The sequence below is a fragment of the Coptis chinensis genome, chromosome 9 (genome assembly GCF_015680905.1).
Source record: "Coptis chinensis isolate HL-2020 chromosome 9, ASM1568090v1, whole genome shotgun sequence".
In the NCBI taxonomy this organism is placed as follows: Eukaryota; Viridiplantae; Streptophyta; class Magnoliopsida; order Ranunculales; family Ranunculaceae; genus Coptis; species Coptis chinensis.
This window is the reverse complement of record NC_141464.1, coordinates 47,240,251-47,298,346: the sequence shown is the minus strand read 5'-3', so window position 1 is coordinate 47,298,346 and position 58,096 is coordinate 47,240,251. Positions and strand designations below refer to the sequence as shown.

The 58,096-nt window shown below is 38.5% G+C and overlaps 2 protein-coding genes and 1 long non-coding RNA gene across 4 annotated transcripts in view; 1 reads left to right on the top strand and 2 right to left on the bottom strand.

Annotated features, from left to right (window-relative positions):
• Positions 1 to 10,785: 10,785 nt before the first annotated feature.
• On the bottom strand, positions 10,786 to 11,844 carry LOC147476337 (uncharacterized). Its single transcript, XM_086585701.1, has 2 exons — positions 11,697 to 11,844; positions 10,786 to 11,453 (listed from the first exon to the last, which is right to left on the bottom strand). Exons 1-2 carry the CDS (start codon positions 11,842 to 11,844, stop codon positions 10,786 to 10,788), a joined length of 816 nt encoding a protein of 271 aa, XP_086441827.1.
• A 4,264-nt stretch (positions 11,845 to 16,108) lies between these two features.
• On the top strand, positions 16,109 to 21,949 carry LOC147476336 (cytochrome P450 93A3-like). Of its 2 annotated transcripts, XM_086583951.1 has the most exons (4): positions 16,109 to 16,694; positions 20,386 to 20,795; positions 21,018 to 21,611; positions 21,709 to 21,949. In XM_086583951.1, exons 1-4 carry the CDS (start codon positions 16,193 to 16,195, stop codon positions 21,769 to 21,771), a joined length of 1,569 nt encoding a protein of 522 aa, XP_086440077.1. In that variant the 5' UTR covers positions 16,109 to 16,192; the 3' UTR covers positions 21,772 to 21,949. The 2 variants fall into 2 exon arrangements, with proteins under 2 accessions (XP_086440077.1, XP_086440078.1); XM_086583952.1 differs by having other exon boundaries at positions 21,018 to 21,949.
• Positions 21,950 to 58,074: 36,125 nt separating this feature from the next.
• Positions 58,075 to 58,096, bottom strand: part of LOC147476335 (uncharacterized) — a 1,276-nt gene continuing 1,254 nt past the window's right edge. The window contains exon 3 of the long non-coding RNA XR_015209646.1: positions 58,075 to 58,096. This exon is cut by the window's right edge and continues 396 nt beyond it. This is a non-coding gene — a long non-coding RNA (uncharacterized LOC147476335).

The window sequence follows — 58,096 nt, the reverse complement described above, 5'->3', positions numbered from 1 at the left end:
AAGATACATGTTGTCTCACTCTAAGTTACCTAGAAGTTACTGGGTAGAAGTAATGCGCACAGCTGTACATGTGATCAACCTATCGCCTTTGAAGCCTCTGAATAGTGGTTATCCAGAGACAGTAAGGTCAGGCAGAGATGTTAATTATGGATACTTGAGAGTATTTGGGTGCATGACATTTTTCATATTCCCAAGGATGAGAGATCCAAGCTTGATGACAAAGCTAAGCAGTACATTTTTCTAGTTATGGGGATGAGAAGTTTGGCTACAAACTTTATGATCCGATTAACAAGAAGGTAATCTAAAGTCGAGATGTTGTATTCTTGGAAGACCAAACCATAGTAGACTTTGAGGATGGTGAGAAGCTAGAAGCTTTCACTAATGATCTTGTTGATTCATAACCAGAAGTTCCTACTGTGGAACGTGTAGAAGGCATTGAGAATGCAGAGAACCATGAGTTTGAAGCTCATGATGATGATCCTATTGCTCATGATGGGATAGAACCTATTGATATAGAAGATGCAGATGAAGTGCATGAACCACCACCTGAGCAAGCAGAAGAATATCCTCCTGAGCCACAAGAAAATGGGGCAAGGAGGTTCTATAGATAGAGACAAGCTTTAACCAGGTATCCACCTCATACGTATGTTTTACTATCTGATGGTGGGGAACATATGTACTATCAAGAGGCTCTTAAAGGTACAGACAAGGAGAAGTGGTTGAAGGTCATGCATAATGAGATAGATTCTTTGCATAAAAATCACACTTATGACTTATTTGGGTGAGGACTCACACAAACACACCAATAATCTTGTTGGAGAGGTTGATAGAGAGTGAAAGAGATTGTACCACCAATGGCTACCTACGTATCCAAATTGTTCTCTGGAATCAAGTCTAAATAATGCACGTAGTTTTTTGTTTGAAAAATTGTTGGGTATTTATAGGAATCTTATTGCTTAAAATACCCTTTCCTTATTTGATGAGATATCTCCCTCTTTGTATGAAATCTTTCCAAAAGCTTCATATGGAAAAAATCCCTTGACATATCTCCAGACCTGCTATATATAACTTGGGTGCCATATTAGTGGGCAGTGTCATTGCTCTAATAGAGGGCATGCCCGAATGCCACACTAGTAGGCAAGCGGGACTGCCACTGTAGCGGGCAAGCAAGCCCGCCTCACTAGTAGGGGTGTAAAATGGGTCGGGCTGGCCCAGCCCCCTTATGCTATGAGGGTCGGGCCTGTAAGGGCCAACACTTGAATTATACAGCCCTTGCCCTCACCTCAGCCCCTTTTAGAAAACTATGGGCCGGGCCTGAGGGCCGGGTCTATGGGCCGGGCTGTACAACTTGTCAATTATTCAAAACTCTTGAATACAACTTGTTTAGACTTCATTAACATATTTGGTTTTTATCATATTTCATTAACTGATTAACATATTCACTACAAAAATTCTTGAAAACCTATCAAACTTCATTAACATATACAATAGAATATATGAATATATTCTATAGGATAGAGATATATCCATATAATGCAGCTGTATCCTATAGAATATATTTACATATTTTAACAATATATTCATTACAAGAGAGAGAACCTTCATTACAAGACTTCATTATATCAACTACTATACTTGAAATTTACATTTCTACCCTATGTAATAATAAGTAAAACTTAAAACCCTAAGAGTATTATACGTAATTTTGTTTAGAAAATCTAAATATCAATGAGGGGGCCTTAATCGGGCTTTGTGAGGGCTTTAGAGGGTGGGGTGAAGGCTGCCCTCATGTTTCCATATCTAGGCCCTTACCCTCCCTCAAAACATGAGGGTCGGGCCGCCCCGCCCTCAAATTGCATGTGGGCTTAAATTTGAGGGCTTTTTTTGTCTATGGGCCGGGTCGGGTTGGGCGGGCTGAGGGCTTGAGGGCCGTTTTTACACCCCTACTCACTAGTAGGCAAGTGGGACTGTCATAGTAGTGGGCAAGCAAGCACGCCTCATTAGTGGGTGGCTCTTATAGTAGTACCAAATGATGGTCGTTCGTAGAGGTACAAGTACACTGGTACATATACCGCCCCCTCTTTGCCGGATGGAATTAGTTCCTTGCGGCGAAGAATAGACATCACATTACTGCAAAAGAATGAAACAGTGTGATCGAAATTTCTGCGATGCCATGTGAATAACTTAGTTAAGGTTAACTTAACTTAGAATGATTTGTAATTGTGAGATCGACTGACCTAGCGGGTAACTCGGATCCAGTAAACTCAGTGACTTTGACCATGTGCAATTAATTACATTAGTAAGGGTAATTTAGTAAATGACAGCATATGATTGCTAATTGGACCCATGGAAATAAGGATGACGACAAATCAAATTAGGGAACATGGGCCTCACACTAATAAGCTTGATAAATGCTTGTTTAACTAAGAAGAAATTAATCTAAAAAAAAAATTGTGATCGTAAAAGAAGGTGTGTCGAGAATCGGTTGGGGTTTGCAAACATAGAGTTGAGGTGTGGGTACTTGCAAGCTTTGGCCTTTTGATATAGAAAGAGATATTCATGAAAAATAGAAAAAAGAATCTACCGACCTTTGAATTGGGAGATCGAATCGTGGTTGCCTGCCTATAAGAAGGTAATGTTATTTTGTACTTGTTGAATATTAAGTGCTACTCGTTCCAAGTATTTAAGGTTTCGTATACCTCAGGGCGATATGGTGAATGGGAAAGAAAATGGTGGTGAGATGAAGGCTAAAGCTGGTGGCAATACGCGGTGGACAATGATGAGTTTCGCTGGCGAGACGTTGCAACGTAGATGGATAGAGCGTACAACCTTACCAACAAACAAATTTGCTCGTAGTATGACCTCTGATGAACTAACAAGAATGTTCTGCTTGAAGAACTTCTGCATTGAGCAGCTTTCGGAATATGACAAAGGACACCCGGTGAAGGAGGGGGAATTAGTAGTGACTTTTGCACAGCTGGAGTATGGGTTGATGATACCTCTTGACAAGGAGGTGTCTCGAGTTCTATCTGTGTGGCGCATTCCACTGATTCAAGTGTCTATGTCGTTATGGTTGGTTTTTGCAAGGGCACGCGCTTTGGCCAAAGTATACCAGTGTCCCTTCGGGGCAGATGAATTACTGCTCTTGGTACGGCCGCAATGCTATATAGAAGAAGATGGGTCCTTAATGTTTCATGTGGAATGGGCATATCTAGAGATGAAGTTTAAAGGATTACCGAAGGGGTACCGAAACTGGGATAAGTAATGTTTCTTAGTACGTGGAAATTGGAACCCTTATGCAACCCGTGTCCCGAATAGGATTATAGGTATGGAACACGAAGGGTGCACTTGCACAATCACTATCTTGTGAATTATCTATATACTCTGGTTACTAACGTTTTTGTTTTTAGGTGATCAGCCAAGTATCATGGACTTTGACGTGAGCAGCGAAGCTTTGGAGCATCTCAGATTTTACTTTAGCATGGACAAGGACGAGAACATCTGGGACTTGTCATGGCCTAATGAAGTGGTTCGTAGCTGCCATTTTAGTGAAGAAAAATGTTGTGGACATGCCCTTGATGTTCCCAAGTGTCCATATGGGTCGCGACGACAGGCTCCCCAACAACAAGTAACCATGTTAGAAGCTCGACAAGTTGGTGATGAGCAGCGTGACAATGAGCAGAGGCCCCTTGTAACTGCGTCTCCCATTTTAGAAGCTCGCTTGAAAATGCAAAAGAGAAAAATAACAGATGAAGCTGCCAATGATGGCGTTGAAGAATTGAAAGCTCTTGAAGTACTCCCCAAATCTACTGCTTCAATGGAGAGGCGGAGTAAGCGCAAAGCAGACAAAGACTTTAACGGGACTCGCCGACTAGAAACTGTAGTTGCTAATGAGAGTGTGGAGGTTGGTGTGAAGGAAGTTACCTGGGCTTAAGGTACTCCAGATGATGGGCGTTGGCTGCCTCTTATTCCTTTGAATAATGAAGGTACAGGGAATAATATGTTTGTAATTGAAAAAGACTCTGAAATTATCCGGGGACAACCTCAGTCTATGGAGATAGAGCAAAAGTCAGCTGCCCCCAATGGTGCTATGGAAGAAAGAGCTATACGTGATACGACGAGTGTGTCCATACCTGTTGGAGATATTACCTCAGTTGAACCATCAGAACTTGTCTCGACAGTTTTTCTTGATGACGAGGTGATAGAGGCGTTAAGGCCTCATGCCGACATAGATTTTTCTGCTGAAATGGTCGAGGAGTATATGCATAACCAACTTTTATTACCAAAATTAGGATCCAATAACACGAAATAGGTAGAGGAAACTTCATAACTGTGTATCCTTGGGATACAGACGTTGCAAAAGGTAATACAATTATACATGTTGCCTCTCTATATTACTTAGCATGGCCTATTGAAATCGTATTCAACTCGTATACATATGTATATATCTTTGTTTTTGTAGGCTATGGAAAATTTCGCTAAGCTGATGGCGGTGTTAGAGAAAGGAAAACAAGCAATGCCAGGACCGCTGATGGCGGATTTAATACAGAAAGAGAAAGAGGAAGCAAAGGCTGAGAGTGCTAGAGCCCAGATGGAAACGATGGTTTTGCAAGAGAAGGTGGTAGCCTTGTTGTGCGAAAAGGAGGAGATGGTGCAGGCGATAAAAGGGAAAGATAAGGAATGTAAGAAGGCTATGAGAGAGTTGGGTGAGGAGAAGAAGACACTATCTGAACTGACTCTTAAACTCTCATTGGCACTGCTTGAGAAAGCTCAGCTTGAGGCTGTGTCAAAGAAGTGCATTGATATGATAAGTCGAGCGCGAGATGTTATGATCGAATGCCGCCTTGCAACATTATACTTCGTTGTACCAGACCTGCCCGAGGAAAGAGGTTTGCGGGATATTGCTTCCAAGTGCCTTTGAGGATGCAATTGAAGACCTTGGGCTTGAAGATGGAGTAGGCGAGGGCGCTATGGAATTGGGGGATGGTTATGATTCTTCGCCTTAAAATATGGCGATTTGGAGTAACATAAGTAGCTTTTGCGATCTTCTACTAGATATGGGTTAGATAGGTTGGAAATTTTTGCACTTCGTTTTTCTTTTTCTTTTTCTTTTTCTTTTTGTTTGGATGTAAAGGGAATGTGAGACGAATAAAATACTTATGTTGCGCCATAAATTTTGTATTCTTGTTGCAAATGATTGTACATGGACAACCCAGTGCAAAGAATTGAGAAAGATACTGGTTTGTATGAGTGGTCCATGTGGTCGATGCTTCTTCTGAGGTTAGCAATGATGTGTTGCTTGCCACTAATGATAGAAGGAGCCATAGATAGTTTTTTATGTTATGGAACTAGAACGTAGGACAAAAAATTATGACTCAGTCCATTTCGCTGCCATAGATTTTTTTTTTTTTTATGTATACTGGTGATTAGATTTATATCAGGTTAGAGAAAGTAAAAATTAAGAGTATACATAGCCAAGCTAAGATTGTAGGGACTATCGTCACTCTGGGTGGAGCCATGCTCATGACATTATATAAAGGCCCTACGATTGACATGGTGTGGTCGAGAAGCTCAGCGCATAGTGGAACCAGCAACACTTCCATAGCTCAAAATTGGGTTGTCGGGACGCTAATGCTCCTTGGCAATTGTATTGGCTGGTCTGGTTTCTTCATATTGCAAGTAAGAGTTTTGTTTTAGCCATAGGGTACAAGCCGTTGGACCGCAAACCAACTTATATTCGTGTGGTAGAAAAACATGGACATTTTATTGCAATCGAACAGCTTGATCCCTTTGCCCATTCGTTGAATTTTTACAGTAAAAAGTATACTCTTGCATACTAATATATCGTGTTCTGTACGCGTTCGTGTGTTCAGTCAATCACCTTAAAGGAATACCTAGTGTTTGACAAAACAACTTTGCTTAAAAGCCAATTAGCATCCTTTGCCAGCCTGAACTAAGAAATATTTTGCACTATGATGATGAGCTTGAATCAAATCATCTTTTTTGGAAAGACAATAGGAAATATGAAATTTAGGCCACTCCTGGTGTTTGACTACTTAAGGTTGCTCAGATGAATGTGATTTGAGGTTGCAGTGTTTAGCTTCTTTAATTTGCTAGCCAGTATGGCATGTTTGTTTATTGGAATTGGAATGCTTTGAATTAAGTGTCGGTGCCTGCACAGTCTCTTTTATAGTGAAGAACACCTAGGTGATAATGCAAAATTTGGAAAATAGAAATTCAATATTGTTGATAGACACGATAAACCATTTTGCATTTATATAGTCATTCCTGTTTGATTGCTATGTGATTTGTGATGAGTAGGGTAAGGTATTGCAAATGCCAACTCCATGACTTTCTAGTGCGTGGGGCAAGATGTTGCATATGCAAACCCCATGACTTCTTGATGCGTGGAGTAAGGTGTTGCAGACGCAAACTCCACGACTTTTTGATGCGTAGAGTAAGGTTTTGCAAATGCAAACTCCACGACTTTGTGATGCGTGGAGTAAGGTTTTGCAAACGCAACCTCCACGACTTTTTGATGCGTGGAGTAAGGTTTTGCAAACACAACTTTCACAACTTTTTGATGTGTGGAGTAAGGTTTTGCAAACGCAACCTCCACGACTTTTTGATGCGTGGAGTAAGGTTTTGCAAACGCAACCTCCACGACCTTTTGATGCATGGAGTAAGGTTTTGCAAACGCAAACTCCACGACTTTTTGATGCGTGGAGTAAGGTTTTGCAAACGCAAACTCCACGATTTTTTGATGCGTGGAGTAAGGTTTTGCAAACGCAAACTCCACGACTTTGAATTTGTGTAGGTTAAATACCAACCTCACCTAAACTAAGGTGGTGGTGACTAAACTATAGTGATTTGACATACATTGCTTTTGAGGAATTTATATACACTATGTGTGCCTTGCTGAATGGAAGTAAAGAAGTCAAATGTGGAAGAATGGAATTTTATTGATGATTTGAAATTTGAAACAACATAACTAGTTTGTCTCATGGACAAGCACTAAGGAGCTGTCAATCAAGCTACCAATTTGTACTAATTAATGGGAAACCAATTTAATGATAAAAATGCCTAAGATGGAGCGCATTCCATGGTTTCAGGAGAGGGGTTCCCGAAATTGTGCAAAGGAAATATGCTCCCTTAGAGGCAGTACGGTCAATGATAAGTGGTCCTTCCCAGTTTTTGCCTAGCTTCCCCGCATCAATGATCTTTGATTGTCTACACAAGACCCAATCGCCAGGATGAAAAACTTTCAAGCGAAGCTTCTTGTCATATTGCGGCTTGGTAATGGAGGAGACGAGCAATACTTTCCTCGCGCACTTCATCTAGATTGGCCTTTGAATGAGCTAGTAATTCGTCATTATGGCCATCATTTAAGGCAGCGGTGCGGGTCGACCTAGCAAAAAAATTCGTGGGTAATACCGCATCTGCTCCATAAGCCAGGTTAAATGGTGACATTCCTGTCGAGCGCTTTGGAGTTGTTCTATACGCCCATAAAACGGCTGGTAACTCCCTTGTCCACGTGCCTTTAGCCTGTTCGAGTCAACGTTTGAGGATTGCTAAAATGGATTTATTTGTCGCTTCGGCTTGCCCATTTGCTTGGAGGTGATAGGGTGCAGAAAAATTGTGTTGAATATAGAGACTAGCACAAAGCCTGTGTATTTCTTCTGCATCAAATTGCTTTCCATTGTCTGATATTAACTCAGTGGGGATACCGAATCGGCAAATTATATCCTTCCATAGGAACCGTTTGACGTTCGAAGCTTGTATGTGCACCAAAGGTTGTACTTCTACCCACTTGGTAAAGTAATCTGTAGCTATAAGCAGAAAACGAACATTCCCTGGAGCTCTAGGTAGGGGCCCAATGATGTCTAAACCCCATTTTGCAAATGGCCATGATGAGAAAATCGGGTGCAGCTCAGTGGCTGGAAGAGTACCCAAATGATAATGTTTCTGACAAGGAATATATGTCTGGGAAATGTTTTTCGCATCCAATTGCATATGAGGCCATCAATATCCTTGCGTCATTGCCTTATGAGCCAAACTTCGACCACCCAAATGATTTCCGCATATCCCTGCATGGATTTCTTGTAGCACGGCTGCTTCTTCCTGTGTTGTGAGACACCTTAGCATAGGAGACAATGAATTACCTTTCTTGTACAATTGCAGAGTTCCTGTGGATGAAGATACGAGTATAAACTTCCATGCGTCTCTTTTGATGCTATCTGTGATCTTGGGCTCTGAAGGGACTATGCCATTGCGTAGAAATGCAATGACCGGTGTGCGCCAATCGTCGATGTCTACCACGACGTTTGGGTAAGTGAAGTTGTCGAGCTCTTCTGCAATTTCGTCGTCACCTTGATCGTTACTTTCAGGTATGGGGCAGGATTCTGCATCATTTTTTTGAAGAGTCATGTTTCTATCTTTCTGGGAAGTGTCTTCACTGGGCTTGTCTTGTAGGGGAATATCATACTTCCTTTTCCTCGTATTGACAATATTAATGTCTGATGGTAGATGTTCCCTATTAATACTGAAAAAGCAACACGCGTTGATGTAGATGTCTACGAATTGTTCTAAGGACAAGTCAATGCTCGGGTCTTGCTGGAAATCAATGTTAACTTGTCTTGGTCCATCAATGTCTACTATTGTGGATAGATATCCTAAGGTGTCTGCATGTCGAACATCATTCTGAGGCCTTTGTATAATCTGGATGGTTTCAAACTGGTGAGCAAGTCTATGAATTAGGTCTAGGTATGCTGCCATGTTATCGTCTCGGGCTTCAAAAGAGCCGAAGAATTGCCCTGCCACCAACCGTGAGTCAGTGAAAATTTGTAATTTTTGAACTCCTAAGTCCAAAGATGTGGGCATTGCGTACATGACAGCTTCATATTCTGCTACATTATTGGAGGCCTTGAACCCAAAACGAACTGAGCGCTCAATGGATGATTTATCTGACTTGATAAAAAACACATCCTAATCCAGAGCCAGATTTGTTGTGTGAGCCATCCGTGTAAACAATTCATGAATCGGATGAAGGGTCAGTATGCTTTGGCGGGGCTTCCTCGCCCCCAACTATAGCTATTTCACTATAGATACCGTTGTCTTGGTTGACTTCAGGGACAAAATCGTCGATAGGGAAATTTGTCATTAGGGATGCAAGTGCATGACCGTTTTCTGAAATGCGAGGTTCAAAATTGATGTTATAAGCACTTAAGTAGATGTCCCATTCCGTGAGTCTACTTGATTCCTGGGCACTTCGGAAAACTTTGCGTAGAGGATATTCCGTGTATACTTTGATCAGTCTTCCTTGGAAATACGGCTTAAGGCGTCTAGCAGCATGAACCAACGCTAGAGCAATTTTTTCAATTCTCGAATATCTGCTTTCTGCCCCCATTAGTGTTTTACTAATGAAGAAGATTGGACGACTGTCTTCTCCATCAATGAACAAGACTGCACTTACTGCAGTATCTGTAGCGGCCAAGTAAGCTCCAACAGGTTGCCCTGTAGCTGGGCTGGCCAAGATTGGTGGCGAGACCAGGTAGTTCTTGATTGATTGATTGAAAGCCATTTTCACAATCATCATTCCACCTTGCTGAGTCTTTTAACGTCTGAAACAAAGGACGACACTGGTGCGAGTATTTAGAGATCAAACGATTTAGTGCTGCTAAGCACCCTGTGAGCTGTTGAATCTCCTTTTTTGTTTTTGGAGAGGGCATGGCTTGAATGGATCGGATCTGTTCTGGGTTAGCTTCGATGCCTTGACAAGTCATCAAATACCCTAGAAATTTTCCTAATATCAGTTCGAAAGCACATTTCAAAGGATTTAGCCGCATGTTGAATTCGTCAATTTTGTCAAAAATTGATTGTAAGTCAGAGATGTGATCGCCACTATGCTTGGATTTTACAACCATGTCATCAATGTAAGCCTCCATTGTTTTGCCCAACATATCTCCGAATATGGTGTTGATCATCCTCTGGTATGTAGCCCCTACATTTTTTAAACTGAAAGGCATAACTTGGTAACAAAAAATCCCTTGGTCATTGATGAATGCAGTTGCTTCTTGGTCTTTAACAACTAGCGGGATCTGGTGGTATCCTGAATACGCATCCATAAATGATAAGCGTGGGTAGCCAGACGTGGCATCTACCAATTTCGATATTCGTGGAAGAGGGTAGGGATGAATTGGCCAAGCTTTGTTAAGGTTCGTGAAATCAATGCACACTCTCATTTTACCATCTTTCTTGGGCACTGCAACCACGTTAGACAACCACTGCGGATATGAAACTAGTCGTATGAACTGAGTTGAGAGTAACCGATCAATTTCCTCTCTGACTTTGAGTTTTCTATCCGGGGCCATGCGCCTAGGCTTCTGCCGAACTGGCTTGATGGTAGGATCCATGTCAAGTGTGTGGCATGCAACTTTTGGGCTAATTCCTAGCATCTACTCGACTGACCAAGCAAAGATCTTTTTGTTCTTTTTGAGGAGTGCTACCATTTCTTTTTGTTTATTTTCCATTAGTTCTGCCGATATGAAAGTTGTTTCTCCGCCGAAATTCCCAATTTGAACTTCTAAGAGGCGGTCGATAGTCGGCGGTCCTTCATTTTATGAACTAATATTATAAATACTATGCGTGACTGATTCTAATTTAGACACTGCTTGCGAATTACTAAGAATTGTATTTCCCAGCATATCCGACTGACGATATTCCTCCAAGACTTTTTCGTGACAGCTGTGGGAAGCCATCTGGTCGCCGCGCACCTTACAAATTTTGTCAAGAGATGGGAATTTTATTGCCTGGTGAAAAGTAGAGACTATCATAGCCCATCTTTGTGGAGCGATCTTTTCCTAGGATTGCATTGTAAGGGGACTTGCAATTCATCAGGAGGAATTCAATGTTGATGGACTTGTCCATGAGCGTGACTGGTAGAGAAACTCTTCCTATTGGGGTTGTTGCGGTTCCGTCAAACCCAATGATTGGAGTATTTTCTGCAATAATTAAATTTTCTGACAGCTGCATGTTTTTGTAGTAACCTGCAAAAATGACGCTGACAAAACTTCCAGTATCTATCATGATGCGCTGAACTCGCCATAATCCAATGAAAGCTGAGATGACGACAACATCATAATGAGGATGATAGACGCTAATTAGATCTCTATCACTAAAACATAAGGGACCAGGCTCTGTGGTTTCTGAACGAATTCCTTCGACAAAGTCAATGTTATTGACGTGATAAAATTCCCGCAAGAAACCAAACTTGGCTCGTTGTTCACACTTTTTCCTTGTTCGTGAAACATCATTGATTTTAACATGACCAGCTAGTATGACATTGTGGCTAGCCATTGCTACATTTTCCTTCACAGTTTTTGAAAGCACAAACTTGTCTAATTGTCCCTTGTCGACTAGCCTCTGTATTTTTCTCTTGAGGGATCTGCACTCTCCTGTTTCATGGCCGAAATCATTGTGGAAGTGACACCAAAGATTTTTCTCACGTTTAGACTTAGTGTTTTCAGGCAAGGGTAGCGGAGGAAAAAGTAAGTTGCGTCCCTTGATCTTTTCATATATCGCATCGTACTTGGTATTTAATGGAGTGAGCTTCATTTCCTCACGAACTATGTTAACCTTGTTGTATTCTGACTTCTGTTGTGGCCCTTCCGATATGTTCTACTTCTGTTTGCCTTTACCTTCGTTTGAGTCTTTACTCCGAAAGTCTTTGTCTCTTAAGGCTTTTGATCTAACATCTTCCTCCACATTAATGAACTGCTGCGTTCGTGCAAACAAATCGGATTTTGATTGTGGGGGGTTCCCATACAAGGGAGTTGTAAATTCCATTTTTATCGAAATGGACTCCTTCCTTAACTGCATGAATGATCATTACGTCAGGAACATCGGTGACCTCTTCTTGCACTTAGCGAAAACGAATTACGAACTTTGTCAATGCTTCATCATTTTGTTGCTTGGTGTTGAGCAATATGTTGACATCCTTAGGACGTGTCCAATTATGTTTAAACCGATCTGTGAACTGGTTTGCTAATTCCTGAAATGATGAGATAGATTGAGCTGGCAAGCTGGAAAGCCAACATAAGGCTTCTCCTTTTAACATAGACGGAAAAAGTTTGCACAGGAAGGGGTCATCTTTGCGCCATAGAATTAGCCTACTTTTAAACTCCATAACATGATCGTTCGGGTCACCTCCTGCTTCGTTGAATGTAGGAAGGTCTAGCTGTTTGAATCCTTTCTGATGCTCTGCATTTTGTATCTTTAGGGAAAATCTCTTGACGGCATCTTCATTCACTGCAAGGTCTTTCCATCGTGCTTCAGTGACACCCACATTGGTCATTGTTTTCTTGATGATGTCTTTGATTTGTTGTTCCGTGAATGGTGCTCCTGTGGCTTCTAGATTTACGACTTGAAGAGTAACTTCACTACATTGCATCTCACGGTGTTGTCGCCCCCAGTTGTTACTTGCTTCTATATTTAGCTAGTTCCTTGGGCTGCAAGACCTATGCCGATAAAATGGGCTAGGCTGTCGAACTGGGGATCCATTTCTTTGGTGTCGCCATATTCTGGGCTGACCGTCGTTAACCTGTCTATATCGGTTTGCTGCATTCAAGCCATGTCTAAGGTCATGTTGCAATTCGTCTCTGAGGTCCTAATCTTGGCGTCCAGCATTGCGTCTTATGGTGGATGTTGTCTACCTTTCTGATGCGCTATGATCAACATTCAATGATCTTGTCATGTTATGACCACTTCTACACCTAGTATTGTTGGTATTTCGAGATCTGGATCGTCTTCTTGAATGGGATGAATGTCTGCTTGACCTTGAGTGATGATGCTCAGGGATATGCTCCAATAGATGGGATGTACCGTAATTAAATTGTAGTCAGTTAGATACACTCCGATTTTCACCAGATCTAGGAGCTTTTGCTGGTGTGGAAGATGCAGCATCGGTGTCATCCCTTTGTACTTGCTTCCCTTTGTCCAATTGCTTCTGCAAGTAGTTGCTATGCTCATTCTCTCTTCTGAACCTCTGACGTACTACTTCTAACGGCACGTCTTCATCTCCTATCTCCATATTTTCCGGATCTACTTTGTTTGCATTTGTAACATCTAGATCTTGAAGGTGAGTTACTGGAGCCTGAGATGGCAGACGTCTAGATCTGGGTTGTCGTGGCACTTGGAGTTGAAAAGGCTGACCTTGCAGATCTGCTGCAGCAGGTTGTTCTATCACCTCTTGATTGATTAGTACTTCCGGATTTTCGTCTTCTTGTTGTTGTTGTGTTCTTGCATTCTTGTTCGCCTGAGACCTTGTAGTTTTTGCCATTAATGGTGCTTGGAAGAAGGAACGTGGAAGAGAGCCCATCAATAAGGACCACGGACAGTGCCAATTATGTTTGGGTGAGGACTCACACAAACACACCAATGATCTTGTTGGAGAGGTTGATAGAGAGTGAAATAGACTGTACCACCAATGGCTGCCTACGTATCCAAATTGTTCTCTGTAATCAAGTCTAAAAAATGCACGTAGTTCTTTGTTTGAAAAATTGTTGGGTATTTATAGGAATCTTATTACTTAAAATACTCTTTCCTTATTTGATAAGATATTTCCCTCTTTGTATGAAATCTTTCCAAAAGCTTCATATGGAAAAAATCCCTTGACATATCTCCGACCTGCTATATATAACTTGGGTGCCATATTAGTGGGTAGTGTCATTGCTCCAATAGAGGGCATGCCAGAATGCCACACTAGTAGGCAAGCGGGACTGCCACAGTAGCGGGCAAGCAAGCCCGCCTCACTATTAGGCAAGCGGGACTGCCATAGTAGTGGGCAAGCAAGCACGCCTCATTAGTGGGCGGCTCTTATAGTAGTACCCAATGATGGTCGTTCGTAGGGGTACAAGTACACTGGTACATACATGACTTAGTTAAGAAATCGAAAGGAAGAAAAATTCTCAAGAATAAGTGGATCTATAAAGTTAAGCATGAGAAAAATAATCCACACCCAAGGCACAAAGCTCGCCTTGTTGTGAAGGGATTCGATCAAAGGAAAGGTATTGACTTTGATGAAATTTTCTCTCCTATAGTTAAGATGACTTCTATCAGGGTGATATTAGGTCTAACTGCAAGTATGAACCTAGAGGTTGAGCAACTAGATGTCAAGACATTTTTTCTTCATGGAGACCTTGAAGAAGATGTGTACATGGACCAGCCAGAGGGGTTTGAGGTCAAAGGCAAGGAGCACCTAGTATGTAAGCTGATAAAGAGTTTGTATGGGTAGAAGCAAGCACCGAGACAGTGATACATAAAGTTTGATTCCTTTATGGTGAAGCATGGCTACATGAAGTCCGCTTCAGATCATTGTGTGTTTATTCAGAAATTTCCAGATATGTATTTCATAGTGCTCTTGTTGTATGTGGATGATATGTTGATAGTTGGCCAGAACATCAACAAGATATCCAAGCTGAAGAAAGACTTAAGTAAGTCCTTTGAGATAAAGAATTTAGGTCAAGCAAAGCAGATACTTGGTATGTGGATCACTCGTGACAGAAAGAATGGGAAGTTGTGGCTTTCTTATGAAAGCTACATTGAGAAGGTGTTGAAGAGATTCAACATGGATCAAGCGAAGTCAATCAGTTGTCCGTTTGGTGGCTAGTTCCACATGACCAAAGATATGTGTCTAAAAGGTGAGCAGAGTCAAATGGAAAATATTCTTTATGCATCCGCAGTAGGCAGCTAAATGGATATTGAGATATCTCAAGGGCACTTCCAAAGCGTGTTTGTGTTTTGGTAGAAGTAAGACCTTGCTTGAAGGCTGCACTGATGCAGACATGGCAGGTGATGTTGACTCTATAAAGTCCACCTCTGGCTATCTGTTTACTTTTGCAGGGGGAGCAGTTTCTTGGCAATCTAAGTTGCAAAAGTGTGTTGCCCTCTCCACTATAAAAGCCGAGTATATTGCAACCATTGAGTGTTGCAAAGAGATGCTATGGATGAAAATGTTCTTCGATGAACTAGGGCTAAAGCATAAACAATTTGTAGTTCTATATAACAGTCAGAGCGCCATCCATTTGAGCAAGAATCTAAGTTTTCATTCTAGATCTAAATACATACATGTACGTTATCATTGGATTAGAGAAGTTTTCGAAGACAAGCATTTGTGTGTTAAAAAGATCTATACCGACAAGAACAGGTCGGATATGATGACCAAAGTCTTACCGAAAGGTAAGTTTGATGTTTGTTGTGCTACCGCCGGAATGGTAGCACACTCCTCCTGTTGATTTGGGAATGCACAGAGGTATCCACCCTCACTGTTCTAGAGGGGGAGATTGTTGGAGTTATTCATCACATGAGAATGAGGAAAAGGAGAGAAAGGTAATGTTAGGTGAATGAATAAAGTGAACGACGATTGCTTTCGATTTGGCCTGGCCGGCCAGCGCCAGCCTTTGCGTGAAAAAGAAGATAGTTTTTTTTCAGCCTCTCATGAAACAATGTTACTGAACTTTTGAAGGCGCGCACTCGAATTGGTCTTGCCGAGAGCGCGCATGCACTCATGCCTAAATTTGCAGACTTCTATTTCTACAGTAACCGCGAAATTGTGGGTTACTATAAAAACAAGAATTAAGGTTTTGGAAAATCTAAGTCTTGAATAGAAACCCAATTTTGAGAGCAACCAAAATTGAGATGAAACCCTTGCAAAGAGAAAAGCTTGTAAGGAGAGAGGAGTGATCTAGTAAGGTGGAGAGACTTGAGAGGAGTGATTGTAATCTTCTTTCCCACACTTATAAAAGGATTAGCTTTTGTGGAAGTAGACATCATTGGCCGAACCATGTTACATTTTGTGTTGTGGTATGCTTTATTTTCTTTGCATTATTATTACTTGTTTGTGATAGTTGTTGATTCCTTGGAAGGTTGGGTTTGTTGTTGTTGGTTGTAGTGAAAGTTTAGATTTTTGTCTGGAGTAGTAGTTTGTCCAATTACAAGTTATCTTAAGTGGGGATCGATTGGTATCGTTGTCCCCAACACATTGCCCGCTGATTCATAATAGCACCAATACTTTTTTTTTTTTTATTGCACCTATTTAAATCCAAACCGGCCATTCTAATAATCTTAAAGAGTCTATTTAGTCAAACTTCCAGAGCACCTCGTTCTACATAATACATCATTTGCTTTTCATTCAACAATGGTTGAGTCTGATCTCCTATACTTCACACTATGTGCCATAATTTTGGTGTTATCCACACTAGCCATTAGGGCCATCTTTTGGAGGTCTCAGAATCGCCTCCCACCGAGCCCAATAGCGCTACCAATCCTTGGACATCTCCACCTCCTTGGTCCAATCCCTCACCAAGCTTTCCACGATCTTTCAACCAAGTATGGTCCTCTAATTTACCTCCTCCTAGGTTCTGTACCATGTGTTTTAGCTTCCACAGCTGAAACAGCCAGGGAATTCCTTAAAACTCATGAACTTAGCTTCTTATCTCGACCTTCTTCCTCTGCTGTTGATTACTTGACATATGGTTCTGCCGACTTTTCTTTTGCTCCACATGGAGCTTACTGGAAATTCATGAAGAAGATAGTTATGACTGAGCTCTTAGGTGGTCGTACACTTGACAGGTTATTGAACGTTAGGCGTGAAGAGATTCGACGATTCTTGATGTTGATGCTGCGTAAATCTGATACAGGTATTAAAAAAGTTGTCAAATCGTACTAGTAGATACTTTGAGAGATAATGACCGTAAAATACATCCAACTTTCGTGTTGGTTTCAAATAATGTAACTTTACGGCTTGCTTACATGGAATGTTAACGAAAACCCCAAACCTGAAATGCCTTCGTGGCAACCTCCAAAACCATGATGGGGAAAATATCAACCAAAAAACAAAACGGTAACTTAGGGGCTGTTTGTTTTTTTTGGATTTAGCATTCAGTGGTGCTGGATGATTAGTTTTCAGCATTCAGCCACCAGAAAAGTTGGTTGTTTTTATTTTATCTTCACTTTGGTCTTCAGCGTTCCGCGACAATCTTCTTCCTGAATGCTGAATCTATTTTTTTGAGTTACAAACTTCCAGCCTTACCTTTTCATCTTCAATCATGCTAGAGAGAGAGAGGATAGGATTTTTCTTTATTTATGGAGAGAGAATGAGAGATACGAGTGGGTTTTCTGTTTCTGAATTTGAGAACGATGGGTTGGGTGGCTATACAATGGTCTTGGATGCTACAATTTATTATTACAACTAATTTCAAAGCAAGGCCTATCCGTTTTTGTTTTTGTTTTTTTTTTTTGAGAAAATTGAGCCAAAGAAACTTTTTCCAAGCATGATGCCAAATTGTTATAAAAATTGCCCACATTTTAATGAAGTGGCCAAGTTATAAAAATTCAATTCCAAGCTCAATTTTCACACAAATTAAAGCTGATGCCAAATTGCCCAAATTCTGTTGCATAAAATTGTTTATTGGTAAATGATTTTTTTTTTTCTAACTACTTAGCATGAATCGAAAAGGTACTTTTTAAAAAGCTTATTGGGTAATATCGTCAAAAACATTTGTATTCAGCATTCAAAGCGAGCAGAATACAAACAAGTTTTCAACATTCAACATTCAGAGTTCAGCATTCATAGGCTAAAAAAACACAAACAACCTAATAATTAAAAGAAATGGTTAGCAGTATTTATTTACCCTCTCAAGATGAGCCAATTAGGATTTGCCCCCCACTATATGGGAAATTAGGGTCTCCCCCCTCCAAATACACACAAAAAAAATACGGTCAACCTAAGTTGACTTTTTTTTTTTGTGTACTGGGGGGTGGGACCCTAATTTCCCCATCTAGTAGAAGAAAATCCTAATTGGTTCATCTAGTGGGGGATAATACTAGTTAACCCTAAAAGAAATTGAGTGAAAATATTATTTTATTGGATTTCACTTCTGATCCATATATGCACCTTCACTTGTGTATACTTGACTCAAAATCCACAAAGTCTTTGCTTTAAAACTCGGTGACTCGACAACAAGTTCACCTGGACTAGAAGGTCATCTTCATCATATCCTTCAATTGGTAAGCTTTCGATCTTCACTTACCGAACTCACTCTTCCACCAGCTAGAGCATTCCCAATGCCAATAGCATTTTGTTACCTCTAGATAGAATTATTTACCCTCAAAGTGTTCTTGTTTTGGGTAAGCTACCATATAGGTTGTCCAATGTAAATGTGACTATAAAAACCGGACAGAATCTAAGATCCTGTTTGAAACGATCTCGTCTGAAAGAAAAAAATGTCGAAAACAAAATAAATGACAAAAACATGCGAAATATCAGCAATAAAAAAAAAAAAAAGTACTATTGAGATTGAATCTAATATTCCAACTGTTTATTAAAAATATATGAAATATCAATTATTTGCAAAATATCCCCTTTGAGTTATTAAAAACATACGAGATGAGATGTAACATTTTGTGTGGACTTCACAACTATGTAACTATCATGGCAACACTTGCTCCAAAGTGACCCTTGTGCCAAAGTGACTCTGCATTGGGAAAATGACCCTCATTTGCCAAAAAGAGCTTCCCAATGCAACAGTGACTATAGTCATCGCTCTTCACTATGTAACTATCAGAACAACACTTGCTACCCTCAAACTAACATAGTAAAGAGTGACATCCATAGTCACTCTTGTATTGGGAAACTCTTTTTGGCAAATGAGAGACACTCTCTCATTTTCTAAAAAGAGTTTCCCAATGCAAAGGGGTGACTATGGATGTCACTCTTCATTACGTAACTTTGAGGGTAGCAAGTGCTTTCCTAATAATTATATAATTGTGAAGTCTGGACGGAATCATACATTCCGTCTCACTTGTTTTTGCATATTTCTCGTCGACATTATTTTTTTGACAGGATGTTTCATTCCGTCTTGCGTGTTTTCGACATTTCGAGTTAAAGAAGGAATGTTTCATTCTGTCTCGTATGAGTGTTTTTTCCTTCAGACGGGATGTTAAATTCCGTCCGGTTTTCAAAATTGCCCTTGCATTGGACCCCTAGTAGTTTCACCAGAAGAGTATAACTTTGAGGGTAAATAGTCCTATGTGGAGGTAACAAAAAACTGCTCGCATTGGGAATGCTATTAGAGTAAGGGCATCTCCAATAGGGGGTATAAACCGTATAGAGTGGAAATTTTATACCCCAAATATAAAAAAACTCTTTCCAATGGGGGTGTTATACTGTAGGTAATAGAATATTAGTTGATAGAGAGGGTGGGGAATTCTCCCTCTCGCTATCAGCTAATAAAAAGCCCGGGCAACACTCGAACAGACGTCTGAGTAAAAAAAAGCTTTGGATGTCACTTGGAGTGTCGTCCCTATCTATTTCTAAAGTCACAATTTGAAAATTTTAAACTCGGACGACACTTGAAGTTAAAGTGGGACGTCATTTCAAGTGTCATCCGAGTTTAAAATTGAACTTTTTTACACTTCTCCTTTGGAAACAATAGAGAGTGGATATTTATGGACTATACAATAATTTGCAATTAGAGTTGTAAAATCATAATGATATCTAGATAGAGACTTATGTGGAGGTGTACTTTTACACCCGCCATTGGAGATGCTCCACCTGGTTCTCTCCCATTAGGCCATTAACTATTTCTAACTTAAAAATCTCAAATTTCTAGTTATAAGCAACAATTTCATCTCTGGGTCCACACCCAAATCGTTTTCTAATTTTAAATGATCCAAACACTTGCTACAACCAACTCACATGTTCGAGTCCTCGCTCTTTTAACAAGCTTTCTTCGCTTAACAATTTCATTCTTTGTCATAATCATCTCGCTGGTTCACCTTCATTCGTCTCCTCAAAAAGCTTTCTTCTTCGTATCAATTTAAACATGATAATCTCTTTGAGTCTCTTTCACACTTTTCTTCTTTACCTTCTTCACTTCTAAATCTCTCTCCTTCATTCCAGTTTTCAAGTCCGGTAAACCGGGTTTTAATGAAATTTAACACGATAAGTCAATGAAATTATAGTCCATGGCACTAGTTGGAAGTCTGAAATTTCATATGAGATGACGTGTCAAGGTTTTTAGATTTGGAGATTTAGTTAACACTCGACATATATCAATTGAAACATTTTGAAAGTTCACTGTTTTTTGAATAAAAAAATATGAAGCCAACATATTAGGTCATTACAGTTGATGTGGCATACACGCTTTTGGGAATGTCACAAACTCATTCTCTTGTGTTTATAGGTGAAAATGTGTCAAACCTAAAGTCATTTAATTGTTTTAGGAATGCAAAAATCAAGTGTTTGTGATTTATTGGTCTTCATTCAAGGTCAACGTTAATACTTGTTGAATGACTTGAATCTAATCCGAACTATTTGTTGAACAACAGAAGAGGCAATTAATGTTGGTGCAGAGCTGATAACAATGGCCAACAACGTCATATCTAGGATGATGATGAGTAAGCGGTGTTCAGGCTCTGAAAAGGAGGCCGATGAAATTAGAAGTTTAGTGCATGAAATTCTAGTGCTTACTGGGACGTTCAACTTATCCGATTTCATATGGTTGTGTCGTAATTTGGATTTACAAGGCTTAAAGAAAAGGTTTGAAGATTTACATGTGAGATTTGATAACCTGACAGAGAAGATAATGAAGGAGCATGAAGAGATTAGGAGTAACAAGAAGGAGAATGGTGAGGGAGGTGAAAGAGTCAAAGATCTTCTTGACATTTTACTCGATGTTGCAGAAGATGATAAAGCAGAAATGAAATTGAGTAGAGAGAACATCAAGGCATTCATTGTGGTAAGATTGCTATTTTGTCAATCCTGATTCAAGTTCCTGCATTTGGTCGTTACTGGTAGTTTGCCAATGAGTTCAAAATTTTGTGTCATGATCCCTTTAGCATTCACATTGTTTGTAGAAGAACTCAAATTGTATGCCTTGGGAAGGGAATCAACTGATGGTATTTGTCTAATACAGTCTTCACAAATATACTGAAAACAAACCATTTTTTTTTTTCCACAGGACATTTTTGCTGGAGGTACTGACACATCCGCCAGCACAACTGAATGGGCTTTAGCAGAACTCAAAAACCATCCAGACATGCTAAATAAAGCAAGAGAAGAGATTGACTCTGTAGTTGGAATGAGCAGATTGGTGGAAGAATCTGACATTCAAAATCTCCCATATCTCCAAGCAATTGTTAAGGAGACACTAAGGCTACATCCAACAGCTCCCCTTATTTTAAGGGAATCAACTGAAGATTGTACAATAGGAGATTACAACATAACAAAGGGCACTCGGCTATTTGTTAACGTTTGGGCAGTCGGGAGAGACCCAAACCATTGGGAAAACCCACTTGAGTTTCGTCCAAACAGATTCCTCACTGAAGAGGGAACTGGGAAGAGTCAGTTAGATGTTAGAGGACAACATTTCCATCTGTTACCATTTGGGACTGGAACAAGAGTTTGTCCTGGAGCTACATTGGCATTACATGTTGTACAAACAACACTTGCAAGTATGATTCAATGTTTTGAGTGGAATGTCGGGGATGGAAAGAATGCAACCGTTGATATGACTGAGGCTCCCGGACTAACACTGCCAAGGGCACAACCGTTGGTATGTAAGCCAGTTGCTCGCTTTAATCTCTTGCCATTGATTTGACAGGTTTACACACGATTCTTTCCAGCAATGACAAAGATGTATGTCAATGCAGTTTCAATGGCAGCAAAATTCTTGGCAGATCCATGAAATAAAAGACTCATTACAAGTGTCTTAATGCAGCAAGCTTTCTTTATGGCTTTCGAACCCGTCCTACCAACGGTTCTGTATATTAAATTACTAGGTATGCCGAAGCCACGGATGTCGTTATTGTTGGTTTTCGTTGAATTATATCAATTATATCACTCGTTCTACGAAAAATAGAATTATATCAATCAAATGTTTGTTTATCTAAATCATACTTGGGCAAACAATACAGTGATTGCATACTTAAACAAACTCATTCCTTCGCGGAGGAGACACTGTTGTTTAATAGTAATGTAGTCATCAACCAAAGATAACTTTTACAAAAATTTCTTTCTCTTCTTCCTTAAGCCGCCAGAGAGAGTTGTGTTATTGTTCTAGTAGATCGAGTAGCCTATTGAAGTGTATATATCGGTCATTGAATCATGTTAGTAGAGACGCATGTGAAGCCTTTTACACTATTTGAGGGGGCAAAATCTCTTCCTAAAGATAGTGTATCTACGCACTTTGACTGTTCATGTTTTTTTTTTTTATAGGTGTTCATTATCTGTACTTTAGTTCTATTCGATTATCTAACCCTATTACAACAAGTATCCCACACACACAAAGTAAAGTGTAACACTTAATATTCTTCTTCTCCACTTTGCACACACAAGTAGTTTGAAACACAAATGAGAATTCCAACACAGTCGTCCATGCATTTCCCTAACCCAGTGTGTGAGGCTTTCTTCGTCGTTGTCCCTTGGACAGCACAGATGTCCATGCATTTCCCTTATAACCCAGTGTAGTTAATATTCGTGGGTTGGTTAGGAGTCTACAATATTGGTTGTCAGTTTATTTATAGCTATGATTATGAAAGAACCTTTATCGAAAAAAAAAAAAAAAAAGTAAGGTAGTGGGTAGTTCCTTGCTACTATCTAGCAAGTGAAAGCTTCTGAGTGGATAAAGAATGTAGGCTGAATAATATTAACTTCTTTCCACAGCGATGTGATTGGAGGAGGTTTCATTTATGAAGAACACTAGCAAGCATCCGAGGCAGGTCAATCACATTATGAAAAGCATTAGAAGGCTACTGTATCCATGTGCCACCATATATATGCACCTCTGTAAACAACCATCGTCGGCTACTATTATAGCGTCACTTGCTACTATGTACAATGCCCAAAATTATGGCATGTCAGCGTCGCCCATAATTATAGAATGCATGCACTGCCCAAAATTATGGCGTTCGTGCGCTGCCCAAAATTATGGCATGCCAGCGCCGCCCAAAATTATGGCATGCCTGCCCTGCCCTACCCAATATCATGGCATGCCTGCCCAGCCCAATATTATGGCATGCCTGCCCAGCCCAATATTACGGCATGTCTGTCCTGCCCAATATCATGGCATGTATGCCCTACCCAATATTATGGCGTGCCTGCGCTGTCCCAAATTACAACACCATAAGCTAGATATAACGGGTTCAGATTTTAAAAATATATTTGTTAAGATATGCTTTCATATTAAGACTTTACATAATTACAAAAGATTTTCTAGCAATTAATGAAATGATATTTTTCATTATTATCCTATAAATACCTCATTCCTTTGAAACAAAAAACTACGTTTATTTGAAAGACTTGATTCCGAAAAACGAGTTGGATACGTAGGCAGCCTTTGTGGTACAGTCTCAACAATTCCTCACAACAACCTCCCTAACAAGATCGTTAGCGTGTTTGGGTGAGTTCCTACCCAAACATAATTGGCGTCGTCTGTGGTTCTTACCAACGAACCTTCTTCCACGTTTTCTCCTCCAGACTCCATTAATGGCGACTACTATAATATCTCAAGTAAGTAAGAATACAAGAGCACAACAACAAGATGAGAACAACTTACCAAATCTTGAAGTTCCAATCATTCAAGCTCCACTAGATCAACAAAATCCTCTAGATCTGCAAGCTCAGCCTTCACAACATCAAGTGCCGCGACAACCAAGATCTAAACATATACGACCTCAGGCTCCAACTTATCATCTTCAGGATCTAGATACTGCAAATGCAAACGAAGTAGATCCAGGAAATAAGGAGATAGGTGATGACTATATTACATTATAAATGATGTGTCAAAGGTTCATAAGAGAGAAGGAACGTAACAACAACTTGTAGAAGCAACTAGATAAAGGGAAGCAAATACAAATGGATGATGCCAATGTTGCGTCTTCCACACTGTCAAGAGCCCCAAAATTCGGTAGAAATCGGAGCATATACAACCAAAGAAAAAACAAGAACGACATATTCCGCATATTGGAACCTATAAGTGAAAATCATCCAAATCAATCCAGGTCAAGCAGTCGTTCATACCATCCGAGGAACCAATCTGACTCTCGATATAACCAAGATGATATACCTAGCAATGGTTATGGCACAAGGCGTGAAAAACAACATGACACATTGTCAAGTAGCCATCATACCTCTCGAGACATTCCAAAGTCATCAGGCATTAGTCACAGCACGTCAAGAAGATTTGGCCATATAACAACATCCAGCATAAGGAACAACTCTAGACGACAAAGCTATATATGACCTCTGGCACAAACTACAACATGACCTAAAGCATGGCTTGAACACAGTAAATCAGTACCGAAGGCTACCTGATGATCAGCCCTAAATACGACAACATTGGAGAAACCACTCCCCAACCTGACGGCATAGCTAATATTATCGACACAGGTCTCATAATCCAAGGAACCAACGGACTATAAAGTTAAACAACAACTGGGGGCGACATCAGCATGAGATACAACATCGAGAAGTTTCTACAATAGTTGTCCAAAATCAAGAAGCTATAGGGGTAGTATACATTGAACAACAGATCAAAGACATCATTACGAAAACAATGAGCAATACTGGTATAGCCGAAACCCAATGGAAAAACCTAACGGTAAATGAAGATGTTGTCAAGCAATTTTCTTTAAAGAAACAAAATGCAAAACATCAAGAAGGATTCAAATAGCCATATCTTCCTAAGTTTGATGAAGCAGGAGATGACCCAAACAATCATGTCATTGAATTTAAAAGCATATTAATTCTTTGGCATGGAGATGACCCCCTCTTATGCAAACTTTTTCCATCTATATTAAAAGGAGAAGCTATCCGTTGGCTCTCCGACCTGCCAGCTTGTTCTACCATGTCATTCCAAGAATTAGCAAATCAGTTAACAGATCGATTTAAGCATAATTGGACACGTCCTAAGGATATCAATATCTTGCTAAATACCAAGCAGCAAAAAGACGAAACTTTGGAAAAGTTTGTAATTCGTTTCCGCCAAGTGCAAGTAGAAGTTGCTGATGTTCCTAACGTAATGATCATTCATGCATTCAAAGAAGGAGTCCATTTCAATAAAAATAGAATTTACAATTCCCTTGTGCGGGACTCCCTCACAATCAAAGTTCGATTTGTTTACACAAACACAACAATTCATTAACGTCGAAGAAGATGTTAGAGCAAAAGCCTCAAGAGACAAAGATTTTCGGAGTAAAGATTCAAGCAATGGTAAAGACAAACAAAAGAAAAACACTGCGGAAGGGCAACAACAGAAATCATACTACAAAAAGGTGAACACGGTTTGTGAAAAAATGAAGCTCACTCCATTAAATGCCAAATATGCAACAATATATGAGAAGATTAAATGACACAACTTACTTTTTTATTCGATGCCCTTACCTGAAAACACCAAGTCTAGACGTGACAAAAATCTTTGGTGTCACTTTCACAATAATTTTGGTCATGAAACTAAAGATTACAAATCCCTCAGGGGAAAGATACAGAAGTTAGTTGAAAAGGGACAGTTAGACGAGTTTTTACTTTCAAAGATTGTGAAACAAAATTTAGCAATGACTGGCTACAATATCATACTAGCTGGCCATGCCATAATCAATGACATTTCACGAACAAGGCAGAAGTATGAGCAGCGAGCCAAGTTTGGTTTCTTACGTGAATTTAATCACGTCAATAACATTGATTTTGTAGAACGAATTCGTTCAAAAACTACCGAATCTGGTCCCTTATGTTTTAGTGATAAAGACCTAATTGACGTCAATCATCCTCATTATGATGCAGTCATCATCGCAGCTTTCATTGAATTATGGTGAGTTCAGCGCATAATGATAGACACTGGGAGTTCTGTCAGCGTCATTTTTGTAGGTTGCTACAAGAACATGTAGCTTTCAGAGAATTTGATTATTGCAAAAAATAATGCAATAATCGATTTCGATGGAATGGCAACAGCCCCAAAGGAAAGAGTCTCTTTACAAGTCATGCTCATGGACAAGATGGTAGACATTGAATTCCTTCTGATGAATTGCAAATCCCCTTACAATGCAATCTTAATTAAGAAGAGATTGGCTCCACAGTATGGGTGCAGTAGTCTCTACTTTTCATCAGCCAGTAGAGTTCCCATCCCTCGACAAAATTTGTAAAGTACGGGGTGACCAGATGGCTTCCCACAGCGGCCACACAAAAGTCTTGGAGGAGTATCGTCAGTTTGATATATGGGGAAATACAGTTTACAACAATTCGCAAGAGGTGTCTAAGTCAGAATCAGTCCCACACAATATTTGTACTGCTAGTTCACGAAATGAAGGACCGTCGACTATAGACCGCCTCTTAAAAGTGCAGATTGGGAATTCAAGCGGAGAAACAACTTTCATATCGGCAGAACTGTCGGAAAATGAACAAAAAGATATGATTACACTCCTCAGAAAAAACAAGAAGATATTTGCTTGGTCAGTGGAACAGATGCCTGGAATTAGCCCAAATATCGCATGTCACACGCTTGACATTGATCCTACAATCAAGCCAGTGCGGCAGAAACCTAGGCGTATGGCACCAGATAGAAAACTCAAGGTCAAAGAAGAGATCGATCGTTTACTCTCAGTAAAGTTTATCCTAAATGGTTGTATAACGTAGTTGCAGTACCTAAGAAAGATGGTAAAATGAGAGTATGCATCGATTTCACGAACCTTAACAAAACTTGCTCGATTCATCCCTACTCTCTTCCAGGAATATCAGAACTGGTAGATGCCACATCTGGCTACCTGCAATTATCATTTATGGATGCTTCTTCAGGATACCACCATATTCCGCTATCTATATATTAAAGACCAAGAAGCGACTGCATTCATAACTGATTAGGGGATTTTCTGTTATCAATTTATGCCTTTTGGTTTAAAAAATGCATGTACCACTTATCAGAGGATGATCAACACTATATTCGGAGATATGTTAGGCAAGGTAATGGAGGAGTACATTGACGACATGGTTGTCAAGTCCAAGCATAGGGGAGATCACATATCTGACTTGCAATCAGTTTTTGACATAATTGAAGAATTCAACATGCGGCTCAATCCTTCAAAATGTGCTACTGGGCTAATCTCTGGAAAATTTCTGGGGTATTTGATAACTCACTAAGGCATCAAAGCTAACCCAGAGCAAATCTGATCCATTCAAGCCATGCCATCTCCAAAAACAAAAAAGGAGATTCAGCAGCTCACAAGACGCTTAGCAACTCTAAACCGCTTCATCTCTAAATGCTCGAACAGATGTCGTCCTTTCTTTCAGATTTTAAAGGACTCGACAGTATGGAATGATGACTGTGAAAATGCCTTCCAATCCATCAAGAAATACTTAGTCTCGCCACCAATTTTGGCTAGCCCAGCTACAGGGCAACCTGTTAGGGTTTACTTAGGCGCTACAGACACTGCAGTATTGTTCGTCAATGCAGAAGACGGTCGTCCAATCTTCTTCATTAGTAAGACCCTAACAGGGCGGAAACCAGATATTCGAGAGTTGAAAAAATTGCTCTAGCGTTGGTTCATGCTGCCAGATGGCTCAAGCCATACTTCCAAAGAAGATTGGTCAATGTATACACTAAATACCCACTTCGCAAAGTTTTTCGAAGTGTTCAAGAATCAAGCAGATTGGGCGAAAGCACTTACAACATTATCTTTGAACCTTGCATTTCAGAAAAAGGTCACACCCTTGCATCCCTAATAAGATATTTTCCTATTGACGATTTTATCCCTAAAATCAACCAAGATGAATGCATCTCTAGTGAAGCGCCAACAATTGGGGGCGAGAAAGCCCAACTAAATATTATGGCCCCATCACCCGATTCATGGATTGTTTACACGGACGACTCACATAACAAAGTCGGCTCTGAATTAGGATGTGTTTTTACCAAACCAGACAAATTGGCTATCGAGCGCTTGTCCATGAGATAACCTTACTATGTTTTTCTAGATGTTTAATCATCAATAAAGTGCATTCTTCCACATTTTACTTCTTTACTTCCATTCAGCAAGGCAAAAATAATATATATCAATTACTCTAGTTCCGTCACAATTACTTTAGTTTAGGTGATGTAAGTGTTTAACCTATACCAATTCAAAGTCATAGAGTTTGCGTTTACGTTTGCAACACCTTACTCCACGCAATAAAAAATCGTAGAGTTTACGTTTACAATATCTTACTCCACGCATCAAAAAGTCGTAGAGTTTGCGTTTGCAACACCTTACTCCACGCATCCAAAGTCGTGGACTTTGTGTTTGCAATACCTTAGTCCACGCATCAAAAAGTCGTAGAGTTTGCGTTTGCAACACCTTACTCCACGCATCCAAAGTCGTAGACTTTGCGTTTGCAATATCTTAATCCACGCATCAAAAAGTCGTAGAGTTTGCGTTTGCAACATCTTACTCCACGCATCTAATTACACACCAATTGAAGAAAATTGAAGAAATATTGAAAAGTCGATATTACAACAAAGCTCAAATTTCACTATTAATTTATACACAACTTAAAACCTGGGGCGAGTATTGGTCGATAATAGTTGAAATACCTATCCAACTGCCGTATAACAGAATTGTTTCTCCAGTCAAATGCCAAAAATTGTGAGTGAGTTACTAAACAGAAACAGCTACAGCTACAGCTACAGCTACAATGTAATCTTGAATTTTTAATATCAAGCACGTCTTTGGAGAAGCCAATAAATGGTTTGATAGCTTAGATTCTAATGTACCCATCACCACTTAAGTGGAAATCACCTCCTCTTTTTCCGAGGATGTTAAGAAATTGTATTTGATAATCCCAATGGCAAGATATATTTAGAATGTAACAAGTTTTTTTTATTATTAATAGAAAGGCCGGAGAAGTAAAGATTCTCTCTACTAACCCTGCTTGCTGATTTAAAAAAAAATGTGATTGGAGGCGGTTCGCCTCAATAGAACCAATTGGAGATTTCTTCTAATTAACCTCATTTTATCTCTCATCATTTCTTTCTTGATTTTATTTTCCTAAATATCGATATTTAATGCAACAATGCCGAGTTGTACTCGAGAGTTGTCAATAAAACTGAACTAGATAGTTGGTGCAAATATAGAAGATGGCAACCTCGTGAAACTAATTGATGGATACAAAGTTTCTTATGGTACTCGATGTCTCCCACATGAAAAACGTGGTTGGAGATCCTTAGGACCCATCCAATGTCTTAGCACTGATTAAGCATTTGATTACTAGTCCTGATTCCTGAATATCCATCATCAGCACTTGAACTCTTGAACAAGTAGTGAAACCCAGTGACAAAATATGCAGTAAATGTGGGGTTACTGCTGGTTAGGACTTCGGAGTTCGGAGTACTTCATTGAACATTTTATTTTAGCAGATCTCATTAACTGTTGTACCTTTTGCTTTCGATTTCTTCAAAATTAAAGATTTGAACACAATTTTGGAGATTCAAGATGAGATAGTGGAGCACTTGTGTAGCCAAAAGAGGTCAGTGCCCAGATTTTAGATTGTATGGATAATGCAGTTTCCACTTTGAAATTGCTTGCTGATGAAGGAACAAGATAGATTAAGGTCTTGGTTAATGGTTAGTATTATTGAACTCTTACGTTGAGTAATAAATTTGATTCAGATGTTGCCGAAATTGATGGTGGGATTGTGTAACGACAATTTTAGGGATTAATACAATTGATTTTTGTGTTTCATTCATGGGCTAAATAACTACATTAGAGCATATCAATTATTGGCAGATCTTTAAATTTTGACATGTTAATAATCGAGAGTTCCAGAGTACAACATGGCAGTTGTGCTGTTCCCCAAACGCTATAGCAGTTGTGCTGTTCTCCAAATTGAGATGGTGGAGCCCTTGTGTAGCCAAAAGTGGTCAGTCCCCAGACGTTCCATTGTATGGATAATGCAGTTTCCAACTTTCCACTTTGAAATTGCATGCTGATGAAGGAACAAGATAGATTTAGATCTTGTTTAATGGTTAGTATTATTGAACTCTTACATTGAATGATAACTATGATTCAGAACCAAACAAAAAAAAAAAAAAAAAAAAGTGATTCAGATGTTGCGGAAATTGATGGTGAGACGGTGTGTAACGACAATTTTAATGATTAATACAATTGATTTTTATATTTCATTCAGGGGCATCATTACAATTATTGGCATATCAATTATTCGAAGATATTTAAATTTTGACAGGGTAATAATTGAGAGTTCCACAGAAGCTACAGGATAGCAGGTATGATGTTCTCCAAAAGCTATAATAAACATGTTAGAATCTATAACCCAATTATATTTACACTTTACCAATTATTTTACCAATTATTACAATAGTACAAATTTTTCTCATTTATCTTATGTACTATGTACGAAAATTTTAATTGGATCTAGTGAAAAGTCACTATGTTTTTAAGATAGATTTTCTTTCTCACGGTGTTTCAAGATTGGATGGAAAATTGTTACCCAAAATAAAACGGATTTTTCTTTATCTGAAAAACAGCACTTCAATTCCACAAAATTAACGAACACAATATTGTGTTTTGATTAAGAATACAGAAGAGAAGAGAGATTTTCAAGAGATTTCTCTTTATACAAAGCTGTCCAATATTTATATGAGAGGTGTATTTTCGAAACAACACAGTGACGGTTCGAACCAACACATTGTCTTTTTGAACCAACACAATGATTGTTCGAGACAACATGGTAACATTTTGAAAAGAAGCACCTTTTCAACATAAAGCTGTTGAGCCTTATAGGGCCAAATGGATTGGGTCTTGTTAATAAATTTGTTATCCAAAAAAAATATACACTACACACCACCTAGCCATGCCCAAGCCCAGCCGGTCGGACGGTGGCGCCGCGTGTGTGTTTTTCTTTTTGAGCTTGCTTGTGTTTCATCTCTATGGAAAATTAGTAGTACCCCTTGGGGCTCAACCCAAGTAACTTCAATTAGGCTTTATAAACTCAACAACTCTTTGGTTTTCTTTCTATGTGGGACTAAGTGTTTTACACACTCATTTCTCAACCATTTCATCTCAAGTAGGGTACCTTGGAAGATAAATTACTCATTCATTTCTCAATGGATTTGTGCAAATCCAAATTCCATGTGTTCATTACATTTTGAACTTTCAATTACACATCCATTTTTATAACAAAACCAACTATGGATTTCTATAGATGTTATATTTGAAGAGTTATAGCTTTCTTCATTTATGCATAATAGGATACCATATATGCCATGAAAGAGTTGCTATCAAAGACTTTAAAGCGAGCCAGAAATTAACGAGAGCGATTATAGACTTATATCACACCAGTGGAAAGAGAAAAGCTTCGGTCCTTAGTGATTATGACTAAAGTGCGTCCAAAGCGGTTTTAGACTACAATTTTTTTTTTCCACATTAGCAACTTCACAAAAAAAGTCTTCAACAATTGTTTAAAAAAAACCCAAGCGCTGAGGACCCAAATGTGTGGTCCGGAGTCTTTTTGAACGCACTTCAGTTCTAAGCGCTGAGGACTGAAGTCTTTTCCCAGTGAAAATAGTGCAATTTCTAAGATCTACCGGACGGATAGCACACGATTATTCGTCTTTAGCTTAAGTCATGCAATTTGGCAAGCCTCTTTGTTATAGTCAGCTTAACTAGCTTATAAAGCTCGTCCTAGGACGGGCCTGATGCTTGAAAATTTTGTTTTTAGTTGCAGCGTCAAAATATAATTGGCAAACCAATTGCCCAAGGAAAACGGCGAAAGAATGTGCACTGAAAAAGATTGGAACTGATGTGCTACGTGAAAAGGTGGAGTTTTTACAACCACAAACAATTAACTGCAAATAATAACAATTAGAACAAATACATAGCCCAAAACTGCAAGACTACATGATACATTTAAATTGTGTGAAACGAAACCATTGAAAAAAAGTAAATTGACAAACGATCAAAACATAGAAGGAATTCAATAGAATTCAACACAACTGTAAGTGTAAACCAAAAGAATTAAATACTTTGCAATAGTATTCAGGAAAAAATAATGAAGAAACAAATTAAATAATGGAGTTTTTGAATAAGGTAACGGAAACAATATATAACTGATTTAGATAAAAATTTACCTCTTTGAAGCCTTCAGCCTGTTCTTAACATTTTTATGGTTATATTGAGATGATCGACCTCAACAGGCACTTGATTAGATCCACAACACCCAATTTATTTTGTTGCCTTGGTTCTAGAAATAAGCACATTATGTTACCCATGCAGTTGATCTTCCACTAATATTGTTTCTGGTGGGCGAGTTGCGCTGCCATCCATTTTTCCAGCTAACTCCAGCCCATGTCAACCTGTGGCAGCCGTTAAGAAATCTAGTAATTACCAATATGACAATAAACCATTTATGGCAATCAAGTTGAGTCACTAAGAACAACATTGTCTAGTTTAGATTTTCATAGCAAGTGTTTCAGGCGACGTAATAGTATGAGATTTGGATTACCAGTATCCACATTAAGGGGGTTTACTTGCCTGGGGATGTAAGCATGTATAAAGAGTTAATAAGAACTGTCTCCTTTATGATTGGCTTAAGTTTCTACCATCCTTATCCACCAAGGTGAAACCAACGACAGCACTAATAGGTACGCAAATTTGATGAAAGCATTGAAATATAGCTCCACGTACTCACTGACACATCCCTGGACTGGAAAACGTTCAACAGATTGAATCAATACCAAACCATTGGATTTCTTTGCATGAAAGTATCAACTCAATCAAATACACTTCACTGGGAGGGCTCATATTTGATAGTTATCAGTCAATATCTCATCAACTCCACTGGAGTTCGCTGCATAGAGAAAGTTCAACTAATTTCAAATAGTGAAAGCCACCTTAATAGAATTCTGACAAATCTAACTCATAAGTTTGACTCGCATCAAATATATATACAGAGTAGCCAGATAACTTATCAAGGCAAAGTACAAATTATACAGAGTCACCTACCAGGCTCCACAAAGACACATGGATCATCACTACAGGATGAAACCAAGCTATAACCTACTAAGAATACATGTAGACGTAATCAAATCTTGCTTAGGCATATACTTTCCATAGAAATGTCGTTTCCAATTGATATGGATATGAGGTACAAATGAAAAAAGAGCTTATGATTTCTTGAAAACTGAACTTGTTTTCTATTTGATTATGAGATCAAGATCAATTAAGTCTTTTGTCTCCACATTGTGGTTTATCTATTAAATTTTGAACAATAGAATTCGCAGGAGTGGGGGGAAACAAAATACTAAGAAGTGACTCTGTGTTTGATGACAAAGTATTCACATACTTGATAAAACAAAAGAATAAATCAGGACCAAAGAAAATAGTATGCACACATTTATCAAATGCATGGGAAAAGTTAGGATCACGGTAAATAACTATATGTTGCTATATGCCTATGTGTCTATCTCTTGGAGGAATTAAATATTGTTCTTCTTCACTTTATTTCATTGTTTGAAGGTATAAAAAATTAAGTTACAGTGTAGTGAGTACTGAAATTTAATAATACCAAAATGGAGTCATAGAGAGGTAAATGAAAAAAAAGCAAAAAATATTATCTAGTGAAAAAATACATGAATAATGAAGTAAGCATGGTATAACGAATTCACAGTGTTAACAAATAAAGAATTCATAGTATTAACGAATTAAGAAGCACGTTATAATTCCAATACCTTTCAAGTGTTAATGTCAAAGCACCGGCAACAGCTCCGCAACAAACTCAACCCTTGCAAGTATTGATATATAAACTTCATTGTTAATGCACGGCATATATTGTGAGTAGTTGGTAGCTAAGAAAAAAAAATCATAGAAAGAGTATTGGTGTAAACATTTTATACCTGAAGGTCTCATGAAACAACCCAGAGAACAAAGAGGTGCTCCTCCAGCTATATTTTAATCATGCGTAAAATCATTTTGCACCTGCAGTCGCTTACTGCAATTTGTTTTGAGAGATAAGAGCATCTTTAGGTGAGATACTATCCTAGCATCAAATACCAAAATTTCAAAAATTTGGTGTTTTTTAATTTTCAGGAGAGACACATGTTGATGAAAACACCAAAAAACACCAAATCGGCCAAAATTTAGTGTTTGTTTTGGTGCTGTATTAAATCTCTCTTGTGGTTTAACCGCACGGTTTTTCAAACATCACATGGGCTTAGGCTAGACAGTGGACTTTTATGGCGTGGTGTTTCGAACACCGCATAGGCTTGGGCTTCTATGGCGCGGTTTATCCAAAACCGCGTGCATGATATGAATAAAAATGATAGAAATTAGGAATTGTGCAATTGTATCTAATAAGAATGATCCAAAATGATAAAAATGATCCAAAACCTATGATTATGTATCTAATAAGAATGAATTGTGCAATTGTTTGAGAATGAAAATGATACTAGGAATGAATTATACTCCGCTCATGTTACATATTCTTATACATCTCATATTACATAAAATTTATTTAGCTATCTTCTTACACCCCTTACCACTCGATGACTCTCCTTTTTCTATTTGGATGTTCCAAAGCTGCTCCTCTAAGTTCCTAACCTGAGAACCAAGATCTTCTCTATCTACACGGAGGTTAACTACATCAGCCTGAAGTTCCTCATATCCCTGATGTTGTTGCGTGTATATCTGCTGAATATCCTCATACACTTTTCGAGTCTCGTCATACGCACGTTGGGATTGCTGATATATTTGAGAATATGCCTCATCTCTTTCTTGGCTACAATGATACACGACAATCCTTATCCCATCAAACATACGAACCTTGTTCTCATATCTTTTCCGAGCCTCACCCTGAAAATACAGTGTGAGTACATATTATATATATAATGAAGAAGATAAATAAAACAACTAAACTCACCAGGGTATACTGATCAATCTGCGGCTCTAAATCATAGAAACGAGCATCAGGCACCTTAAGAATGAAAATGTAAGTAGCCTCCCCATCAGGTCCACACACAACAAACATAATCGGATTAGTGGCAAACACAGGAGCTAGATGATATGTATTCATAGGTTGTAGGTTGTAAATAGGTTGTGGCAGATAAGGAATACGTAGCTCACGTCTCATCCCTTCTAGGCCTACAAACTTGAAGTTGCTAGCCCGACCAATAGGGGGCAACAACAGACTCATAGAGATACGGTTCCACCATCTATAATACTGATCAGCAGTCTGCTCAACAACAAAAGAAGACGCATCTGGCCAAGGACCAACACTGGCATGAAATTCATGAACTTGAGTTCTACTCCACGACTTAGCATCACTAACATCTAGTATGAGAGCACATGGAACTCCATAACGTCCAGTCAACTGTCTCCGACTTCTATCACCACAGTACCAAACTTTACAGTCATGTGCGGCAACAACAACTCTGTGACGTGACAAAACACAAGTATGCTGCATAACTGGATCATCAAAGGCAGTAGATAAATGCCAAGGTCTCCACTCAATAGATGACAATGATCTAATATCAATTTGAGCACGAGCCATACACAAATTATTTCTAATTTGCCCCCTATTATTAGTCAAGTGAGGCCCTGACCAATTTGCAAATCTAGGGCGAGTATCAGCAATCATGTCTATGTTAGGACAAAGACAACAAAAGTACTCATAAAACCAAATCTCCAAAAGTCCTGTGAATCCTGTAATCTGAGGATTTTTACTTCCAAATGTCTGTGAAGATTTGTCTAACGCCGCTATCAATGTGGCATATACTGAGCTACTAAGGTCATAATCTTTCATATTATGCAAATCAGAAACATAAGCATAATATCCAAGTCGTACCGTAGAATGACCATTTTAAAACAAAACATGCCCAATAAAAAACATCAGAAAAGCTCTAACATATACATCAACACCCTCACTACCAGGTAGAACAGTCAAAGCTAACTCCACTCGTGTATTAGGATCCAAGAGATGCTTCATGTATGCAGTCTTAATATGAGATAGCTTAATACTAGAAGAATCATAAGCATCCACATCCAAGCGAGGAAAAATCATAAGCATACTACCAATGTTCTCATAGTTTGTATTAAAAGGTATCGGTTAGCCTATATCGATACTCAACCTAGAAATCATGGTAAAGTCTAGTGGTGTGAACCCTAACTTCGCACAAAGAAAATGAAATGTATGAGTTGTATTCCACCATCTTTCTACTAAAGCTATGACCACTGCCTAATCAACCTTCTCATAATCTACATCAACCAAAAGACCCAAAGGTGTACACAAAATAGTATCTTTAATATGTACAAACTCATCCAAACTCTTAAGAACCTTCCACCACTCTCTAACACCAAGTAAACCCGATCTAACTCGGTAGTCAATAACTTGCTGATATTATGAAAAAAATAATAATACATATAAGATAAATAATTAATTGGTCAAACTCAACTAATTAATGCATAATATTCAAAATATTTAATCAAAACTAATTAATTACCTAAGAATTAGCCACTACACTCAACACGTGTTTTGTATCACGTGTAGAAGATACAACTTGTATATCAAGTGTTTTATCGGGATTAAATTGTCAATTGAAGTCGTTCAATTGATACTCAAGTATATAGGGATGTCTATCAGTCGGCGCGACATGCTCAGTTTCTTCTCCCCCACCGTCTTGTACTTCCTCGAGTTCTTCTACCTCTATATCATCGTCAATGTCGTTTGTGTACTGCTAATATTCATCGTCATCACCGTCGAAAGGTTGAAAAGGATCCATACAAAATTTCAAGAGTTTAGGTAGGTTTTTGTTTTTTTTTATTAAGGTATGAATTGAGAGAAAAGTTAAAAATGAATGAACCGCGCAGTTTTTGTCATGTTTATAAAGACATAGCACGCGTTGTTTTAAACACCGCGCGGTTTCTGGAAAACCGCGTGGACTTGGACGGACTTCTAAGATGGGCTTCAGTGGCACGGTTTTGAGAAAGCCGTGTGGGTTATACGGCGCAGTTTTTTCAAAACCGCATTTTTTTGATGTCAATTATTTGATATCGCTCTTGAAGTTGGTTGGTGTTTTTTTTTTATTTGGTATTTGGTTTGGTTTAAATATTTGGTGTTTTCTTGGTTTTTCTCCTAAAAATGCTCTAATGTACCCAATCAGAAATGTTTAAGCAAAATAATATTACAACTATAAAAATAAGAAACACGTACCACACCAATGAAAATAAGAAACACGTACTAAGGAAATAGCAATGAGGGTGTATTGAAAACCCTTTGGTGTTCAGAAAAATACAAATTAATCATAAAAGCAATCTATAACTAAAGAACACTGCCATGGGTCATTTTAATCTATGCCTAAATGTTGATTTTATATAGAGGACTACATAGTCATGTACAATGTCCTTAACACTCAACTCACGTATTTATGAATTTTGATCCTTTGGATTCCACAACATTCAATGTTGTGCGAATGTTTTGTTAAAAGGCACCAACGCATATAATGTCCACTATGTAAGGGGGATATAATGATTTTAGTAAGTCCCTGGTCTCATCTTCGCATAAACTTGGGTAGTTACAAATTTACAATGTATCGATCAACTACCAATATATTTAATCGATATGCCAGTTAAAATGAAAAGAAAAAACAAAAATGAACCAAGATGTTGTACTGTTTCTTGCGCGGATAAAAAGGACAACAAATGGATTCACCCACACATAAGCATTGATTAAGTTACTGGATTACAAAAACGAAGATTAAAAAATAAATTTCAATCAACACAATGATATTGAATACAGAGATTAAGAACCAAATACATTGTTTTTAAATATTTTGAAAATGATCAAAACTCTCAAGTCAAACATCAACTGATCAATCAAAAAACCTAAGACTTCATACATATGCAGGGATATTTACGGAAAGGAAGATGGATAACCATTTCATTGCATGATACATGTACGGTTGTACCAAAAAATAAACGCACCCAGAGATGTGCTTGCAGCCAATAACCAATGCCGATATTACCACAAACATAACTTAACAACTAGCATATATAGTTACATTATAACTGCAACTATAGTTTAAAAGCGCGGGCCATTAATTATTGCACATGTTTGGTGTCCAGTCGATTTCGAAACAAAAATATAACTATATACATAATCAATCGAATTGACGCGTGCAGACATTAAAAACCATATGAACCACGAATTGAAAAGGGAAGATTTTGGGAACATTCTCATAATTGGAGCGTATAGCCTGATGGTCAAATATATAAAATCATGCACTAGTGCATCTCTAGGTAAAAATCAGTTAAAGCTACAGATGTCATAGGGCCATTATAGAGTGGTTCGCTTTCAAATTTGGCCATTCCAAAAGTCCAATATATATGGTTATAGGAACTAACAAAATTACCTGTTATCCTTCATGTCTATCCATTTCATCTTTAATTTCATCTTTAATTGAGAATGAAGAACCAATAGAACTTACAGAAAAACCTAAAATGTAATGTCCATCAGAACAGATTGTTGGCGTTATCCCTCACATGAGGAGAGAACGAAATTCATTCTGCGTGGAAATGTTTGAGGTATGACCGTGCTCGATTATGCCTTGTGAAGGCGGACCAGCGCTACCATGTCATGGAAGACTTCCAGTACTTTCAGCGCGACCTGCGCCCGACTTGGTCTTGCCTGAGGTGTGACCCGCGCCCAAGTCTATTTTCAGAAGAAATCGTGGACCGCGAGTTTGCAATAAGAGTTAGAGTTTTTGGCAAAACCTAACACCCAGAAAACAGATGAGAAGCAACACAAAAGTCAGAGAAAACCCAATCTTGAAAGCTATCAAGATTGAGATATGACCTTTATAGAGAGACAACCCTGTAAAGAGATAAGAGTGATCTAGTAAGGTGAGAGACTGAAAGGAGAGATTGTAATCTTCCTTCCCACTTTATAAAGGACTATCTCTTGTAGAAGTAGGCACTATTGGCCGAACCACGGTAAATCTTTGTGTTGTGGTTTGCTTTTATTGTTTTACATTATTATCTGTTGTTAATAGTTGTTTAGCGAGTTGGGCATGTTAGTATAGGTTGTAGTTGATATTTAGAATTTGTCTGGAGTTGAATTATGTTCAAATACAAGTTATCTGTGTAGTGGGAGAATCGATTGGTATTGGTATAAACCCCAACAAGTGGTATCAGATCCAGGTTAGATTAGCCTAGGGTGTTATCTAAATCTTGGTCGGAAGGTGTTTGACAAAACTCCTGAGAGAAGATTTGAGTTTAAATAACTTGTAGAAATGGACAATTTCGTGAACACTCGCATGACGAGTCTGAATAGAAATAATTACACCATCTGGAAAGCCAAGATGGAAGACTTGCTATATTGCAAGGACACTTCTCATTGAGAATGAGGGAGTAAAACTAGAAAAGACTGATGAGGCTGAGTCGAAAAAGCTTGACATAAAAATGATAGGATACATTCGACAATGGATTGACGACAGTGTCTTTCACCATGTGTCCTAAGAGACTACAACCTTCAGTTTGTGGAAGAAACTCGAAGACCTTTATGAGAGGAAGTCGGGCAGAAACAAAGTGATGGTCGTTAAGAAGTTTGCCAACACGAAGTACCAAGAGGGTTCTTCAATGTCTGAGCATCTTAACGAAGTACAGAATATCATCAATCAGATGCATTTGATGAAGATTAATTTGGGAGACGAAGTTGAGGCTTTGTTTCTATTAGGCTCTCTACCCGAAAGTTGGGAGACATTAGCAGTCTCTTTACACAGAGCAGCCAAGGATGAAATTGTTACCATGGAGATGGATACCGCGTCTTTGTTGAATGAGGAGACTAGAAGGAGTTCAAAAGGCAGCTCCTCTCGCTCAGAGATCCTTGTCATAAAGAAATGGGGGAGAGCTAGATACAGAAAACCATCTCGTTCTAGAGATGATGACAGAAGTAAATCTATGGGTGAAGCTAGAACTCCTAAGGCAGAGAGGCAATGTTACTATTGTGCCACCAAGGGACACTTCAGTTATGAGTGCAGAACACTGAAGAGGGATGAGAAGAATAACTGTGTACATGAAGACATGGTGCAGAGGAACGGAAACACAGGCAGAGATACTACCGCACTAGTCAATGACCTAGTGGGAATTGTGTCAGATTGCGGTGTGTGTTGTCTTAGTACCTCATGTCAGGGTACAGAGTGGGTGATAGATACAAGAGCATTCTATCACGTCACACTGCACAGGAAATTCTTCACTACCTACAGCTGTGGTAAATATGGTGAAGTGTTTATTCCTCCTTTAGATAGAGAATTGCAAAAACTAATAGAGGAGGATGCATGAGGTACTATCTACGTAAGATATAGTTAATTAATGCAGGTGAGGGTCAGCCTAACCCTAGCTTATCTTTAAAAAAGTATATGGTGAAGTGAAGATGGGTAACAGTGGCGTCTTGAAGATTATAGGCATTGGAGATGTTCATGTACAAACCAATGTCGGCTATACCTTGACACTCAAGGATGGAAGACATGTCCCTGACATTCGGCTAAGCCTAATTTCGGCTTGAAAATTAGATGACGATGGCTTTGTAAACTCGTTTGGTAACAGGGTATAGAAATTGAGTAGAGGTTCCATTGTAGCAGGCAGAGGGAAGAAAACTTGCTCTCTTTACAAAACACATGCTAATTTATGTAAAGCAGAAGTGAATGTGGCAGAAGAAGAAGCTTCCTCCGAACTGTGGCACAAGAGACTGTGTCATATGGGCATAAAAGGGATGGAAGTTCTTGCTAAGCAACAGGCCTTGCCAGACACTAAAGGTACACATTTAAATACATGTACTCACTATTTGGTAGGAAAGCAACACAGGGTATCTTTCCAAAGATTCCCGTCTCACAAGAAAGACAATGTCCTTGAGCTTGTTCATACTGATTTATGTGGTCCTATGAGAGTATAGTCCCACCAGGGAGCTTTGTACTTCTTGACATTCATTGATGATGCGTCAAGAAAGATATGGGTCTATAGTCTGAAGACTAAGGATGAAGTACTTGGCGTGTTCAAGACATTTCAAAGCATAGTGGAAAGAGAGATAGGAAAGCCTTTGAAATGTATTCGCTCAGATAATGGGAGTGAGTACATAGGACCGTTTGAAGAGTATTGCCAGAGTCATGGGATTCGTCATGAGCAGACCATTCCCAAGATGCCGCAACAGAATGCAATAGCAGAGATAATGAACCGTACCATTGTAGAGACGGTGAGATGCATGCTATCTCACTCTAGGCTACCTAGAACCTACTGGGTAGAAGCAATGCGTACAACTGTGCATGTGATCAACCTATCGCCGTCGAAGCCTCTAAATAGTGACTATCCAGAGAGAGTATGGTCAAGTAGAGATGTTGATTATGGATATTTGAGGGTATTTGGGTGCAGGACATTTGTACATATTCTGAAGGTTGAGAGATCCAAGCTTGATGACAAAGCCAAGCAGTGCATTTTTCTGGGTTATGGAGATGAAAAGTTTGGTTACAAACTCTATGATCTGATTAACAAGAAGGTAATCCGAAGTCGAGATGTTGTGTTCTTAGAAGACCAAACCATAGCAGACTTTGAGGAAGGTGAGAAGCTACATGCTTTCACCAATGATCTTGTTGATTCAGAACAAGAAGTTCCTACTGTGGAACGTGCAGAAGGCATTGAGAATACAGAGAACCATGAGTTTGAAGCTCATGATGAGAATCTTATTGCTCATGATGGGATAGAACCTATTGGTATAGAAGATGCAGATGAGATGCATGAACCACCACCAGAGCAAGCAGAAGTGCATCCTCCTGAGGCACCAGCAGATGGGGCAAGGAGGTCAAATAGAGAGAGGCTAACTTCAACTAGGTATCCACCACATATGTACGTGCTACTATCGGATGGTGGAGAACTTATGTACTATCAAGAGGTACTTGAAGGTATAGACAAAGAGAAGTGGTTGAAGGCCATGCATGACGAGATGGATTTTTTGCATAAGAATCCCACTTATGAGTTAGTTGAGAAACCGCAAGGACGAAAAATTCTCAAGAATAAGTGGATATACAAAGTCAAACATGAGGAGAATAATCCTCACCCAAGGCACAAAGCTTGCCTTGTTGTGAAAGGATTTGGTCAAAGGAAAAGGATTGACTTTGATGAGATTTTCTCTCCTGTTGTGAAGATGACTTCTATCCGAGTGGTATTGGGTATGACCGCAAGTATGAACCTAGAGGTTGAGCAGCTAGATGTTAAGACAACCTTTCTTCATGGAGACCTTGAAGAAGATGTCTACATGGACCAACCAGAGGGGTTTGAGGTCAAAGGCAAGGAGCACCTAGTATGCAAGCTGATAAAGAGCTTGTATGGGTTAAAGCAGGCACCGAGACAGTGGTACATAAAGTTTGATTCCTTTATGGCAAAGCAAGGATACAATAAGTTTGCTTCCGATCATTGTGTGTTTGTTCAGAGATTTCCAGATGGGGATTTCATAGTGTTATTGCTGTATGTGGATGATATGTTGATAGTTGGCCCAAACATCAACAAGATATCCAAACTGAAGAAAGACTTGAGTAAGTCCTTTGAGATAAAAGATTTGGGTCAAGCAAAGCAGATACTTGGGATGCGGATCACTCATGATAGAAAGAGTGGGAAGTTGTGGCTTTCTCAAGAAAGATGCATTGAGAAGGTGTTGAAGAGATTCAACATGGATCAAGCGAAGCCAGTCAGTTGTCCGCTTGGTGGCCAGTTCCGCATGACCAAAGAGATGTGTCCAAAAGGTGAGCATGAGCAGAGTCAGATGGAAAAGATTCTTTATGCATCTGCAGTTGGCAGCTTGATGTATGCAATGGTGTACAAGACCGGATATTGCTTTCGTCATTGGTGTTGTAAGCCGATTTCTGTCAAATCCGGGTAAAGAGCATTGAGAAGGTGTTAAGTGGATATTGAGATATCTCAAAGGCATTTCCAAATTGTGTTTGTGCTTTGGTAGAAGTAAGCCCTTACTTGAAGGCTACACTGATGAAGACATGGCAGGTGATGTTGACTCGATGAAGTCCACCTCCGGTTATCTGGTTACTTTTGCAGGGGGAGCAGTTTCTTGGAAATCAAAGTTGCAAAAGTGTGTTGCTCTCTCCACTACAAAAGCCGAGTATATTGCAGCCACTGAGTGTTGCAAAGAGTTGTTATGGATGAAGTGGTTCTTTGACGAACTAGGGCTAAAGCAGAAACAGTTTGTAGTTCTATGTGATATTCAGAGCTCCATCCATTTGAGTAAGAATCCGAGTTTTCATTCTAGATCCGACCACATACACGTGCGTTATCATTGGATTAGAGAAGTACTCAAAGACAAGTATTTGTGTATCGAAAAGATCCATACCGACAAGAACGGGTTGGATATGATGACCAAAGTCTTACTGAAAGGTAAGTTTGATGTTTGTTATGCTATTGCCGGAATGGCAGCACACTCCTCCTGTTGATTTGGAAATTGCATGGAGGAAACCCCCCTCACTGTTTGGAAGGAGGAGATTGTTGGCGTTATCCCTCACATGAGGAGAAAACGAAGCTCATTCTACGTGGAAATGTTTGAGCGCGACCCACGCTCAGATTGGCCTTAACCAAGGCACGGCCGGCGCCCATGCCGTGGAAGACTTCCAATACCTTCAGCGTAACCCGCGCTCGACTTGGTCTTGCCTGAGGAGCAACCTACGCCCAAGTCTATTTTCAGAAGAAATTATGGACTGCGAGTTTGCAATAAGAGTTAGAGTTTTTGGCAAAACCTAACACCCAAAAAACAGACGAGAGGTAGTACAAAAGTCAGAGAAAACCCAATCTTGAAAGCTATCAAGATTGAGAGATAACATTTACCGAGAGACAACCCTGTAAAGAGATAAGAGTGATCTAGTAAGGTCAGAGAGTGAAAGGAGAGATTGTAATCTTCATTCCCACTTTATAAAGGACTAGCTCTTGTGGAAGTAGGCACCATTGGCCGAACCACGGTAAATCTTTGTGTTGTGGTTTGCTTTTAATGTTTTACATTATTATCTGTTGTTAATAGTTGTTTAGTGAGTTGGGCATGTTAGTATAGGTTGTAGTTGATATTTAGAATTTGTCTGGAGTTGAATTGTGTTCAAATACAAGTTATCTGTGTAGTGGGGGAATCGATTGGTATTGGTATAAACCCCAACAAGATCGACTTCAACTATTCAATTGTGAATACAAACAAAAACTTTCACTATTCAATTGTGATTAAATCAAGAGTTTCACTATTTGATTATGGTTAACCATTACTACACCATAACAACCTATTTGTAACAGATATACATCCGTTACAAAAAATATTAGTAACGATTATTTTGCATTGACACAAAAGCGTGACAAATATTAGTAATGGATATCTGGAACACTTATTATCAGTTACAAAATTTACTAACGGTTATAAAGTGTCACTGAAATTAATTTCAGTAACGGATACGTAACCGTTATAATTTATTAGTAACGGTTACCAAATTTGTTTATCCTCTGTTAGTAATGGATGTAAGCGTCACTTTGATTTTCTATTGCTAACGGTTTAGTATCCGTTACTAATGAATTTTCATTGTATAAAAAAATTCTATTGCTAACGGTTTTGTATCCGTTACTAACAAATTTTCATTGTATAAAAAAAAAATTTGGTTTCTCTGACCCTTTTATATGTGGGCCACCTGTACCTGCATCTTTTTTTACTCCACAATGTATCACTTAAATTCTTCTATTCATCTATAACTCTAACAAACTCTAGTAATTAAATTCCTTCCATTCATCCACACAACAAAATGTAATGAAAAACAACAAAATGTTCTAAATGCCCACGCCAACCAGAGCCACTCATTACACCCATCTATCAACACTAAGCAAATAAGCAAAAACCTAGCTTCTAGTTAAAGTACAGGTTTATCAATTTTCATCGACAAAAAGTTAAAACTAAAGCAAAAAAGCAATAACAGGGCTGCATAAATGACTCCGCTGCATAAAAGCTTTGCATATTCGTTCCACCATGGAAAAACTTGAATACCACCTGGAAGGAAAAAAATGGAACACATGAACAATATATATCTCTATTAAGTAGATTACTTTAACAATAAACTAACAAACTATTTTCTAGTGTTATTTAAGTTAATACTCTGAAAAACAACTTTTATCTCGACTCTATTACACCTTATTACAGTAAAAACCAGTCAACAATCTTTCTTGAAACGTTAATGCTAGCCACATGCAGCAATAAACTTTCTTCAACACTAGTCCTATCAAGACTTATTAACTATGTTCATTTTATGAACACACCCGATAAGCGAATATGCAAATTGGGTTAGCATTAGAAACAATACTGGTAAGAGTAGCCCTAAAATACAAATCATATTTATACATATATGTACACAATCAATAAAGCAGTTAGTTCCTCCACCGAGGTGTCTTAACTTCCAACTAATATTACAACACCCATACGTACAATAATTTAAGGCAGGTTGTTCTTCTACTGTGGCGCTTTAGCTTCTAATCCAATAATGTCAAGGCAGTTATAAGTTCTTCCATCGAGGTGCCTTTCTACTATATCTAATTAATAAAAATAATAAAAATCAAGACTTGCTTTATACTTACACTAGCATATGCCGTATCACAGAGTGGGTCATACCTACATAAATAATTAATTCAACCCACCCTTCTGTAAGACCATTGTGAATACACATAAATTACAATAAAACAAAAATATATTATATACACAATTACAACCATTCCATCAAACCAATGAGAACAACTCCACGACAAATTTCACAACCATAGTCAATCATTTATAACTGTCAATAAATTACATTTTGACATATTAAAATAATTATTGTTTAGAGTTTCTTCAAGTGTCCCTAGAATCACGCCGTCTCTATATTTTACCTAGTTTTCTTGGCTACCACAATCGCTACCCAATACCGAACATGCACATCCGCATGCCTCCCCTCACATATATAATGGACTACTCCGTACGGAATTACCCTAAGCGGGATGTCGCATACCAGGTAATCCCCACACGGACGCCATTATGTGAGTAATGCCACTATTCGCCATACAATATCGCGCCTTGTTCTGAATTTGCGAATGAGATAATCAAGCCACTATTTGGCTACGATTTCCCTACACAAGGGTCAATCAACATCTTATACGCCCTACACAAGGGCCAATCATATCATATACGCCCTACACAAGGGCCAATCACATGAGTTGTGGTAGCTAGGTTCTACGATTTTCGTTACATAATTTATTCAGGTATCATACATTTGTATCTCATAACCATTTCACTCTATCACGTGCCAAATACATTATTGTACTAAGCCACAATATTTGAAAATATCACAATACATCTCATAACAATTTTCATTCTTTCACGTGCTAATTAAATTATCGCACGACACCACAATATTTAAAAATATCACAATACATCTCATAACAAATTTCATTCTTTCACGTGCCAAATAAATCATTGCACTAAACCACAATATATGGAAATATCAAAATACATCTTATTTTCATTCTTTCACGTGCCAAATAAAATATATTGCACTAAACAACAATCCCTTTGGAAATATCCACAAATACTATAATAACTCATAGTAGCATCTCACAGAATAATAATGGAGCGTTTACATTTATTTTTTAAAAATATCGCATTTAATAGATATCATAACATATCATATCGTTTAACAAAACAACAATTACAACATACCACATAATGTCACAATTGCTCCAAACATACTGCATAACATTTTTATAGCATTTTAGGAATGTCATGTCACCCCAAAATCATACGTACACTTTGATTCACATTACAATGATTTCTAGTTAATCCATCCAAACACCATTTAAACATCAAACACGTCTTAACAATAAATAAATTTCCCATTACAACATTTCCAATTTGTTACGTATATCACATTCTAACAAAATCTATAAGTAATTATACTCATACGAAACCAACACTTAATACATATATTGTAATTCATCTGAAAATCTTTAATTTATTCATGTCACTATTCAAATGAAACAACTACCAAAAATTGTATGTTAGAACTCCTAATATATACAACTTAAAAATAATGGCTAATCACTAGGCATGCATTTTTTTTTTCTTTTTATCTCTTTTTCATTATACAACATTAGTAAGTACTATGAACTAATTAAATTCATGCAAATATATGTAAAATGATATTGATATCTATCATTTCATAACTACTATACATACACTAATATTTTACATTCCAAGTACCAATTCATTTCATAAATATCAACCCACTATATTCATATTTTATTTTAATTAATTGAATACCATAGAAAGACAACAACCAAAATAATTAGAATAATCATTTATAAGCGAGGTCTAATCACTAATACAATTTTAATCGTTTTCTTTGATTTATTTTACGTTATTCAACCTTAATAAGTACTTTCAATATTAAATTTGATTCATGCAAATAAAATGTGAACTCTTATGATTACAACAACCATTTCAAGACTATTAATCATACACTAATATTTAATATTCCAAGATACACAACATATATTTATTTGTTTTCTAATTAATTGAATATAATATATAGGAATCAAAAACCAAATAATTGAAAATGATTAATTAGTGAGGTCTACTCACCTTTTCTTCTAGCGAAAGAACAATAAGAAAAAGAACGCCACTCCACATAAGATTCAAACAATAAAAATACTTCATTTCTTCATTCTTTCTTCTTATTCTTTTTAATCTTGTTTTGTTTTCATTTTCTCTTTTGTTTTCTTTTTCTTTCTTTTAGATCTAAAACAACTTAAGACATTTCCATATTTATAAATTCTCTAACCATTTTCTCTTTCAAATAAAAATATTTCTCTCTCTACAAATTATAGACATTTTCTTTCTAATCAAAGTCTTTCCATATTTTCTCCAATAGATTACGAAATTATTCTCTCCATGTTTCCTTATTAATAAAATCTCTACACATTATTTTAAAACTTAAAAACTTTCCTATTAAATCATTTTCAAACCAAACAAACTATTTTCCTTCTTTCTTTTTTTTTTCAAAAAGTTAAACATACATATTCACTTCAATTTAATAGTCAGCTTAAGACATAGTCAATAATATATTAAATTTTGCAAAATAATTAATTTTGGACATTAATAAAAATAGAGGTGTTACATTGACCATATGTTGTTGGCCTTAAACCACTAGGAATTCCCTAGTGGATGAGCTTTAAGCCTCGTGAGAGTTTTCCAGTGAACAAACTTCTTCTATTTAGTATAAAAGGTCTTGTTTCCTTATTTATTCTCAGAAGTTCATACATCTCATTAGCGGTGAATAAGGACAAGCTCCGTTGAACTCAGAATAACATATGTTCAGTAATTTAAGCATCTAAAGATAAGTGTACAAAACATGAGCAATGAAATGCAAAAGCAGAGTCGTTTCCGAAGCTTTTGGAGAGCTTTCTTAAGATGGGTTCTCATAGGGGTGTGTTGCAATCACAACTCTTTGATAGATTCACTCAAGGTTCGTTCTCTCAAGTGCAGCGGACACTTATATTCCTCGCATACTTAAATGACATTCAAAGAAATTGGGGTCGATTAATTACGTTGGCCAGTTACTATCACACCATCCTATTCCTAATCGAGCTAGAGGTATTTTATTAGAGTTACAGGGCTAGGGTGATGATTTAGAAAAAAAAAAGGAAGGGAAAAACAAAATCTGATAAGATGAGAAACTGGGTCTTCAAGATACTTGTAATAAGAGAAGAATCTCATTTTGTTCTTTTGCTTTCAAATTATGATACATTCTTTTAGCCTTTTGGCTTTGTGACTCCATATGATTTTGACTTCTGAGAGTTCTAACTTTGCTTTTATTTCTTTTTGTTTTTGATATCGTCTCCTTCTGATTTTGAACTTTTGGAGAGATTCGATTTTTTGACTCCTTTGGATTTTTGGAGTTTTGGTTTTTGATGGGTGTAGACACCCCATTTTTGCACCCCAGACATAATTCATTCATGATTTTGCCTTGAATTAAATTTGATTATATAAGGTGATTTGCTTTCCAGAGTCTTCTTTTCTACATCAAACTTCTTTCTTTTCATCTTCTTTTAGCGTCTTTAGACTCCCCTCATCATGTTATAGCTATGGCTGAAGTTTCGTTGCTTTCTGAGTTTTGAGCTGAAAATGACCAAAATGCCCCTGTAACCCTTTGGAGCCCAAATCTCGTTTTTTCCACTCTTTCTTTGGATGATATTATTTCATATTTGAATTCCTCTTGAAAAATCCTTCAAAATGAGTACAAGTTTGCCTAGGTTCCTTTTGGATTTCAGAAACCCTAATCTTGCTCTATCCCGTTTCAGCCCGTTGTGCGCACTGTTGAGTGCAACGATTTTTTGGAGTAAGATTTCGACCCAAGGGTATTTTTAAGAGTTCATGGACCTTTCTAATGGATTAATTAACATTTTGTATGAAGAAGAGTTTGCCTAATTTTGACCCGGTCAAAGGGAATTTGCAGCATTGAAAATATGGTCAAAATGGGCCTTTTTGTGGATTTTGGACCCGTGCTCGTGGGCTGTGGATCCAGCTCGAGTTGGACCTTTTCATTAAGGTTTCTAGCCCATTTTAAAGCCTCCAAAAACCTAGAGAACCTTCCTTATTTGTTTGATTTGATTTGATCCCTAAAATCAAGAATATTCTAGAGAATATGCCATTTTGGAGCCAAGTTTGGAAACCCTGGATTATGGGCTCATTGAAGACGTGTAGGGCTTGATTTTTTTCCCTAATCCATCTAAAATATCCAAAAACCAAGGGCCAAAATCGCACCCCTTATCCCACCTCTTGAATCAAGGGCCAGATTTAGGAGGTGCAACCAGAAAGATATCAAGCCATTGGATTTTTCTTCATCAACACTCAGCCATTGGATCAAACTCATTACCATATTTGAATCCACGCCTAAAAGCTATAAATATGGGTCTCATTCACCCACAAAAAACATCTGAAAAGACATCTAGAGCTAAGGATTTGGAGCTAGGAATTCGGAGTTAATAATCTGGACCTAGCTATTCAGAGCTAATAGCCTAGTAGTTTTCTTTTCTTGAGTGTTCTTCTTTTTTTTATTTTCTAGTTCATCATTCTAGAGTAGAATTTCTTTAGTTTAATCTGGAGTTGAAGGTAAAATTTCGACTTTGAGGTTTTTCTAATGAAGTTCTTTGTGTTCTTTGTCTTTAGTCTTCTTTTCCCCTCTTTCGATCTTGAGTAGAAGCTTCTTTTCACCAAAAGTTGTTTTTTTCTCAAATCACCTGTTTCAATTCAAAAATCATAGTTGTCAATTCCAAATCAAGTTTATCATCATCATTTATCAACAATCAATCAATCAATCAATCTACAATCAAGTATGAGGCAACATTCCAAACAAGGTGACATATTTCTTTTCTCTTTTATTTTAATTAGTATTGCATATTAGGATTATTTGTTTTTTTAGTTTTACTATAGCATATAGTCATTTGCTTTTAATAATTTAGTGAAGATCATCCAACTTGGTAGATTAATTTTTCAAGCTTTCTTCGTTCGCCTATCTTAATACATTACACCTCAATAGAAGTAAGGTTAGTTTTACCAGGCGAGCGTGGGTGCCTAACACCTTCCCACATTGTACCTTGACTCCCGAACCCAATAATCATCTAGTTTCGAGGGCTAGTCCTTCACATAGGTTTTACTCAACTTTTCCTTAATAAAGTTAGTGGCGACTCTAAAATCAATTGCATAGACCTAGGTACACATTTTTGTGCGTACAGGTTTTTTGGCGACTCCGTTGGGGAACTCCCTAGAGAGTCAGACTTACGTTTTCTTTTGAGGTGTTTCAGTTAAGATAGGAAAGAAGAAGGCTTATCCGGAAGCCAGTTGGAATAGAAAGCCAGGGTTAAGGTTATCTCGTGCAACCGTTAACTCGCTTATGGAAATGGAGAATCTACCAACTAATTCTCCTCAAGGGTCTCTTCCACTAACGTCTCAGCCAATAGTTAGTTCCCCGCTTATCTCTCAAGGTGAACAATCACTATTTAGCAATGGACAACCACCCCAAGGAGGTGGTCAGAGTCCAACATCACCCCCTCCTGGATCAGAAGAACTAATGAGACAAGCAATGGAGAGAATGCTTCAAGAAATGCTACCAAAATTCATGAACATGGGGCATGGGAAATTTTCTCAAGGGCAATCCACTCCGCTACCACTACCAAGGTTTGATCTTAACCTACCTACTCCACAAACCCAACTACCTACTAGGAATGTCATACATCAATCCACCCAACTACAACTTCCTATACCAACTCAGACTCCAAGCTAACCCATCTCTTGTATCGATCCTACCTACATGGCACAACCCACCATTCACCATTCATACTACAACCCAAACCAATATACATCCACACCCATGTTCACCCCAAATTTACCCAAACCCATGAGCTCTACACCATTCATGTTCCCTCCTCCATACATCACACAGACACCACAACCTACCACTTATATGAACACCCAAAATCAAATTCCTATCATCCAAGATCAATACCAAGGCCCAGTGGCAGACAGATTGAAAAAGCTTGAGGAGGCATTAACTAAGATTAAAGCAGATGAGTTCGATTTGGATAGTCTTTGTCCATATCCACAAATTAGGGTTCCACATGGTTTCAAATTCCCTAAGATGGAGAGATATGACGGAACTGGGTGTCCTAAAGCCCATGTGAAAATGTACGTTAGCTACTTGCAGCCTATGGGGATCGGGCGTAACTATTGGTCCAATTATTCGAGGAGGAGTTTAAAAGGGTGCATCGACGACTTGGTGGATGAACGCAGACACTCAGAAGATGAGAACATGGGCTGAACTTGCAACAGCTTTTGTGACCTATTTTTCATACAATACAGACATCCAGATGGGTCGAAGACAATTGGAGGCACTCAAGCAAGGTCCGACTGAGACATTCACCGAGTATGTAACCAGGTGGAGGACCAAAGGAGCTCAGATTCTAGACAGGCCGTCAGAGACTGAACAAATTTGAATGGTGGTAAAAAGTTTGAACTCTGAATATGCAAATCGATTGAGTCTTAGCTATCATTCATCTTTTGAGGCTTTGGTTTCAGCAGGGACTCAAATTGAAGATGCTTTAGCTTGTGGAACTATGACCTCAATTGTATCATCAGGTTCAAACGATGCTCAGAAGAAGAAGCCACCTTCAGTTACTGTCAATAAGTAGAAGGACACACACGCCGTTACCACATAAGTATAGTTTCAGCCACACGCACAAATCCAAGAAGGGGTAACAACTCATCATTCTTCCAATCAGATTGCATATCCTCCAAGACAACAAGGATATCAAAATAGAGGGTTCCCTAAGCCACAAAGGCAGTTCACAGAGCTACGTACCCATTGTCGGTCATTTTCAAGGCTTTGATCCAGCAAGGCCTAGTTACACCATTGCAGCCTAGGCCTCCTCAGAATCCACTACCATATTGGTATGATGCTTCTAAACATTGTGATTTCCATCAATCTCTTGGACATCCTACAGAGAAGTGTGGAGCTCTCAAGCATGCGATACAAGATTTGATCGAATCAGGGAGAATTGATGCATCACATCTCGGCACTTCGAATGTGACAACAAATCCATTGCCATACCATAATGGGGGAGTTCACACATTATAGCCGGTCAAGACTAAAGATCCAGCTTCTTTTATTACTCCTATCAAGCAAGAGTCCAGTGTTAGCACCACAGGGCCAATCAATCTTCATGATGCAGTTAGAGAATGCATGGGGCAAACAAAGTCTAGAGGTATCCAATTAAATAAGGTGGTGGCACCATTTCTACATACTCCACAGATTTAAAAGCCGTTCAAGTTGACTAGAGAGCATCTGGAATCCTTTATGATGCAGAGGCCCATTACGAAATGGGTAGATCCTTTGAATACATCTCAATCCGTGGCGTCACAAGTTGGGTTAAAACCTCAAGGACCCGTGATTCGCCAGAATCCAACTGAGCAGCAGGTGATCCCAACTCCTATCACAATCCCCAAGGTCCAGTTTGTGCCAGCCAAGAGTCACGATACCGAGGAGGTTCTAGGGAAGACGTTAATTGAGCCCGAGAAAAGTAAAGATGACTCAGCAATCTCACTACATCAGTTGAAGCAATTAGAACCTAGTTTGGTAGAGGAATGTGTTGAGACTTACGGTTTGACAAGAGGAGGAAGGATATACAAGGCACCACACTTACAGAAGGATCAGGTTTTGGCCCAACAGCCTGACCCGCCCATGGCTACTGAACCAGAGAAGCAGGAGGGTAATGAAGTAATCCAACAATTGCAGAAAACCAAGTCCAACATTTCCATATGGGGTTTACTCATGGAATCACCCCAACATAGGCAAGCAGTTCTTCAAGTCTTGAACCAAGCTCATGTTCCAGCTTCTATCCAGCCGAACGATTTGGCACGTACCGTCGCTTCCCTCAGGAAGACAAACTCCATAATATTTTTTGATGATGATCTGACCGCAGATAGAATAACTCACACGAAAACGTTAACTATTACGGTGCATTGCAACAAATATAAGGTGCCATTTGTACTGATTGACAACGGATCTGGTTTAAATATCTGCCTGGTCAATTTTGCGAAAGCCATTGGAATCATGCCAGAAGACTTCACTTTCACTAAGGATACAGCCAGAGCAGTTCATGGGTTTGATAATCAGAGAAGAGAAGTCCTTGGCGAGTTCACAACTGACGTCCAAATAGGTCCAATCACATTCAAAATCACATTCTTGGCTATGGACATCGAGGCTAATTACAATTTCCTTTTAGGCAGACCGTGGCTACACTAGGCCGGTGCAATTCCCTCTACACTTCACAGAAAGATTAAGTTCTTATGGCAAGGGAAGATTATCTGCATCACTGGTGATTCGGATGATCTGGACTCTTCAGAGGAGCATAAGGTAATACCAATGATTGAAGGAAAGTGTAACTACACTGAGGAACCATTAAGGATTGTGGAGTTTAGAGCACCTGACAAGGAGAAGCTCCCTACCCCATTTTGCAATGGAAATCCCAAGACGACTCAGTTGTTCCATGAGCAGAACTATTTTCCAAGATTCGGATTGGGAAAAAACCAAAACGACATTTTAGAACCGCTGCAGATTCCTAGTCAAGATGATCGAAAAGGGCTAGGCTATACTGAGGAGGTTGTGGAAGGACTAGCAAAATTATTTATCGATTCTAGTGCCACGGTGAATTGTCTCAGATTGGCTCTACCTAATTTTGGGACAGAGATTGAGGCTATTATTGATTCCAACATATTTTGGGGCGAAGACGATGACCCAGATCCAAACTAAAAAATTACTGTTTCGGAGCCAGATGTTAATTCCTATTCAGGATATCGCCAACTTAGGTTGGACCATGAGGCTAGACAGTTTAGTTGGATAAATGAGGTTGGATCGACATCCTCCTCGTCAGGTACAGACTACACTCCATCTTTTACTTTAGCTAGTTCCCCAGGGTTAGGATTTGACCCAGGAGACAAGACTGTCACACCTTATCATGTCTAATTGAACCCTCAGACCATACTTGATTTGGATGATCTGTTGAATATGGAATCTATTGTTGACCCAGTTCCAGTGGATGTTGAGAACATGCCACTTTCTGACTCCCAGACGCAATATGAGATTTGGGAAAGGTTTTTAGAGACCTTAGATTCTGATGAGGATCCATTCATTGATGGAGACTATGATGATTGGGGAACACAAATCATTATTGATCCAATCCCCAGCCATCATATTGCTCCGGTTGATCCACCAGATGAATTCGATAGGGCTCAAATGGCGTGAAACTTTTTGTTCTAACTCCTTTTGTATATAGTTATATTTCAAAAATCCAAAAAAAATCAAATATTTCAAAAAAAAAAATCAAATATTTCAAAAAATCCAAAAAAAAATTAATATATTTCAAAAATCCAAAAAAAATCAAAAAATCTTTCAAAATCCCACAGAATATGACTTACCCACTTGCCTTAGTGCAAGATGATTAAATGACTTGTGCAAATTATTATGATCCCCTCCCCCCGACGATGAAGAAGGAATAGACAATGAAGCTGCTGAGTCCATTCTTTCTCATGAGCAGTCTGAGGATTGACAGACGTTAGTCATTATGGAGACAAAGACCATCAACCTTGGCACCACAGATGAACCACATTATGTGTAGATTGGTATAACCTTGATCCCCTATGAGCGTTGAAGCCTGATCAAATTATTGAAGGAATCCATAGAAGTGTTGATCATATCTATGACAATCTATTGTCTTAAGGTGGTACATAATTTTCATTGTTCGAAGATGAGAGAATCACTCCCCGAGAAGAAGATATTGAGGAGGAAGAAAGTTCAGCAGTTATGTTTGAGAAGATTTTTCAAATTATCTAAGATCACCAACATCAACATCAGCATTCAACATTATGCATTTATCCTTGTGGAGAGGGAAAAACTCCACAACATCATTTGATCAACTACCTTACTGAAGAAGGGGAATATTCTGCATTTCATCAATCAATGGCTACTTAGCCAATCAACCAACCAGCTACCCTACCGTGGAGAGAGCAAATTCCATATTGCATCATTAGCCTCTATCGAAGACATGAGAGCTATCTATCAAAGAAGTCAGCTGACTCGGATCTGACTACATCAAAGAGCGGAATGCTAAGAGGAGTTCATCTATGACCAACATTCTTGAGAGCCGAGATATGAAGGAGGACATTGATTTTCTACTGGGACTTAGATACCAATGGAGACAGATTGTTGCAAGTAAAGCTGAGCAAGCGGATCCAGACTAGAGCGGAATCAATGAACCAGAAAGTTCAAACCCAACAGTGAATGTCCATTCACTATGAAGATTCTACATGGAAAATCCTACCAATGCCGACCAATTAAAAAGGTACTACTTTTTACCCAACTTTGTTTATTTTAAGACGACGAGTATAGTGGAAATCTTAGAGAGACGATGGAATAGGCCATCTTTGATCGTTTTGTTTTTAGCCTTATAAGCCCACCTAATGTCATATGCTACCATTAGAAGCCCATTTGAGCTTTAGCCTATTCTTTTATTTCCCACAATACAAGCCCATATATTTTAGGAAGCCTAATAAATCTTTAGCCTACCCATAGATTATCCATACCTAATAAATCGTTTTGTTTTATTCTTGCTAATACTAGAAGTGCCTGAATGCAGTATCATACACTTTTAGCACGACCTTAAAACTATTCTAACATGCGCAAACGTTGCAATGTATACTCAAGAATTCAAAATTCAATTTTGCAAGTATGGAGTTTTGATAACTTTGCTTTTGGTCTATATTTTGTTATGCCCTGTTTAGAGAAACAGTTGGGCGCGAGACTAGGATGGCTCTACTACACGTCTCATAAAAGTAGGTAGTCACTTCACCAAGTGGTGTGCTACCAAGAATCTCACTCACGATGAATTTGGGGGAGGGGAGTGAGGAATGTAGTTGGTCCACCGGAATCTGGTAACTGATTACTCTTAATCCTCATGGCTAAATTTTTACCCTTTTCTGGAGGAGCATGACTATTTTGGGCTCTAGTTGATTGATTTTAATTAATTTTTTTGGTCTAAGGCTTTCAAGAATCAAACAACATCCAATTTACCAACATTAGGCAATGACTTCCCAATGGTTGTTATGGCTCGGGTTCAGCCTTATACGCGAATGTAAATTGCAGTGCAGAAAGTAAATTTCAAACAATCACGTAAGCATGCTTGGACACACAAGTATCCTCTTACTTAGGCTTCGAGGAGGTTTAGAATTTACCTCTTAAGCCGTGCTTACATGTTGCTTGAGGAAAAGACGACATCGGTTGGCGCTTGATCTGAGAATCAGGCCCAACCTTTCGAGCTTTACCCTGTTTTAAGTTACAATAAAGGCCCACTTAAAAAGCCCACAAGTCGGGTTTTTGACAATTTATACAACTTTGCCTTCATAGGCTCAAACTTAAAACTAAAGTAAAATTATACTAATCTAATTAACTAGTTTTAGATTAATCACCTAGATTAACTAGAGTCAAATGGACTTAGAGTGTTAATTACCAAGTTGATCCATAGTGTGTGAGTTATAATCCACAACTTGCATCACACACTTGAACTTACCAAGGGAACTTCCCAAGGCAATTAAAACTCTAATCCCTTGGTAAGTATTAAACTTAAACCAAGTTTAACTCTTGTTCATCATAAGAAATCAATCAAAAACCAAGTTTTCATTTTTTTTTTTCGTTTTTCTTTTTATCACTAACTATTACAAACAAGTTCTACTATTTTCTCTTACTCTATTACAAAATCCTGGCTCAGAGTACAACTATGTGTCACAAATGAACTGGGATGTGAAAAAATCGAACACACTTCTGTGGAGGTGCCTGCGCGGTCGCCCTCGCCACACCCGTGCGGTCGCCTGCCAGCGCTGGTGGACAGCAATCGTCTTTTGCCTGTTTGATCAGCTCCTCTCCACCTTTGTTGTTCTGCAACCTGATTTATAAAAAAGTATCTCAGTACAGATAAACAATAAAAATAAAATGACAAAAAATAGAAAATAAAAATAAAAATGGAGAGATGAGAATGATGCTCCCTTCTTAGATTCTCAACCAGTCACTCTCACTCCTTCAATCCATGATGGCGGCGCCATTTGAAGCTTTAATATTTTAGTAAGTATACTTCAAAAGAGTTTAGATTAAGAGTTGAGGTTCATCCTAAATTATCTAGAGTTTGAGTGAGGGAGATATGAAGAAGAAAGGTAGACTCTTGTAGGATTAAAATGGTTCTAAGCTAATGAACTTGAAAGCTTTGATTGTTGATTGAAATAACTTGAAAACATGAAAGGAAGATTGATTAAAACATTGAAATGAAAGCAACAAACAAGATTGAAGATTAAAACAAAGAACAAGTAGCAAGTTTGATTGAAATAAAGAAAAGGAAATAACAAGTTGATTGAAATAAAATAAAACAACAAGAAATT

Excerpts from the sequence above, each read along its gene's own strand:
- LOC147476337 (XM_086585701.1), bottom strand. The coding sequence starts at position 11,844 with ATGGAATTTACAACTCCCTTGTATGGGAACCCCCCACAATCAAAATCC. Across the intron at positions 11,454-11,696 it reads GAGTAAAGACTCAAACGAAG|GAGAGTGCAGATCCCTCAAG; the intron begins GTAAAGGCAAAC and ends GCCATGAAACAG.
- LOC147476336 (XM_086583951.1), top strand. The coding sequence starts at position 16,193 with ATGGTTGAGTCTGATCTCCTATACTTCACACTATGTGCCATAATTTTG. Across the intron at positions 20,796-21,017 it reads ACATCAAGGCATTCATTGTG|GACATTTTTGCTGGAGGTAC; the intron begins GTAAGATTGCTA and ends TTTTTTCCACAG. Across the intron at positions 21,612-21,708 it reads TGCCAAGGGCACAACCGTTG|TTTCAATGGCAGCAAAATTC; the intron begins GTATGTAAGCCA and ends ATGTCAATGCAG.